The following is a 72089-nucleotide window of genomic DNA, read 5'->3' as shown; positions in this document are numbered from 1 at the left end:
GCTGCTCAAAGCGACAATAGAAGTTGTTCAGGTCCTGTGCAAGAGCGAGGTTGTTCAGACTGTGGGGGGCACGTGGCTTGTAGTTAGTGATCACCTTGAGCCCTCTCCACACCGCAGCCGAGTCATTGGCTGAGAACTGCTGCGTGAGTTTGTCAGAGTATACGGCCTTAGCTTTCTTCAGCTCCCTCTGAAACCGATACTTCAGCTCTTTGTAGCAGTTCCTGTCCCCACTCTTGCGAGCTGCCTCCTTCTCCCGTCTAATCTGGCTGAGTTTAGTTGTGAACCAAGGTTTGTCATTTGCATAACTCACCTTCGTGCGCGTTGGAACTATGCACTCTTCACAGTAGCTGATCCATGAAGTCACAGTGTCTGTATACTCATCCAGATTATTGGTCGCAGCCCTGAACACCTCCCAGTCTGTGGTCTCCATGCAAGACTGCAGCTCCTCTTTAGCTTCACTTGTCCAGATCTTCATGCTCCTCACAACAGGCTTTGCCAGCTTCAGCTTCTGCTTGTATGTAGGAACAAGATGAACCATCAAGTGGTCAGAGAGTCCCAGTGCAGCTCGAGGGAGGGCGGTATAGGAGTTGCGGAGCGATGAGTAACAGTGATCCAGCACGCTCTGCTCTCTGGTGGGACATTTTACAACCTGCCTGTACCTGGGAAGCTCCTCACTCAGATTTGCCTTGTTGAAGTCACCAAGCACAATCACAGGAGAGTCCGGGAAAGTTCGCTCCACATGCAGGACCTGATCCGCGAGCGCACTCTGAGCCTCACGTACATCCGCGCTGGGCGGGATATATACGGCAGCCAGAATGAATGAAGCGAACTCACGTGGGGAGTAAAACGGCTTACAGTTTACGATCAGACATTCCAGAGAGGGAGAGCAGTGCTGGAAGATCACCGTCACGTCCGTACACCAGCGATTGTTGATGTAGAAACACAGTCCTCCGCCTTTGGTTTTGCCGGTGAGCTCCGGAACCCGGTCCGCGCGGTGAAGCTGGAAACCCTCCAGATGAAGCGCAGTGTCCGGGATGAGATCGCTCAACCACGTCTCCGTGAAACACAAAACACAAGAGGAGGAGAAGTCTCTGTTCCGTCTCAACATCAGCGCCAGCTCATCCATCTTATTGCTGAGCGAGCGGACGTTGGAGAGGATTATCCCGGGAAGTGGAGTGCGCGATCCTCTTCGACGAAGGCGAACGAGCGCACCGGCACGTTTCCCTCTCCTCCTCAGTTTCTTCCGCCCCGCCAAAAGATGAACTAACTCCGCAACTGACACCAAAAATACTGGTAGTAAGTCAGACGGAGTCATAGCCCTGATGTTCATCAACTGATCTCGTGTGTAAGAACACGCAGATGCTCCATCAAAACCCAAAAATAAACAAAATAACATGCACGGTAATTCCAGGCCAGCCTTCGTCGGCGCCATCTTGAATTAATTAATTATTTAATTTAATTTTTAATTTCCATTTAATTAATTAAATGGAAATGGAACTTCAGAGACTAGTAGAGGAAAGAATATAGGAACCTGTGAAGTTCTCTGAATGGGCAGCACCTATTGTGCCTGTGTTCAAACCTGATGGTAGCGCGAGGATTTGTGGAGTTTATAAATTAACAGTGAACAAAGTCTCCACGACCAAACAGTATCCGATTCCAACAATGGAGGATATGATGGCAAGCCTGGCAGGCCGGCAGAAGTTCACAAAACTCGATATGAGCCATGCATATCAGCAAATAGTCATTGAAGAGAAATCAAGGACGTTTGTGAGCGTCAACACTCACAGAGGTCTTTTTACATATAAACGTCTGCCTTTTGGACTAAGCTCCAGTCCTGCTATTTTGTGTATATACTTTTTATTTAATTTTTAGTGCATGCTTGATTGTTTTTTTTTTTTTTTTTTTATATATATTCTTTTGTACATTGTTTGCACCAAGGGAGTAGCGCTCAAATTTCGTTGTACACTGTACAAGGACAATAAAGGCTATTCTATTCTATAACGCACCATGGAGAATGTACTCCAAGGTATGGCAAATGTGGCAGTGTATTTAGACGACATTATATTGAGAGGAAGAGATGACAGCTCTCATCTGCAAACACTCAACGAAGTGCTGCAGAGGTTGGAGGATAAAGGGCTGCGGTTGAAACGGAGCAAATGTCAGTTCATGGAAAACAAATTAACATTCTTGGGTCATCAGGTGGACAGGACAGGCCTGCATCCAATGTCAGCCAAGGTCAAAGCAGTCCAAGAAGCTCTGGTAGCACGTTCTGTGAGCGAACTTAACCCTCGTATTATGTTGAAAAAAAATTACATTGATTCTGTTGCGGGTCATTTTGACACACACTGTGTAAATCCACTCAAAACAGTCAAAAAAAAAGATTGAACCAATAACATCTTCATTTTAGAATATATAAACATTTGTAAAAGAGACATAGAACACATTTTCAATTTCAACACTATATTTAAGAGCAATTTAAGTTTTTCCCTCCTCACGAACACTTTTATTTTCATTTAACTTGCCCCATTTTTTAATGTTCAACATGTTCAATGCTCTCCACATGATGGACAGAATGTAACTGTGTGCGTTTTAAAGATGTAATTATTGCATTTCACAAAACAGGTACTTGTTTTTCTCTCATCTCGGGACGCACAGATCTGGCATCTTTTCCGTTTCTTCACACCTGTATCCAATGCATCCATTGCAGATTGGTTGGGTGATGTGAGCTTGACCTTTTCGATGACAGCGGCAGCTGCTGGGCATCGAGGTGGCCTTGCTCGACTCTGCATCTTGGGAGTGACAAGTGCTTTGCCAAGTTCTTCCAGGAAAAGCCGACGTTGGTACAGTTTGCTGGCATTCACCTGCTGGTTGATTTCAGTCCATGGGACATAGGCATTGTAAGCAGACACATCCACGATGTTGTAGAAAATCACCAAGGGCCAATGGGCAGTCTTGCGCTGGCAGCTGTATGTTGCTGTGACTTTGTCCAGATTGTCAACTCCTTTTTTGGTGGAGTTGTTGTCCAGGATCATTTGTTGCTTCATGTCTTCTCTTATGCTGAGAGATGCATCTCTGTGCATTTTGCTCATTACAAGAACATTCTTGTTTGTCTTTGGGCAGTGTGAAACAACTGTTGCTTTGTCACTGAAAGCAAATATTGAGGAATGCAGAGGTCTGCCCTGCACCTTCAGAATTTCTTTGGGAAGGTCTGGCTTATTTCTTCTGACTGTTCCCACTGTTCAGCTTTCTCCTCTGAAGTTAATTTCCAAGGAGATAGGATGTAAATGTAAATGTGACGTCACATGTGATGTTATGACCTTCCACTCATCACCACACGCATCCCCTGATTCTTCTCGGGTGCTTCTCCAGGTAGCTTTACAGTGTATACTTGCATTTTCCAGACATAGCCAGATTTTGCATCACAGGGCCACCCATATTTTGATGCCATACTTGGCGGGCTTGTTGGGCATGTACTGTAAACCCTCTGTAGCTCATTTTTGGTGTGTTTGTCAAAAAGAATACATGAGAACACTGACAAGAAGAAGGGAGAGAAAGTTTCTCCTCTACACACAGCTGGGTCCAAATGGCTATTCAGAGGCAATCAAAATACACATAGCTGGGCAGTCTAAATAGGTATATCATAAAGACGTGTTTATTTTTGATCTGAACAGCCACTTACCCACATTAAAGAATCCGGGTCAAAATGACCCGCAATATCATCTTTGTATACAAACTCTGTACAGACATGTCACTAGACATCAAAGTGTCCAGACTTTACACACCTGTTCATGACCCTTGATGAGGAAAAGTCACAAAATTTAATGAAGAAAAAGTAAGGATAACCACTACTTTTTTTTAACACAAAAACGGATATGGGTCAAATTGACCCTTAGCATAATACGAGGGTGAAAGCTTTTTTAGGTCTGCTAAACTTTTATAACAAATTCTTGCCGAACTTGTCTACTGTGCTGGCTCCATTACACAAGTTACTGAGGAAAGATGAGAAATGGAGGTGGGAGATTGAGCAAGAAAAGGCTTTTTAACAGGCAAAGAAGTTACGACAAAGCAGTCAAGTGTTGGTTCATTCCGATGAACAAAAACAACTGGTACTGTCATGTGATACCTCACCTTATGGGGTGGGGGCAGTCTTGGCACACAGGCTGGAAGGGGGAGCAGAAAGGCCTATGGGTTATGCCTCGCGCACACCCACAGCAGCAGAAAAAAACTATTCGCAGTTGGATAAAGAGGGCTTAGAAGTCATTTTTGGGGTGCAGTACTTAACGTAAATTTGTGATTTGTACACAGACCGTAAGGCCTTAATCAGTCTGTTTCATGAAGGAAAAGCTGTGCCACACATTAGTTCTCAGAGGATCATGAGACGGGCTATTATTTTAAGAACATATAAATATGCCATGGTGTACCGACGTGGACAGGACAATGCAAACGCAGATGCTCTGAGTAGACTTCCACTTCCAGAGAAACCTGGGGATCCAGACTCAGAAGACCAGGAATTGATGGTAGAGCAGGATCAGAGTTCAGTGGTCAACTCGGAAGAGCTTCGTAAGTGAACCAGTAAAGACCTCGTACTTGCCCACTATGAAGCAACAGGAGCCGAGTGAACAAGATGGGTGTGTACTGTGGGCGTGTCGTGTGGTGATTCCGGAAAAAGGATGTGGTCTGATGTTGAAGCAGCATCAATTGCACCCTGAAATGAGTCAAATGAAGGGTTTGGCTCGTAGCTACATGTGGTGGCCTAATATAGACAGTGATATGAAAGTCTGGTCAAATCGTGTTCCACTTGTCAGGAACACCAGAACGCTTCGGCCTGTGCACCGCTGCACCCGTGGGAGTGGCCTGAAAACCGTGACGACGACTTCATGTTGATTATGCTGGGGCGTCCATGGGAAAGATGTTCTTGGTGGTGATTGATGCACATTCAAAGTGGTTGGAGGTCTACCCTGTTTCGTCAGCATCTGCAGTGGCTACTATGAACTGCTTGAGGGCCACTTTCAGCACTAATGGTATCCCAAAAATGATAGTGTCAGATAATGCCCAGTGTTTTGTGAGTGAACACACTAAAGAGTTTTTGGCACGCAATGGGATCACTCATGTCACATCTGCACCGCATCATCCTTCTTCTATTGGGATGGCAGAGAGAGTGATACAAACGTTCAAACAGTTGATGAAAAAAACATCGGGTGATTCTCTGGAAACCAAACTGAGTAGAGCTTTATTCAGTTATTGGATTACTTCACAGTCAACCACAGGACTGTCTCCTGCAGAAATGTTTATGGGGAGGAAATTGAGGTGCATGTTGTATCTGATACACCCAAATATGAAGAAGAAAATGGAACCGAAACAGGCAAACCAGAAAGTTCAGCATGATCAACATGCTCAGTTCAGAAGTTTTCAGACAGGTGACCGGGTGTTCACGATTAACTATGGTTATGGGCCTAAGTGGATTCCAGGGTTAATACAGGAATGCACAGGACCAGTCGCCTACACAGTGGCGCTGGGAAATGGGAAAACTGTAAGAAGACACGTAGACCAGGTTTTCAGTCGGTCCATTTTAAAAGGACAGAGACCCGCACCCACTGTGGAGGATGTCGAAGTGGAGAATCCACTTGGGGTTGGGATCTCACTGGAGACTGAGACAAGTGAAGGGAACAGTGAAGAAGTCAGTTTTAAACAAAAAAAAAAGCAGACAGACAGTGACATGGTAGGCTCACCGTCTCAAGGAAGAGTACGACCAAAAAGGACCAGGAATCCCCCAGTGTATCTGAAAGACTATGTTCAAAAAGTGGAAGAGGAGTTTTGGACCAAGGTGCTTGCTATTTTCTTATTCTTTCTATGTTTTTGTTTAGTTTTGTTTAGGGTTAGTCGTTTAAGTTCCATTCTGTTTTATGACTATTTTTTTGTTTTATTAAGTTTTAGACTCGAAGTGTTTATGGTGGTTTTGGGGACATGGACTTTGGGAGAGAAGTTGGAAGACGTGAATAATTTGAGGGGCAGGAGATGTTATCATGTGTCATGGGCTTATTTGGGGTCACAACTTGGGGGCGCTCTTGTTATGTTGCCGTGTCATCATCCGATTTGTTGGAAGTTGGAACCGTGAAAAAAACCTGCTGTGCTGATACCTCCTGTGTGTTTTCCTTTCAGCTTTGGCTATCAGAGGGCGTGTCTCTTCAACCCACTTGGGAGAACGAATCAAATGTCCCGACCATCATTGAGCAGTGTTGCCAGGTTCGCGGACAGGAGCGCTCGAGGCCGAGGCGCTGGAAGGAGCAAATTCAATCAGAAAAAAAAAAAAAAAAAAAAAACGCAAATACTATGCTTCAAGCAATGGTTTTATTTAAAACACATTTTCCACACAAACAGAAATTTCCTCCAGTCAGCCGACTGCCCCGGGAGAAGCTGCTGCCCGACGTCCACGCACGGAGCGCGACAAGCGCTGAGTTTCCTGCGATTAAATCCGTTCCTGCGCGGATGCGACAAGTCTCTGCCGTGACTGCAACGAGACCTCAGTCCTACCTGAAGTTTCCGTCGTCCAGATGAGCCGCTCCGCACCTCTACAAGTCTCAAGCTTCTTCGCTTGGTGTGCCAGATTCGCCGACTCCGGCGGCGCATGTGACAGGTAAGAATTTACAGGCAGACGGCGCCACTGCAGTTTACCGGATAAAGTCTGACATGCCTCGGTGCTCGACTGAAGCTAAACGGCGTTGCTCCCGTGAATAGGAGGATGTCGGCATCACTAGCTATGAAAGACCGGTGCGTCAGGACGGGCAACACTCGTTCTCCCCTGACTGCGATGAGACCTCAGTCCTGCCTGAAGTTTTCATGGTCCAGACGAGGCGCTCCGCTCGTCTTCAGGTCTCAAGCTTCATCTCTTGATGTGCCAGATGCCCCAGCTCCGGCTGTAATTTCACAATTACAGAGTCACTCACTCACGCCTTTGTAATTTCACAATTACAGAGTCACTCACTCACGCCTCTGTAATTTCACAATCACATTTTGCGGAGTGCCCTGGCACTTCCAGTGAAGTAGAAAGGCTTGTGTAACATTCCTAGAATATGTTTGTGTCCAGCTGTCCCTGGAGCCTGCCTCCCTCCCAAACAGTCCTGCAGCAGGCGGAAGAAATTATGAGCGGACCTCCGATCCTGGGGCGTCTCCTCAAAGCGTGGCTACTTCAAGGCTAGCAGGCAGTCCTCTGCCCCCCGAAGTGCAGTTCACTATTCGAAATGCTAAAGCAACCGCAACATTCAAAGCATATAATGCCAAAAGGGTGTGGACCGTCGTCTGTTGGGTAAACATCCACTGCTCGTCCAATTCATTCCGGACTATTCCTGGCGCAGTTCTGACACTCCACTGGCACTAGGACCGCACGTGGTCAGGTACAGAGCTTACTGCCAGGTGGAAGGTTTGGATTTGCAGCGTCGCTGGTCAAAAGGGCCGGGTTGAGCTCAGCCGTCCGGATCACAGCCGCGCTGATCATCGCTGCACCTCTTGGAGAGACCAGTCGGCTGCTCTCACCTCTGCTCCCTCCAAAACCGTAGGAAGAAAACTTTGTATCTAAAAGTATGCATCTAAACCAAAGTCTAACTTGAATAAAAATAAGATGCATTATTTTGGTATCGGGTCCTGCCAAGTTGTCTTCCGGTTCCAGTTCCAGTCAGTGCGAACTCGAGTGGCAGCTCTCCGGCTTCAAAAATGTGTTTTTGGTTGACATCAGGAGACCAAGCAGTATAGTAACGGTCTCTCTGCCTCCTTATCCCTCAGGCCAGAACTGTGCCTGGGGAAGTTTCTGGAGCCAGTGAGTTTAGTTTTTCCTCAATTTTGCCACAATAAGAAGCATAGGCGTCAAAGAACTCTTTCCTGTCTCTCAACAGATCCCGGTTCCAGCCAAAGGTCAGGAGAGTTTCAAGTCTGGCATTAACTCTTATTATTCCGCAGACTCACCAGTTTCCAACAGATTTTGGAGATTCAACAGTCCGTCGGCATGGTGCTCTGCTCGCACCGCCTCCTCCACACAAAGGCGCCGCCCGGAGGCAGCAGCCGTATAATAGCTGCGCTGATCATTGCTGCTCCTCTTGGAGAGACCAGTTAGCTGCTCTCACCTCTGCTCTCTCCAAAAGCGTAGGAAGAACTTTGTATCTAAAACTATGCATCGAAACCAAAGTCTAACTTGAATAAAAAATAAGTTTCTTCTCTGCCCAAAATTAGGGTTTATCACCCGTCAAGTTTTCTCCTGGTTCCAGTCAGTGTGAACTCCCGCTTCAAAAATTCGTTTTTTTTTGACATGATCTCAGGAGACAGAGCATTATAGTAACGGTCTCTATCCCTGACGACAGAACTGTCCCTGGGGAAGTTTCTGGAGCCAAGAAGTTATTTTTTTCTTCAGCTTCGCCACAATAAGAAGCATAGGCGTCAAATAACTCTTTCCCGTCTCTCAACAGATCCCGGTTCCAGCCGAAAGTTGGGAGAGTTTCTATTCTGCCATTAACTCTTTTTATTCCTCAGACTCGGCAGTTTCCAGCAGGGGTCGCCACAGGACCATGAAAGCCACCACTTCAGAGGATCACACAGTAGGAGCTGCATGCCAGACATGTTCTGTTCTCAGCTCCCTTGTATGATGTCTTATGCGATGTCTGTCTGTGATTCTGTTCTCTGCAGCCCTCCAAACCTCACAGAGCCAGGCAGGACATCATCATCTACAGAGTCATCTCTTTCTGAGGATGAGTGGGCCGGTCCCTCGGCTCTCAATCTTAGGAGAGTTGCAGTGTCAGATAAAGGTACACTGCAAGTTTGGGACCCTACTTCCCCAGCTGACAAAAGCGAGTCTGTTTTTGAAGAACATTGGGCGCTGAGCACCGATGGCCCTTTCGACCAGGACCTGCCCCGGAGGCCGGGTCCGCTCCTGTGCTCAGGGCGCCTGTCTTGACAGAGTATCTTCCGAATTGAACGTGCCTGTCTCCTCATCTGCCCATTTGGATCGAGAAGATACTCGGTTATTGACACGCCCTTCAGTTTCACAGTCAAACCCCAGGTTCTGCGAGACCACGTGGACGTGGGTGAACTCAGAGAACCAGCGGTCATTTCTGATGGAGGAGGTCCGCGCTCTCCTGTCAAAGGAAGTAATCGAGCTAGTGCCAAAGCGATCTTCTTACACTGGGTTTTACTCCTGGTACTTTCTGAAACCCAAGAAGACAGGAGAGTGGAGAACTGTTCTGGACCTCAGTGGATCTTGATCTTGCAGACGCCTACCTCCACAACACGGTTTGGCCGAGTCAGAGGAAGTTTTTCCGGTTTGGGCTCGAGGGTGAGGTATAATACAGCACTCTAGTGCCTCGCACCTTCGCAAAGTGCGTGGAGGCGGGGCTCGATCCATTAAGAAGACAAGGTCTGCGAATTCTGACGTACTTGGACTACTTGTTGATTCTAGCCAGGTCGAAACAGGAGTCATGAGCACACCAGCTTGGTGTTGGAGCACATCGTGCTATTGAGGCTCAGAGTAAACCTCCTGAAAAGCGCACTCCCAGTCAGAGTCCCAGTCCCAGACAGAGCATGACGTTTGTGGGGGTCATGCTGGACTCAGTCTGGACTCAGAAGGCCTCCTGTTTGCCCTTCCTCCTCCTTGCCTTCTTCTTTCTCTGATGAGGAGAATTCAGCTGCCGAGAGTGAGAATGATTGTCGTAGCTCCAGACAGCTCCAGCTGGTATCCAGAGATGTGTCAAATCCGGATCAAAGGGCCCTGGGAGTTCCCTCCATCGATGTCAGCGCTTCTGCAAGCATCAGGAACCCCGAGGGCTCCCCCAATACTCGGACGACCCCTCAAGGTTTGGCTTCACCAGGGTTAACAATCAGTCACACGTCCCCTGATGTCCAATAGACTGTTCAGAACGCTAAAGCTCCGTCAACCCTCAGAGCATACAATACTAATTCGACAATTTTTTTTCCCGGTGGTGTGGTACCCAGTCAGCCTCCCAGAATCGGCCCCTTAATTTTCTCCTTCATCTGGTTAACAATGGTCGGAGCAGAGCTACATTACGGGTTCATGTAGCAGCCCTTTCCATGCCAGACAATGGTCCGGACGGCCACCCCATCGGCGAGCATCGTCTAGTGAGCCGTTTCATGAGAGGTGTGAAAAGGCTTAGACCTACCTCAAGACCTTTATGTCACTACTGGTACCTGCAGCTGGTACTCAATTCACTGTCTGAAGCCCCTTTTGAGCCACTTGGTCAGGCCTCCCAGGAGCTAGCATGAGTTAGCAGCACGAGGAGCATGAGCGTTTACACAAAATGTGTCCGGTTAGAGCGCAAAAAGCTAAACTGGATTGAGTCCCACCCTTCAGAAAGACGGACAGTCTGTGGGTGGCTCTCGCAGGTGGTAATAAGGGGCAGGCACTGTCCCCTCACAGGTTGTCACATTGGCTTAGAATTGCCATGATGAAAGCCTATGAGACAGCGGGAAAACAGTCACAGGAATCCCTGAGAGCACAGTCGATCTGAGGCCAGGCAACATCTGTGGCTGCTTTCAAGGCAGTATCTCTGTCAGAAATCTGCCAGGCAGCTTCTTGGTCATCAATCTCTACTTTTGCTGACCACTATTTTTCTGATGTGTCTGCATCCTCCTTCCCTCTTTTCTTTCTGTCTTCAGGAGCAGCCGAACCCAGCGACCAGTAGGCCCTCTTTCACAGCACTGGCTCGGGGACACCAGTATCTGCTTCATTCCAGTGCTGTGGAGTGTGCAGCGTGCCGAGATCCACAGGATTCCTGCATCACTATCTGTTCATTTGTGAATAAACTCCCTCTTTCTTGCTCACCTCAGACTAGAACCCTGACTGTAGCTGCTCAGTAAATATTTTTTTCTCTCTGTATGGAGGATTGTTAATGCCACTATCTATTTCAGCCGTATAGTGGCTAAAAGAGGGCAACGCAGTTCCTGCTGATCCAGAGTGTAAGTTACACTCCATATATGAGGGGTTGTTAATGCCACTTTTATTTCAGCTTAAGGTGGCAAAGGCGAGGCAGCAGCTCCTGCCACCCAGAGTGTAAAATTACACCCCATGTATGAGGGATTGTTAATGCTCCATCTCCACAACCCATTCATTCATTCATTCTGGCTGGATAGACCCTGGGCGTGGCGGTGGCGCAGCAACTCTCATAGACAGGTCCGGTGTGAGGCCCTGGCCATCCGAGATATCGACAATACCCTGGGCACACCACCTTCCGTCATACCAAAGCAACATTCGTTTCGTGCAGCAAAATGTGGATCTCCTTGACGGCCGTCTGGCAAAGGAGCCGGCGGTGCCAGTCAGACGTCCGGTATGGACGGCCATGGTAATTGCCCATGGTTCTCAGGTCAGGCCACATTGCAAGGCTGGCGGTTAAGCCTTGTGGTCAAGATGACCTCATAGGTGTTCCAGAGTGCCGGGAGGTGTTCTGGAGTACTCACACGAGGGTGTGCTGCAACCTTTTCAAGTCCTGCAAACAGTCCTGCATCAGTGGGCAGAAATTATGAGGGGACCGCCGATCCTGGGCCGTCCCCTCAAAGCATGGCTACTTCAAGGCTAGCAGGCAGTCCTCTGCCCCCGAGGTGCAGTTCACTATTCGAAATGCTAAATCACCCGCAACACTCAAAGCATATAATGCTCAATGGGTGTGGACTGCTATCCGTTGGGTAAACATCCACTGCTAGTCCAGTTCTTGCAGGGATCTTGAAGACTCAGACCCACTTCCAGATGCATCTGGCCCTATTGGGATCTTCAATTGGCATTAAAGTCTCTCTCTGAAGCTCCCTTCGAGCCACTTGATCAGACAGCTTTGGAGCTGGTGGCTGACAAAGCAGCTCTCCTCCTGGTCCTGGCCTCCATCAGGATGGTTTGGACAACTATGGGCCTTCTCGATTAGTCGTTTTTCCCAAATTTCTTTGTGCGTCTTCTGAGGTAACAAATGAATGATGAGAACCACTGGAGCTTGTACAAGGTGTGGCCCGTGAGTGCACTGAGAGCTAGTCTGAATGGAGTCAAGGCCTTCAGGAAAACAAATCAGCTATGGGTGACTCTGACAGGTGGTGAAAAGGGGCAACATCGATAGCAGCCTTCAGAGGAGTTTCTTTGGCAGAAACCTACCAAGCAGCCTCCGGGACTTCCGCCTCAACTTTTGCAGATTTCTATTTGTCTGACGTAGCAGCTTCTTCTTTGCCTCACGTTGTCCTGTTAACAGGTGCTTCCAGCAGCTCTGGCCAATAGATGAAAGAATCATTCTCTTCCGCAGCGCTTCGTCATGGGCCAAACATTTCTCCACTGGCGGTTTCTCCCTCCAAATATGGACGGTTATTAGTGCCTAGTTCTTCCACGTTGGGCTCAAACTAGTGCTGTGGCTGTGGGATGGCGTCAGGTTCCCCTGTGTAGTTGCCGGAGAAGGGAAGCACCTGATTTGGCAACGAGAGGGCCCCAGGGGGATGTCCAGACCCACTGTATGGAGGGTTATTGGTGCCACTTCACTACATTCGGACTAACAACATTTTGCGCGACCTTGGGGGTGAGGTCGTTGGTGCAAGACATTGAGTAGGCCGGACTGGCGTGAGACCTGGCGTTTGGAGATAGCAGCAGGTCTCTTGGCACGCCACCACTCTGTGATTAGAGACAGGCCACTCAATCTTCACCTACGGTCAATCTTCACCTACTTTCGTGACGCTTCTCTAGTCAAGTTGACCTGCCTGGCGAACCTGGAGTTACGGGCGGAGCCCCGACTAGCTCATCTCTACGTTAGCCTCAGGTTCTCCCATCTCTGCTACACCCGAACTTTGGTCATTGAGGGATGGGACAGGCGACGGAGCCCTCCAGCTGGGTCATGCGAGGTGCCTGGCGGAGGTGCATCCATCACCATGTGGCCTCCTCTTCTACTACTTCTACTGCTCGGTCAAGTTCTTGGTCCGTGTGAGAGACCAGCAGGTGAAGCGAGGGCTTTGCCCTCTGACCACAATATTCCTCCCATCTCTGCTGCACTCGGACTATGGTCAAAGAGAGATGGAAAAAAGGAACGATTGAAAACTTCCAGGAAAGGTCATAGGGAGTGGACCTGTGGGGGTATATCCATCACCATCACATCATTGGCTTCATTGGTCAGTTGTTCCCAGATCTCTACAACTGTCTTGGTAACAAGTTAAGCGTGGAGGCAACATTTGGAAATATGGGAAGCACTCACACTACTAAGGTCTTCCAGAGTCCCGATGTCTGCAATAGCATGCAGCAAGGGTTTGACATTGGACAGATAAAGCTCTGTCACTGGTCAAATGCAGCATCTGTACCAGGCCAAACATGACTATCATTTGGACATTCTGGAAGTGACAACGCTTCCTCAAGACTGTTAATATGATATGAGCTTGCATGGTCAAGGGACATGTGCAACCAGTGCTTGGGCACAGTCTGTTATTTGTTCTTGTGCTGATACATCAGATGTCAACATGCCAGTGAGTTATAATTAAGGACCAAAAATAGAGTTTGGAAACAGGTGGTTTTCAAACCTGCTTCATTGACATAAGTACATACAACTTGAAAATTAATCAAATCATACTGGAAGCAAAGTGAACAAAGAATTTTACTGAAGTCATGAGGGCGTTGCGACCCAAAAAACGTTTTTGACAACTTAATAACAATAAAACCTTGACTTTTACCAAAATGATATGCAGTAAAAAGTCCTATTCTGTATAAACACAACACTGAAAGACAGAACTGCTTCACAGAAAAGTGAACTATTTACAAAACTATGACAAAACTAAACAACAGTAGTCACCAAAGATACACAAAATGTACATCTGCATACGTCTCCATCAGCCTGGACTTGTATCCTGGTGAAGAAGAGGGCTGCAGGCAGAGTGGTGAGGTTGTGAATGCTGTAGGTGTGGCGTGGTGGAGAAAAGACAAGTGAGCGCTGAGAAAATGATGGGTCATCTGTTCGTGTTGCACATATGTATCGAGATGTCTGTGAGCGTGAGGGCATGCGTACGGTCCACAGTCTTTATCTTCCATGAGAGTGGACCGAACCTCTTGAGAAAAGCGTTTGTTGCATTTTGTATGAAAAGTGACTTTAAAAAAAAGTTTAATTTATTGATGCTGTTGAAAAAAGTCAATCCCTCTCAGGAAAACGTTCAGCAGAGAAGTGAAGGAGTTTACAGTGCAATCCCAGGACTCATTCATTATCTACAGTTCTTTCCTTCGAGGGTCTCAGTGGGGCTGCAGCTGGTCCCAGCCACATCAGAGAACCACTTTCCCACATGGCTGCCACAACTCTTCTGTATTAGTATAATATATTTTATCAGCAGTGGGAAAAACTCTTCAAGTCAATACAGATCATTTTGACTTTGGTTTCACCAGAATGTATTTTGTGGCAGAGGTCCTTACCACATGGCATGATGAAGGAGTGACCCGGTATGAAGCAAGACTCTTGTAGATTGATGGTCACCTTCAAAGTACTTGTTGACAAGTGGAACACCTTTACAGTGATGAAATAAAACGAAACTTTTTTTGTTATTTGAAACAAAAAATCAAACATTTTGGAAAAACAGGAGGTAGAAGAGTGACTGACTGTGGTGGCGCTGTGATCCACACAGACAGGTTTCTTCATGTAGGAGCCCAGAATGAACATCCCACTTGAAACCGTTCCATTGTTGCTGTCCTCCATGATGCCCAACGCTCTGAGGGAGTGGATTCATAAAGACAACTGCAGAGTTCAGCTTCACACTTGAGTGTCTCGACACCAGCAACTGAAAAGAACATTGTGTTTGCCATTTGTCTATTGCTATTGAGACGGATGAGCTAGGACTTTGATTTTGGGAAGTTCAGAACCTTTCTTAATGGAAACTGGGAGAAAAGAGATAAATCACTTGTCAAAGGGATCAAATGGTGCTATTCATCACTCACAGAACAGCCAAACTTTACATTTCAATTAGCAAAAGACACATTTGTGTGATTGATTACTATTGCAGTGAAGGAGCCACAACGGCGTGCGTGTCTTGCCAAAATATGACGACGACGGTTCCAGTCACACCAGTGAAGTCAAGGCTTTCACTCTGGTTAAAGCGGATCTGGGACTGGGGTCGACGCCCAACACTGGAACTGGATGATGTTTAATGCTGTGTTTTCTAGTTTCTGTTCCTAACGTTAATTATTTAAAAGCATAGAGCAATAAATGTCTGACAATTAATTTTCTCCAGCTTCCCAAATTTATGAAGTGTCAGTTTGAAATACTTAATTATTAAATATTAAATCATACGACTATAATAGTAATGTTCTTATTATGAAAATGGCCTTTTTGATTACCTCTCATACTAACACTTCCTTTTCTTCTGCTATTTAAAAAGAACCATATACAAAATAACCTTTCGAGACTTTTTAGAAACTTGTGAAAGAAACAACGCTGTGCACACAGCACTGAACCAAACAAAAACAGACACAAAAGAATCATACCAACAGCAGGAGAGGACCAAAGACTCATCATGCAGCGGGTCAGGTTAGTTCTGTTCACGGGCTGGAGCGCCATAGGTTTGAGAGGGGGAGCACACAGGTCAGACATCGACAGCTCAGCGGGAGGCATTTGGGATGATGACAAATCTAGAGCACAGGAAGTAAAAATTAAAATCCCTGAGAAGGGATAAAAGAATTTACAAGTTCCTGAAATTTGAACTTCTCAACTATAATTGAGGCACTTCAGACGAGGCAACGCTTAGCCGTGAAACAGTAAATAAATTGAATTCATCCAAGGCTGCAACCCAGTTTGACCAATTGGTTCAGTGGGAAAGGGGAAGAGTGAGGTAGAGAGAATGGACTGTGTTTAGCAAGTGTAAAGGGTGTGCAGGGCCTGAGAGAACGCTCAGGTTTATAAACAAGCTTTAACAACATACCCGAGTCCTCACACACGTCCAGATCAATCCTGGATGATGGTCCACTCAGACAGACATCAAACCTGGAAGCAAATGAATTGTTAAAAAAAATAAGATAAAATGAAAAGCATGAGTTAGTAATGAAGACTGAGCGCTTGCTTACGTGCTGTTCAGCCCCTCATGGCCTGAGCTCTCATCCTGCATAATGACTTTGCATGCACTCCAGCCATTCTTCTGTATGAGTGTAACTTTGGAGCCTGAAGCAGGCAACTCAGCATCATCTTGGTATCTGCTGTAAAACAATGACTAATATTGGCTAAATGAAGAAACAAACAAAAGAGGATGTTTTGCTCCTACTGTCTCTGATGTGCTCCACTGGGGGTCTTCGTGGTTGATTTGGGGATTGATTTAAGGGTTTTCCTGCTTTGGTTCAAGCGAGACACAAGAGCTCCCCCAACAGGCTTTGATGCTCTTCTACGACTCTTAACAGTCAGATGTCCAGATCCTCCAATTTTTTTGGGATGAGCTTCTCTTTCTTTTGAAGGTTTAATTGTAGTGGACGACGGCAGATCAGGTGGCAACGTCTCTGCTTCCTCTAAGGCGTCAACTTTCCACCATTCACCCAGAGGTTTCCTTCTGCGTTTATCTCTGCTTGGTGATAAAAGCTGATGAGAGTTGGCTTCTTGGTGTCCTGTGAAAATGAACAAATGTTACCGTCTTGTTTTGAAAAATACAAAAATACCCAGGCACAAAGTGTGAAACCTCCATCATCCTTTGTGGCCCACAGGTTAAAGGAGCGCTTAATGCTGAACATGCATTTCCTCCCATGTACATACAATCAAAAACTTGCTTCCTCAGCAACCAAAATCTAACTGCAGATCACCGTCTCTCTGCCGAGCTAATGGTAAATACAAATACAAACTAAACACAACTAAATGAAACAACAGGTGCAGGACAAAGCCAGTTCTAAGAAGAACAAAATGAATATGCTAAAAAGCTAGAAAAAAATGAATAAGCAATTATTTTAATGAAAATGTACTGTGTGTGTGATAATAATAATACAAATACAACAAATTATTCGACTACAACTACGACTAAAAATAATAATGCGTTTAACTTACCCAAGTGTGTGCTGTGGTCAGATGGCTGTGAGGGGCTTGGTAGTACGAGATATTTTTGTTCCTGGACTCGATCCTGAATCAGTGAATTCTTGATTCTTTTGTTTTTACTTCTTTTATTATCCTTTTTATCACAACTCAGATTCTCTGAAACGGTTCCATTTTTCCCCCTCTTCAAGACAGCTTGAGATTTTTTCACAGGTGAACTAGGTTTGGCTGTGTTTTGTTTAGACATTGCAACCGGCGATTCATCTTTGGATTCTGGCTCTGGGGTATCCTGAGGTGAAGCCAACCAAAACTCTTTGGGAGGATTTCCTTTCCTCTTCCCAAGGATTTGACAACTCCCAATGTGATTTCCATCTGGAGCAGATGATGACTTGGTTGGTCTTCCACCTTTGTTTGTCGGGGATATCATGAGCTCCTCCTCTGTTTAAAATAAAAAGGTAAACAAAAGAATTACATCAACAACAAAGTACTGCATTTGTACCTTTTAGAATGGCTTCTCCTTTATTGTTTTTATCACCGATTTGGTGACTGAGTTGTTAAGTGGTACGATTCAAGTTAAAAGTAGGGCTGAACGATTAATTGGATTTGCGATTATACCGCAGTATGATAAAACGTGATTTTCTAACCGTAAGGCTGCAATTTGACTGGTCATGTGACTTTCACGTTGGTGGTGCAGCGCAACGGTGAGCTTTAGCCATTGAGCTGTAAATTACGGCTTTAGCCTATGAAGGTAAAATGGGTGCAAAAGTGGCACATACCCGTAACACAAGACTCGTATCCATGTGTCAGAGGCACATACGCGTAACTGCCGTTTTGCATCTGTAAACCCCGTGGCACGTGCGTGTAAAAAGAGTTACATTCATACAAACACGAAAAGTAATTTCGCCTTCATTTTCTAAGTGCACAGATACAAGTAGCTAAACACGAGCTCTTGCAACTGCAATTGTGACACATTGCCAAGTTTTCCACCTCAACAACAGCCAAAACGGGTGCATAAGTTCCACATACTCGTAAAACACGATTCATATGAGCGTGTACCCTTTTGCACCTCTTCTCGCACCTGTAAATAAAACTGATGCGCTCTCGTAGAAGTGGCGGCAATACGTGCCTGTTACTCCATGCGCATTTCCGGTAGTCATGTGACGTCTATTGTCCAATCGGCTATTTTTTTATTACTAATTATGTTTATGTTCAGACAGTGCTTAAAACGTGCAATCTACGTTTACATGAAGAGTTGGACGTGTTAGAGTGGTAAAGCCACATATTGGTTTCCGTTATTGTTGTAATATGCACTTTAGTTTGTGTGATTTATCAGTTTAGTAAGTCTACAGTTGAAACTGAAGTAGACAAATAAACCATCTTTCATTTTAATTCATGCTTCATTTGCCTTTATCTTAACATAAGAATAGCCTATAAGGAAGAACAATTATATATACTGAATCACATATGGTTTATTACAATACAGATTGATTTATTATTTGTGTTTGCTGTAAAATACATGAGAAGAGGACCTCAAACAATCGCACATTTAATCGCAATCGCAATATTGAGAGAAAAAAAACGCAATTAGATTATTTTCCAAAATCGTTCAGCCCTAGTTAAAAGTGCTTATGTGTTTTACAAATATATTTACAAGTAAGATCCGACTTACAACCTGCTCGACTTACGTCCACCCACACGCATGACCACAGCCAGCAGATGCTTATTTAATTTTTTTATTCAATGTCTGGCACCGCAACCTGTTGCAGCCCGGCATCGTGTACGACAGTTACGGCAGCACAGTATCCCAGCATAGCGTTGGCCATTTTGAATGGCATTCGACTTACGTCCAATCTGACTTACAACCGGTTGGTCGGAACCGATCCCGGTCATAAGTCGGATGTTACTTGTATTACATTTTGGTGGTTGTAAAAATGACTTTAAACTAACACTTTAAAGCAGATGGTGAATGGCGGGTAAAACATTTCAATTCTGTCATACGTGCTCTGCCGTCTAACGGGATTCGCTATTGGTTGCATCGCTTGTATTCATAGAACTGAAGTTACAATAGGTAACTCAGCATGTCTTTTACCAGAATGACACAAAATAACATTCTTACCCGAACAGAATCCAGGTCTTCTCGATGCATGCCACTCTGTGGATCATGATTGTTTTCCACAGCGTCGTCAGAGACATTTTTTTCTCCTTCAAATGTGTGTTTTTCTTTCCGTGTCTTTGTCAATGACTCATTTGTGTGTGTCACTTTCATTTTAGCTAATTTCTTGGTCTCTGGGGAGTGCACTTTGTCTCGCTTGCCACCAACGGGATCTTCCACTGTTTTAGTCTCTTTAGAGGACGTCTTCATGAGGGGTTGTTTTTGCTTCTTATTTGGTTTGTCATTGTTAACAATAACATCATCAACACTTTCCACTGGAGTAGATTGCCTCTGACAATTTTTCCTTCCTTTTCAGACTATGCATGACCGCCTTAGGGGCCTCTTCCTTTGGTGCAGTCTCTGGCGAACTCCTTCTTTCAACTGTGCTGTGTTTTTCTTTGGGATGGTAATCCAAAGTGGATCATCTAGATCCAGAATCAAAAAATCATCATCAGGCTCAGGTCTGGGCTGTGGTGGTATTTTCACAGGTGTCAACTGCTTCCTCGACCTGAGAAAAAAATACATGCTTAAAACCCAAAGCATCTATATTAAATACAAATGCTTATATTTCATGCGCAAATATTTTGGGACTTGAACATTTCCAAGGAAATAAATTGCATGACATCATATAGATTATAATCTTCTCCAAATCCGGACAACTCACCCCTACTCTGAAAGACAATGTCTGAATAAGGTCACATGTTTTAAGCCCTGCAAGTCTACGATGTATATGTTCAAGAACACACCTTTGATACGTTCATACAACACTACCTTCAAATGTCACAACAGCAATCAATTTAAGTTGCTCTAACTCAAACGTACCTTGTCATTTTGGTCTGTCCAACTTCTTTGAGTTTCTGTAGAAAGGGAGTTGTTTCTCTTCCTAGATGCGATGTCTTCACAGGTGTTTTCTCGATGCTCAGGCTCTTGGACTCTTCTGAACTTGGCCCACTGAAAAAAAAAATGAGTACAATAATTTGTTTTTATGGTCATTACAGAATCTGTTAGAATATCACCTCATAGACGGACACAGATTTAAAATAAATATAACTTGTAAAGCAACCACAATGACAACGATATTTGGTATTAGACAGTCATTTACCTTTCTGTTTTTGTTGATAGGGACTTTTATTGATTTTCGGATGTTTCTTGTTGGACCACGGGAGTTTCAGTCCTGCAGAGGAATACACACAAATGTCCAGAACACAACCTCAGATAACAAAAAAACACTATCACTGAAATAGAAAACAAAGAGATTGCTGCCTTGTTCTTTTGACATAAAAGCATAAAAGCGTGATATGAGTAAGAGCAATTTACCATTTTATATACCACTCAACCTGCTAAATTGAAGAGCAGTCTCCTTAAAAGTTTACTACAAGATGTCCACATTTGGGTGATGGTGTTGTAATAATTGAAATTCAATTGATGGATTTGACAGTGTGCACTAAATCATGAAAAATACCACTTTTCCACGTTCCACAGTTTTCTTCTTGGCCTTTTCTGGAAAGAGTTTGAAATAATTAGAACCCACACACCGACGCATTTCCGCAGGAAATAAACGGAATGAAGAGAATGAAGACAGTAAAGTAATCTGCAAATACTCTTTAATTTAATACGCTTTAATTTAAATGAGTGAAATATGCATACAATGTGAAAACAGCAGGCACCGGAAATACAAAAACATATAGGGGAGCATAAAATATACCACTATATCAAGAATTGAAAAATAATAAATGCTACATATTACAGTAAGAAGTACAAGAGAATGTATCTGATATCAGCTCGTACATAAACATACTGACCACACTGTAAAAAACGGCCTTCCATTCTCGTAGAAGCCACAAAACACACAAAAGCAAACTGTACTTAAGCTGTAAGCAAGGGACTGGATGACGATGACTTTTTTTCCTTCTTGTTGACATTTTCATCGTCGCGCAGTCGGACACGGTCACTGTATTTACTCGTTTATGCACATAACACCAACTCGAAACAGTCACTTACCACTGAGGGGTATTTCTGTGCCATTTTATGATCCTTTAAACAAAGCTGGTGTTTGTCTGTGACGCCTGTTCCTTTACTACGTAAATGCAGCCAGCTAATAGTAGCTTAGCCCGCTACATCTCTCGAAATGAAAAGAAGCTTACACTTACTACAAAGCAGTAGTAGTTTTATTTGCTTTAGAAAAGAGTGAATGGAACGAAGCTTTGAATTACATGCCAGGCGCAGAGGTCAGCGTTGTTGAATTTACGCTTTCTTGCGTAAAATCAACCAGAAAACAAAACAACACTGCTGTAAAAAAACAAAAAACAAAAAAAAACGCACTCTTTGACCGGGCCTCTTACTCCCAGTGTTTTGCTTGTAAGGAACAGCGCACACTCTGGGCATTTGCATATTGTTCTCTTCAATAGTCCCGATTCTTATTTAGCTTTCACAATATGTTAAACTGTCAATTCGAAAATTGTAATCGGATGGAAGTTTTAATTCCTCGTCAAGTCTACTTGCCTGGAAGACTATTTATCGGCCAAAAAAAGATTCGATAATCGAAGAAGTGCGATGACTAAATTCCTACAGCTCCCTCTCTCGGTAGTGTGTAGACTTGCGTAAAACGCATCTGCACGCGTCATACGCAGCTTTGCTCCGCGCAGTCGCAAAAAAAAAGTCCTGGCTTGAGGTCAGAGGGGCTCCAATGATGCGATCAGGACTCCTCACACTATGCTGCTGAATGATTCTGTCCTGAACAGTGGTTATAGGTGACTGTGTGCGATATTCGTGTGTGCGCGTTATGTCCACTATTTTGCATTGTGTGTTACTGTCAGGCAGCTGCTATTGGTCTTTGAAGTCTGTTCTCTACCAGAGAGTAGTGTTGCAGTTTCTGTGTCAGATACTTTGTATTTAAAACCTTGCTGTTTGGGTTCCACATTTTCACTCCCACTGTTGCAGTGTTCGTTTACATCATTGTGGTTCGATCATATAGTTGATAGAGGTTCCCTCTTCTTCTTTGGTCCTCCTCATCACGAGTTAGTTGAAGCAGTCTTTGGAGATCATCTGGTCGCTGTCCATTTCTGGCTCTAAATAGGACCAGCAATGTCTCTCTTACCGTAATACGAATACATGGACCAATAGCTCCATATAGGTTTTAGATGTGTATATTATTTGTATATATTATATACAATATATATATATATATATATATATATATATATATATATATATATATATATATATATATATATATATATATATATATATATATATATATATATATATATATATATATATATATATATACAATATATATATATATATATATATATATATATATATATATATATATATATATATATATATATATATATATATATATATATATATATATATTATTAAGTATACAGAATGTTATTTCGCCTCATGCCAAGCATCAATATTTGTGTGTCAGTTTTGCCTTTTATTCAACCATAACCAGGTGGATTCCTGCAATCATAATAAATAATACTATAATGCATATATACAAAGAAGTTTTTCAATTTTTTAAACTGTCAGAATTACTTCCAAGCATTTACTATACTTTAATACCTTGTTTCACAAGTAACTGGCTTGATTGGAGCCCATTAACAGGTGAGCGAAGTTAATAATTTTAAAGGTCACTATAAGGGTCACATATACTGGTACAGTGATACAGATGATAATTGTCCGACCAAATAAATCTGTCCATGTAAAAATAACACAACGCAAAAAGATGACATGAGATCAACTCAACACATATCCAGGTGAATGACAAAATGTTTAGCGAAATATCTTTTTCTGCCTCTCATTGATGTCAATTGGCTACAAGTCCCCCACCTTAGCATGCGCGTACAGAGGCCGCTTCAATTGTCTCCAAATCACCAAAACAATCCGAAGGACACACAGGGTTACAGATGAACAAACATGTATGACTGGAGGGATGGAAATGGAAAAAAAATATTCTGTGCAACTCTTACGAATGAAAATGCCATTCTGCTTTGGTGATATGTTATCATAGTTTTTGTCCATATTGCCAGCCAGTGCAAAGATCACAGCAGGGTATATGATGAGGACGTATCTCATGTGTTTTTCAAGTACTATGTTCTCCAAAAGAAACCTGGTCAAGTTACAAGAATAGTACGAAATAATTAACACATTTTAAATATAATACCCTTCCAAGATACTCAAAGTCAATGGTCAATGAACACAACAGTGGAAATAACGGCATGCAGACAAATCACCTTATACTGTAGATGAAAGGCAATGGGTCGAAGAGACAACACAGTTATAGTAGGCTAGCTCGTGCTCATGAATGAGCATGTACATTTTAAGTTGACATTACTTACCACACAAGTAACACACAGGCCAGGATTGAGTATGACACGGTTGCAGACAGGTTGAAGACAATTCAGCTTCATATTGGAGAACAATAGCCAGGTTGATGAGGGTTGCAAGCGTTGTCCAGGTTGTGTAAATCGTAATTCCATTCTGAACCTGTGAAAAATCGAGAATTTGTTGTTTAAGCTTATGTTCCCAATGTTGAAACATGGCAATCATCACCTCAACCTATACATTTCTAAAACGTTGTATCAGTATCATCCTTATCTTAAGCCATCATACTCACAATGATACGCAGAAGCCACAGGTCCACCTTGTGGTATTTGTTGAGCCATGCTCCATAGGTTTTAAGTCCATGGCAGATGAAGAAGACCATTGAGTAGTTTGTGAGGATGACCAGGATGAGAAACACCAGGGCAGCATTCATTATTCTGTTGCGTTGAAGAAAACAACACAAACTATTGTGATGCCTTTACTGTGTTGAAACGTATCACTTTTTAGAAAAAGATGAGCTCATCACCCTCGGTCCCAGACCAGCAGCTAGCCGATGTTAAAACAGATATTGAAGCACCAACTGATGATGACGCCATATGGCAGGACAGGAGGGCTGCAGTAGAATCAGAATCAGAATCAGAATCAGAATGAGATTTATTGCCATGGTCAGTGGGGAGCCCACTGACTAGGAAAGTGTCTTGAAATAAAGTGCAACAAAAAACAAATAAAATAAAATAAAATAAAATAAATATAATAACATAACAACAAGGCTGTTCACAAATTTAACAGTCTGATGGCCGAGGGGAAGAAGCTGTTCCTGTGACGGGAGGTTCTGGTCTGGATGGACCGTAGCCTCCTGCCAGAGGGAAGAGGAACAAACAGTCCATGTCCAGGGTGAGAGGGGTCGGCTCTGATCCGACCTGCACATCTCTGGGTCCTAGAGGCATACAGATCCTGAAGAGGTGGCAGGCTGCAACCGATCACCTTCTCAGCAGAACGTACGATGCGCTGCAGTCGGCTCTTGTCCCTGGAGGTGGCGCTGTTGTACCAGACGGTGATAGAGGAGGTGAGGATGGACTGGATGATGGCCGTGTAGAACTCCACCAGCAACTTCGTCGGCAGTCGTAGTTTCCGTAGCTGCCTCAGAAAGAACATTCTCTGCTGGGCCTTCCTGATGAGGGACCTGATGGTTGGCTCCCATTTGAGGTCCTCAGTGATGGTGGTTCCCAGGAAGCAGAAGGAGTCCACAATAGGAATGGCTAAACCAGCCAACATGAGAGGGGACAGAGAAACTGTTACTCTCCTGAAGTCTATGACGATCTCCACTGTCTTCTGGGCCTTGAGCTCCAGGTTGTTGTGGCTGCACCAGGACACTAGCCGCTCCACCTCCCTCCTGTAAGCCGACTCATCTCCATCTGAGATGAGCCCGATGATGGTGGTGTCATCCGCAAACTTGATCAGCTTCACGGACTCGTGGCTGGAGGTGCAGCAGTTAGTGTACAGAGAGAATAGCCATGGAGAGAGAACACAGCCCTGAGGAGACCCAATTTTGAGGGTCCGAGTGTCAGAGACAGTCGTCCCCAGCCGCACACGCTGACTTCGGCTGGTCAGGAAGTCTGTAATCCATCTACAGAGGGAGTCAGGCACGTCGAGCAGGCCAAGCTTGTCTTCAAGCAGAGCTGGAAGAATTGTGTTAAAGGCAGAGCTTAAGTCCACAAACAGGATCCTGGCATAGGTTCCTGGCCAGTCCAGATGGTCCAGAACGAAATGAAGGGCCTGGTTCACTGCATCGTCCACAGATCTGTTGGCTCTGTAGGCAAACTGCAATGAGTCCAGGAGAGAAGCAGTGATAGATTTCAGGTGAGAGAGAACCAGGCGCTCAAAGGACTTCATGACCACAGACGTCAGTGCCACCGGTCTGTAGTCATTCAGTCCTGTGATCCTGGCCTTCTTGGGAACAGGGATGATAGTGGAGGACTTAAAGCAGGCAGGTACATGACAGGACACCAAGGAAGCATTGAAGATGTCCGTGAACACTGGAGCCAGCTCTGCAGCACAATGCTTCAGGATGGCAGGGGAAACTCTGTCCGGACCCGCCGCCTTCCGAAGGTTCAGCCTCCTGAACTGAGTGACCACGTCCTGCTCCATGATGTCAAGAGAAAGAGGAAGAGTGGGGAGGTGAGAGGGTGCCTCATCAAAAGTGACTGTGATCTTTGCTGTCTCAGTGACATCGTTGGTCTTAGTTGTGTCACTAAGAGACAGCATAGTCCTTTGTTGTAAAGTGGAACATGGGGCTGGAGAGACCACAGAGGTGTTGGTGCAAAATGGCTGCTCAAAGCGACAATAGAAGTTGTTCAGGTCCTGTGCAAGAGCGAGGTTGTTCAGAGTGTGGGGGGCACGTGGCTTGTAGTTAGTGAGCACCTTGAGCCCTCTCCACACCGCAGCCGAGTCATTGGCTGAGAACTGCTGCGTGAGTTTGTCAGAGTATGCGGCCTTAGCTTTCTTCAGCTCCCTCTGAAACCGATACTTCAGCTCTTTGTAGCAGTTCCTGTCCCCACTCTTGCGAGCTGCCTCCTTCTCCCGTCTGATCTGGCTGAGTTTAGTTGTGAACCAAGGTTTGTCAGTTGCATAACTCACCTTGGTGCGCGTTGGAACTATGCACTCTTCACAGTAGCTGATCCATGAAGTCACAGTGTCTGTATACTCTTCCAGATTGTTGGTGGCAGCCCTGAACACCTCCCAGTCTGTGGTCTCCATGCAAGACTGCAGCTCCTCTTTAGCTTCACTTGTCCAGATCTTCATGCTCCTCACAACAGGCTTTGCCAGCTTCAGCTTCTGCTTGTATGTGGGAACAAGATGAACCATCAAGTGTTCAGAGAGACCCAGTGCAGCTCGAGGGAGGGCGGTATAAGAGTTGCGGAGCGATGAGTAACAGTGATCCAGCACGCTCTGCTCTCTGGTGGGACATTTTACAACCTGCCTGTATCTGGGAAGCTCCTCACTCAGATTTGCCTTGTTGAAGTCACCAAGCACAATCACAGGACAGTCCGGGAAAGTTCGCTCCACATGCAGAACCTGATCCGCGAGCGCACTCTGAGCCTCACATACATCCGCGCTGGGCGGGATATATACGGCAGCCAGAATGAATGAAGCGAACTCACGTGGGGAGTAAAACGGCTTACAGTTGACGATCAGACATTCCAGAGAGGGAGAGCAGTGCTGAAAGATCATCGTCACGTCCGTACACCAGCGACTGTTGATGTAGAAACACAGTCCTCCGCCTCTGGTCTTGCCGGTGAGCTCCGGAACCCGGTCCGCGCGGTGAAGCTGGAAACCCTCCAGATGAAGCACAGTGTCCGGGATGAGATCGCTCAACCACGTCTCCATGAAACACAAAACACAAGAGGAGGAGAAGTCTCTGTTCCGTCTCAACATCAGCGCCAGTTCATCCATCTTATTGCTGAGCGAGCGGACGTTGGGGAGGGTTATCCTGGGAAGCGGAGTGCGCGATCCTCTTCGACGAAGGCGAACGAGCGCACCGGCACGTTTCCCTCTACTCCTCAGTTTCTTCCGCCCAGCCAAAAGATGAACTAACTCCGCAACTGACACCAAAAATACTGGTAGTAAGTCAGACGGAGTCATAGCCCTGATGTTCATCAATTGATCTCGTGTGTAAGAACACGCAGATGCTCCATCAAAACACAAAAATAAACAAAATAACATGCACGATAATTCCAGGCCAGCCTTCCTCGGCGCCATCTTTGATACAATAGTAGACGTAGCCATAGCCGGTCCTGATTGAATGGAAAAAAAAGTCAAGAAAATTGACTGTTAACTATTTACACCTTTTTAATACATTGGTTACCATTGTACAAATTACTACACAAAATAAAATGAAACAAAAATGATGAAAGACCTGAATTAATGCCTCTCTATTTTTAACTGCTCATACATAGGTGGGCACTTGAATAAATCTCTCATGGATCGAATGTGGAAGGATATCAGCTTGCAGGAAACCATTTGACCAACTGCAGAAGAACTTACGACTGTTTCGCTGTCTATGAAGCAAATCATGCTATCATGCTGTCATAACAATGGTATATAAGGGATGCTGATCTCTCTCTGTGCAACCAGTGGACCAGCAATCTGCTCCCTGCTTCTTGCTGGGATGGGCTTTTTGGAACTATAATCTTAATTGGATAGGAAATTCTTTCTTTTCCTTTAGTCCAAAAACATTGACATAAAGTTATATCATCAGTACTGATGTGAAATCATATTATCTATTTATGAAAGCAAGAAAACAACAGTGCAAGGCATCCATATTTTGGGAGTGGCTTGTGCACTGTTCTGCTATTCAACAAGGGGAGAAAATAACTTGCTTTCTGCAAAGGCCTGCTACGATGTAGATAAACGTCAGCAGAAGTCAGACGTAGATGACGCTCCAGATGTTAAAGGCCCAACCTGAAGGAGTGATCTCGGTGTGGAACACCTCCGACACGTTGGCAGTGGTTGTTGTGTACGGACCTATAGCAATTCATCTTAATAATGGTGTCGTAATTTCATCCATCGCCTCTTCTTTATTTGAATGGTTAGTTTGACGTATCTGTTCCCACCGCAGCCAGGGCGTTGAACACCAAACTTACTGCAAAGAAGATGACAGACACCACGATTGCTGCCAGTCGGCCAGGATCATGACTCGCCATTCTTGATAACTGTGAAAACAGTCATTCTTAAAATGTGTATATAATAATTTGTTCTGTGATATAAACAGCTATGATATTGGCTTTTAAAGTTAGTTCCACCTAAAAACAGCAATCTTTTCCTTAATGTCAACTAAAAACATGAGTAGTTGAAAACAACATACAAGAAAAAAACAGCACGAAGTAGCACTGATACAAATAGTCATATGTGCCAATAAAGATTAAACCTTATGTAATTAAAGAGTGAAATTCATGAGATTGAGGTGAACATGGTTGAATAAAACACAGCATATAATGAGTACTACAAGCAAACACTTTGTAAGCAGTTAAAAATGCATACTAATGTTAGAAACAAATAATAATCGAACACATTGAACGGGATATTAGGAATGACACAATACACAGTTGGAAGGTTCTTCACAAGAGCGTGATTCATATATTTCACCTTCATGTCAGTCAGACACCCAAGACCTTCACACTGATTCTAGTCCGACACTCAGGAAATCAGGACGTGACAGAAAGCCAGCTGTGAGGTTAACGTAGGATTCTATGGGTGAGCCTTCCTACCAATCGAAAAAGGAAGTAAATGCAGTAAGTGTCTTTAGTGTGTCACATAGGACAGTGTGGGAAATACAGCACAACCCAAACCACCTATCTTACTTGTCGATGTACCAGTGGTTTCCCTGCTGTGTGTTTACACCTAGCGGTTATATTACACAGGTCTTTTGAATAGTATTTAAGTTCATATTTCATCAACTTAATGACGTCAGGAGTCATTTGTTTGTTGGGGAGTGTGTGACGCCCACTTATGTGTGGTCACAGAGTGTGTGTTAGATGTCATTTAATTGTTCAACATGGAGTTGATTAAGTAAGTAGAGGGCAGGGTAGGACAGAGGCTGGGCATTGAAGATGTGTGGGTAAAAAGGAAGTGAAGTTTTTTTCATTACTTTTCTCACCACCGACAAATGTGGAAGCCTCGTGTGACTCTGTCCACATTTTGTTTCAGGTTAGTCAAATAAATTTGTTCATAACTACTTACTTGTTTGTTCCACTTGGGGTTGACTGATTTGGGATCTAAGTGTGTGGATGGTGACGCGTTTTTTAAGTATACTGTGTTTCCTTTGTACGTTGAGTTCGCTCTGTGTGGATGTGCCGCTTGTAAGCTAATACTGACAACCTACGATGACATGGCACGGGTGATTGAGTTGTGTGGACTTGGGTTTGCTTGTGGTGAATAACGATGTTTGGTGAAAAGTAAAGTTTTATTATTTCTCAACACTAGCCAAAAGGTTTAATGGCAGAATTATACATTCAGATGAAAAGGAATTATGCCTGTGGTTCATGATGTCTGACAGTTGTTGTATGACAAAGTGAGATGTTTGTGAGTGATGTTTCAGTAAGACATCGAATTATGGCGTGGGTTACCGCAATGAAAAAACAGAATGTCAAATAAAGATTACTTTTCTCACCATCGACAAATGTGGAAGCCTCATGTGACTCCACGTATTGTTTCAGACGGCGTTCTACTGACCACATTAAGACACCACTTTTTAACTGTAGACAAGGCCACAGTATTCAGACCTGTTACAGATGCATAGTTTTAGATACAAAGTTTTCATCCTACGCTTAGGGAGCAGAGGTCAGAGCAGCTGACTGGTCTCTCCAAGATGAGCAGCGATGATCAGCACGGCTATGATTTGACGGCTGGGATCACCCCGCCCCTTCGACCAGTGACGGTGTTCCCCCCAGGCAGCGGCTGTGTGTGGAAGAGGCGCCACGAGCGGGGCACCACGCTGACGGACTGTTGAAACTCCAAAATCTCTGGTGGAGTGAGCGAGGTTCTGCAATGGATGAGCCTGTCCACGGAGCTCATAAAGAGCGCGATGATGTTCTCAAGCGCTGTGAGCTGGTTGCCAACGGCATAAACACGAATCCACTGCACGATGGTGGCTCTGTCAGCGGCGGGTGGGATGGTCACTCCTCGGGGTGAGGTTGAGCTCCCGGGGCGAGCGCATCACGTATCGCCCATGACGGCTGAAATTTTCTTCTGAGGCATCGCTGAGCAGTGAGTGAACAGTGCAGAAAACCCATTTTCGGCCAAAGGGAAAGTGGGTTTCGGACTGGCAAAAATTAAATTGTTGATAACCCCCTGAAAAACGGTTCAGATAGGTAGATTTAGTGCCGAATATACTAGAAAGAACGTTTTGCCAGTAGTTGCAGGTGATATTTTCATGAGGCTATTCTGATCAATGACTAAATGCGTTTTCAGCCCAAGAAAAGGTGGTTTACAGACCGACAAATATAAAAATGTTGATAACTCTCTTAAAGCACTTAAGACAGATTGAATTAGTTCTGCACCTTCTAGAAAGACCTTGACTGCTGTTCTGGCAGGTCAAATTTTCAGGCATCCCTGAGCACTGAATGAACAGTGCAGAAAACGCGTTTTCAGCCCGAGGGACTGTGGTTTTCAGACCAACAAGCATTAAAATGTTAACTACCTCAAACCACTTCAGAGATGTTGAATTAGTTCGGCACTTACGAGAAACACCCCTTCTGCTATAGTTCCAGGTGATATTGTCATGTTCTGAGGCATCGGTGAGCAGTGAATGAACAGTGCGGATAACATGTTTTCAACCAGAGAGAAAGTGGGTTTCGAACCTGCAAAAATAAAATTGTTGACAACCTTCTAAAAACAGTTCAGAAATGTATGTTTAGTGTTGAATGTGCTTTTGCACATTTTCATGTTGAATAACACCTTCCCAAGTGTCCGTATTTGATTGTGAAGAAAGATCGGTTGGATTAGTATTTGTTTTCGTGTTCTGCAATCATAATGAAGCTCATTAAGAGCTTCTCCCCATCCCTCCAGAACCTCTTGATAGTATTCCGATATATCTTCCATGAGACTTCGTCTAAAAATCATAAAAATTCCTGTATTTTCATTCGCTGCATATTTACTTATTGCTTTTCCCAAAAACATTTTCCATATTTGATCATTCTTGTTATTTAAGTAATTCGACATAGTTTTAACTCTTAGTGCATTTTTTTAATCCTTAGATTGACTAGTTTTAAACCCCCATCCTCATATCTATTTTCTGATATATCTTTACTAATTCTTACTCCTTTGTCTTCCCAAATAAAATCTCTTATTAAAATGTCAATTTGCTTTAACACTCTTTCATTAATGGGAACAACATTCCTAATATAAATAATTTTACTTATTAATAGTGCGTTAGTCACAAATATTTTTCCTTTTATTCCTAGTTTCCGTATTTTCCAGCTATTTAGGTATTTAGGTAACTTTATTGTCAAATATGCTACAGTACAAGACATACAGCATGGATGAAATATCTGTTCTCTCAGACCTGGACGCATGGCATAAAAATCACAGACAGGAACAAATATAAAGAATTGATAAATACACAGCAGGATACATGGCAACAAAAATCATCCTCACATCAGTCCATCAACCACCGGGTGGAGCACATGGCTCATGACAGCATGGGCAGCATTGCATATCCTTTACCCTAAACCCTCGCATTGGCTAAGGAAACACTCAGAAACAGAAAAAAACCCTATCGGGAGGAAAACTGAGAAACCTCAGGGTGAGCGTCAGAGGAGGGGTCCCCCACCCAGGACGGGCAGACGTGCAATGGATGGAGCCAAAAGTGCCTGGTGCAGACCCGGGGGCAGAGCAGGAAGGGAGTTCAGCATCATGACAGCCTGGTGGACGAAGTTGTCTTTCAGTCTGCTAGTTCATGCACGGTGACTCTGGAACCTTCGCCCTGATGGCAGCAGCGTGAAGAGGCGGTGTGACGGGTAGGTGGGGTCTCTTGTAATCCTCAGGGCTCTCCGAGTGAGGCGAGTCTTGTTGATGTCCAAGAGGGAGTTCATCCAGTGTTCATTTCTTCAACCATCTGATTTTTTTCTTCCATTTCATCGAAAACTCTTTTTAGAATTATTGGGACATTTAATCTTTAAAAACAACAAATTCTATTCCTAGTCCATTTATTCCTGGACCCTTATTTTTATATAGGTCACTTATTGCGATTTCTATCCCTTCCATAGTTACGTTTTCATTACAGTTTTCCTTCTCTTCTTGGTTTAATTCACATTCTATATGTTTCAAGACTTTATTCATATCTTCCTCTTTCTCTTCTGCCTTTTGAAATAAATTTGCATAGTATTCTTGTACATGCAGTCTAATTTTTTTGCTGTTTTTTTTTACCCGTTCTTATCGTGGATTTGCCTCATTATCTTTTCAATTTTCAAAAAATATCCTGTACATTTTCCCCACCCACAAGACATCTTGCTCTGCTCCTTAATATTGCTCCTTGACATTTACTCTCTTCCATTTCATCTAATTGATCTTTTAATTTCTAAATATCTTTCTATTTCATTTGTTTTATTTTCTTCAATTAGCTTACTCTCTTCATTTAGTCTTTTTCTTAAGTCAACTTTTTTTCTTTCATGGTTCTTTTTTTTACTATATTCTATTGATGTTTACTTTATCAATTCTTTACATTTCTTCCACCAGCTCAACACGTCAGTTTTAAAATCCATAGCAATTACAATTACATTTTGGCTAATTGGGTTTCGATAATTTTCATCCTTTAAAATGTCCTCATTCATACACCATATCCCACCTTCTTTGATTATTTCCTTTTTACCCCATACACATTTGAAAATCACATGGTCACTTAATTTGGTTTGAATATATTTAAAATTTCTAAAATCTTTTGCCATTTCCTCTTTACATAAAATAAAGTCAATTCTACTTTGTTTTAATGCTCCATTTACTATTTGATGCCTTGAATATTTCCTTTCAATTTTGATCTCCATACATCAATCAATCCTTTTTTTTCATTACATTCATTAAGACTTTACTTGATATATCATTTTTAAAAGCCATATTCACAGCAACATCTATTTTTCCACACCATACATTAAAATCAGCCATCACAATACAATTTCCATGACATTTCTTATCCAGTTTTTCAAAAAATAATACCTTTTCTTCTTTATCATTTCGCGCATATATCGAAAAGATTTTCCATTCTGTATTATCATTCATGATTTTGATGCCTACAATTCTTACTTCATCTTTTTCACATTCCTGCACCCTTGGAAATATCCTTTTGTTCTCGTGTCTCCATTACTACAAAAAACATTAAAAAACAAACAAAAAACACATTATTTTCTAAAACATTCCATTTTCTCTGAATCCCAATGTGTTTCTCGTAAACAAATAATTTCCGCATTTAGTAATTGTATAGCTTTCTCCATTCTTTTACTACTTTCTAGGCCATTTACGTGAAAGGATATTATGGTAGTCATTGTACCGAAATTTAAAAAGGAGGATTCATAAGACCAAATAACAAAAAATAAATAAATCCGAAAATCAATCGCCAAAATGATAAAAAATAAAAGTTTTAATCACTTGAATGTATTTGATGACTAAACATTTCAAACAAAAGCATTCTTTCTATCATCTTCTTGATGTCTTTGTTGGTATTTTAGAAATTATTTTTCTCTCCTCATCTTTCTCTCTTCTATTTTTCACAGTAGGTTTTTTAATATTTATTGAGATTTTCCTTGTCATTATCTACCATCAATTCATCACCAGAGATCTCACTCATCTCACTTTCTTCTTCACTCGTTTATAGCCATTTCCTATTTTTCCACTCATTACTTCCTCATGCATTTTGTCATGTATTTTGTCCATGTCGATCTCAGATCTTGCTTTTTCTTGATCAGACATATTCTTTTCATGTTTTTCTTCTGGCATGTTTTTTTTCTTGTCTTTGGTTGTACATCTTTTTATTTTTTTTTTTCGTTTTTCCATCAATATCAATATCTTTTTTCCGCTCCAGTTCTTTCTTCATCTTCACTTTCATCACATTTGCTCTCCACTGGTGGTTCTCAATAGGCATCTTTATCTTGGCTTTTGTTATCTTCATTGCATACATCTGCTGGATATCTTCAGAAACCCCCCTTTGCTGTGTCAGTTCCGTTTTCTCTCCAATCTCCTTTCAGCTAGTTGTTTGCTCTGGCATGTCTTCCTGTTTCTGTCTCTTCTCCATTGTTTGTCCCGCCTCTTCCGTTTGTCTTTCCTCTTCGCTGGAGTCAGTATGTATAGCACTATCTTGGTCCTGCATTTCTATATTATTCATCGCTCCTTTCTTCCTTTCCTTAAGTCTTCTTAATACTATGTTTTTGTTGCAGTCTCTTTTATAATGTCCCTTTTTGCCACATTGAAAGCAAGACAGCTCTGGACAATTGCGGTAAACGTGCCCCAGCTTAATGCATGACATGCAGACCCTGACCTGTCAGTCATGTAATAATCGTATATATTGGGGACCTGTTTCTGTCTCGAACTTGGTCGAATAAGGTAAAGAAATTGTCTCTTTGTTGAATATAACCTGTAGAAATCTAGTTCCATCGGCGACATCTGTTCCAGGCCAAAGTCGTCTCTTGATGGGGGAGAGTGGTTCCACTCCCCATGATTCCAATTTCTGCAGGATTATCTCGTCGGGTATATAAGATGCCATATAAAGGAAGGAAACAACCATTTCCCTGCAGACCAAGTCTTTTGTCGCCAGTATCTACAGGTAAATCCTTCCTTAGTTTGCTCCATTCCTTCAATAGTTTTCATGGTCATTTCATATTTATTTTCCCCAATAGGACGCAGAGACGCCAGCTTTCCACATTGCTTGGTAATCTCCCTAATGATATCCATGGCTTCAATGCTTTCTTCCACCTCCAGCATGACAGTATAGTCTTTTCCATTGCTTCCCAGATCCGCGAGTGAGGCAAAAAGGGCCTCAGCTCTACAAAAGAGCAAAAAAGCAAAAGAAAATAAAGTACTCCAGCACCTTTGTGTTCAGTCGTTTTTTTTTTATAAAGATCTGAGGGAGAAAAGTCAACTCTATCTCAGGAGCTCCGCACACACACGTCCACATTCGGCAAACGCCTTTTCGGCCCGGGATAAGCTGGGTTTCAAACCAGGTAAAAGAAATGTTGATAACCCCCTGAAATACAGTTAAGAAAGGTAAGTTTAGTGCTGAATATACTAGAAAGAGTGATTTTCCTATAGTTGTAGGTGATATTTTCATGTTCAGAGGCTATTCTGATCAGTGAGTGAACAGTGCAGAAAACGCGTTTTCAGCCAAAGAAAAGGTGGTTACAAACCGACAAAAATAAAAATGTTGATAACTCTCTTAAATCACTTTAGACAGGTTGAATTAGTTCTGAACCAATGAGGAATACCTTTTCTGCTATAGTGGGAGGTGAAATTTTAATCTTCTGTGGCATCGCTGAGCAGTGAGTGAACAGCACAGAAAACGCGTTTTCGGCCACAGAGAAAGTGGGTTTCGGACCGTATAGGAATAATGATATATTACTAAATAAATATATTAAAAAAAGATATATCATTGAATTGAATTACTTTAGAATGTTTTGTTAAATAATAATAAAAAGATTGCATTCAACAGATGCGGTGAGTAAGGGTAAGGTATCATCAAGTTGACCCTGTATCCATGGAAGAATATGTGGACTAAAAATGGTGTGTGTTAAATGGCAGGAATGGCAATTGTCATGGGACTTGATCATCCATGGGGGTCGTAAACCAAATGACCAGATGGAGAACGGATGAGATGACAGAAGCAAGCCAATCAGAAGAATGGATCGGGTTCTCAGCTACCACCTATTATAGGCAACATTTGGGAGGATTCATCAACATCGCTCCAGACTGAGTGGAGTCAATACAACATGTTGAATTTGACCCATGACGACTAGGACCATAAGAAGACCAGGACCAATCAGTGGAGACTACACCCCAAGATGGGCTGAAAGCATATAAAAAGGGTCAGGCCCAGATAAGTTTTGTCACAGTATTCTACTTGAGCTGAGGCTAAGGCAGAGATAGTTGATGACCCAGGGCCCTGAGTAGGTGAATAGACTCCGCTGGCAAGGAATAAATTCTTTTTGATTTTAACTTGTAGGTTTTTGGTAGTCATTGTCACGAGTAAATGAAAACGCGGAAGATACATTAAAGGTGTATTTCCCAACAATCGGCAAAAATTAGATCGTTGATAACCCTCTTAGGAAAGTTCAGAAATGTAGGTTTAGTGTTGAATGTACCAGAAAGAGTGTTTTTCCTATAGTGGCAGGTGATATTTTCATGTTCTGAGGCTATTCTGATTAGTGAGTGAACAGTGCAGTAAACCGTTTTTCAGCCCGAGTGACGGTGGTGTTCAGACCGACAAACATAAAAATGTTATCACTCTGAAACCACTTCAGACATGTTGAACTTGTTTGGCACCTACTAGAAAGATCCCTTCTGCTTTTAGTGGGAGGTGAAATTTTCATGTTCTGTGGTATGCCTGAGAGAAGAGAAAGTGGGTTTGGGACCGTCAAAAATAAAATTCTTGATAACCCTCTAAAAACATTTCAGAAATGTAGGTTTAGCGTTAAATATATTAGAAAGAGTGTTTTTCCTATACATGCAGGAGAAATTTTCATGTTCTCAGGCAACCCTGAGCAGTGACTGAACAGTGCAGATATTGCGTTTCCAGCAGGAGTGACAGTGGTTTTCAGAATTGACAAACATAAAAATGTTATCGCTCTGAAACCACTTCAGATATGTTGAATTAATTCTGCAGCTACTAGAAAGACCGCTTCTGCTGTAAATTCAGGTGAGATTTTCATGTTCTGAGGCATTCCCTGAGCAGAGAATGTACAGTACAGAAAATGCGTTTTCAGCCCGAGACAAGCTCGGTTTCTGACCAGGAAAAAAAAAAAAAAATGTTGATAACCCTTTGAAATACAGTTCAGAAATATAGGTTTAGTATTAATTTTTTTTAGAAAGACTGTTTTTCCAATATTTGCAGGTGAAATTTTCATGTTCTCAGGCATCCCAGAGCAGTGAGTGAACGGTGCATGAAACACATTTTCAGGAGGTGGCGCTGTTGTACCAGACGGTGATAGAGTAGGTGAGGATGGACTGGATGATGGCTGTGTAGAACTCCACCAGCAACTTCGTCGGCAGTTGTAGTTTCCGTCGCTGCCTCAGAAAGAACATTCTCTGCTGGGCCTTCCTGATGAGGGACCTGATGGTTGGCTCCCATTTGAGGTCCTCAGTGATGGTGGTTCCCAGGAAGCAGAAGGAGTCCACAATAGGAATAGGTAAACCAGCCAACATGAGAGGGGACAGAGAAACTGTTACTCTCCTGAAGTCTATGAACATCTCCACTGTCTTCTGGGCGTTGAGCTCCAGGTTGTTGTAGCTGCACCAGGACATTAGCCGCTCCACCTCCCTCCTGTAAGCCGACTCATCTCCATCTGAGATGAGCCTGATGATGGTGGTGTCATCCGCAAACTTGATCAGCTTCATGGACTCGTGGCTGGAGGTGCAGCAGTTAGTGTACATAGAGAAGAGCCACGGCGAGAGAACACAGCCCTGAGGAGACCCGATGATGAGGGTCCGAGTGTCGGAGACAGTCGTCCCCAGCCGCACACACTGACTTCGGCTGGTCAGGAAGTCTGTAATCCATCTACAGAGGGAGTCAGGCACGTCAAGCTGGCGAAGCTTGTATTCAAGCAGAGCTGGAAGAATTTTGTTAAAGGCAGAGCTTAAGTCCATAAACAGGATCCTGCCATAGGTTCCTGGGTGGTCCAGATGCTCCATAACAAAATGAAGGGCCTGGTTCACTGCATCGTCCACAGATCTGTTGGCTCTGTAGGCAAACTGCAATGAGTCCAGGTGAGAAGCAGTGATAGATTTCAGGTGAGAGAGAACCAGGCGCTCAAAGGACTTCATGACCACAGACGTCAGTGCCACCGGTCTGTAGTCATTCAGTCATGTGATCCTGGCCTTCTTGGGAACAGGGATGGTATTGGAGGACTCAAAGCTGGCAGGTACATGACAGGACACCAAGGAAGCATTGAAGATGTCAGTGAACACTGGAGCCAGCTCAGCAGCACAATGCTTCAGGATGGCAGGGGAAACTCTGTCCGGACCTGCCGCCTTCCGAAGGTTCAGCCTCCTGAGCTGAGTGCGCACGTCGTGCTCCATGATGTCAAGAGAAAGAGGAAGAGGGGGGAGGTGAGGGGGTGGCTCATCAAAAGTGTCTGTGATCGACGTTGCTGTCTCAGTGACACCGTTCATCTTAGTTGTGTCACTAAGAGACAGCATAGTCCTTTGTTGTAAAGTGGAACATGGGGCTGGAGAGACCACAGAGGTGTTGGTGCAAAATGGCTGCTCAAAGCGACAATAGAAGTTGTTCTGGTCCTGTGCAAGAGCAAGGTTGTTCAGAGTGTGGGGGGCACGTGGCTTGTAGTTAGTGAAAAGTAAAGATGGTTTACAGACCGACAAAAATAAAAAAATGTTACTAACTCTCAACTCTCACTCTCACTTCAGACAGGTTGAATTAGTTCTTCACCCAGTATATATATATATATATATATATATATATATATATATATATATATATATATATATATATATATATATATATATATATATTAATATAAATAAACTGGCACTAGCACCGCACGTGGTCAGGTACAGAGCTTACTGCCAGGTGGAGGGTTTGGATATGCGGCGCCGCGTTTCATCTCGCTTAGCCGTCATGCGCGATGTGCGATGCGCGATACCCTCGCCCCTGGAGCTCGACTACTCCCCTGAGGAGTGACCTTCCCACCCGGCGCTGACAGAGCCACTATTGCGCAGTGGAATGGTGTCTACGCCGTCTGCAACCGGCTCATAGCGCTTGAGATCTGGCTCTTCATGAGCTCTGTGGACAGGCTCATCCATCGCAGAACCTTTCTCACTCCACCAGAGATTTTGGAGATTCAACAGTCCGTCGGTGCTCTGCTCGCAGCGCCTCCTCACACAGCCGCCGCCCAGGGGGAACACCGTCGCTGGTCGAAGGGGAGGGGTGAGCCCAGCCGTCCGGATCATCGCCGCGCTGATCATCGCTGCTCCTCTTGGAGAGACCAGTCGGTCTCTCAGCTCTGCACCCTCCAAATGCGAAGGAAGAAAACTTTGTATCTAAAAGTATGCATCTGAACCAAAGTCTAACTCAAAAAAAAAAAAAAAAAGATGCATGACTTTGGTATTTGGTCTGTTTCTTCTCCGCCCAAAATTAGGGTTTATCACCCTCCAAGTTCTCTTCCGGTTCCAGTCAATGCGGAATCCTGCTTCAAAATGTGTTTTTGTTTGATATCGTCTCTAGAGACGGGGAAGTTTCTGGAGCCAAGAAGTTATGTTTTTTTTCAGCTTTGCCACAATAAGAAGCATAGGCGTCAAATAACTCTTTCCCGTCTCTCAACAGATCCCGGTTCTTGCCAAAAGTCGGGAGAGTTTCAATTTTGCCATTAACTCTTCTTATTATTCAGACTTGCCAGTTTCCAGCAGGGGTCGCCACAGGACCGCGAAAGCCACCACTTCATCACACAGTAGGCGCTGCATGCCAGACCGGTTCTGTTCTCAGCTCCCTCGTGCGATGTCTGATCCGATGTCTGTCTGTGATTCTTTTCTCTGCAGCACTCCAAACCTCTCGTAGGCAAGCAAGACATCGTCATCGAGAGAGTCATCTCTTTCTGAGGATGATTGGGCCGGTCCCTCGGGTGTCCATCTTAGGAGAATTGCAGTGTCAGATCAAGGTACACTGCAAGTTTGGGACCCTACTTCCCCAGCTGACAAAAGCGAGTCTGTTTTTGAAGAACATTGGGCGCTGAGCACCGATGGCCTTTTCGACCTGGACCTGCCCCGGAGGCCGGGTACGTTCCTGTGCTCAGGGCGCCTGTCTTGACAGAGTATCTTCCGAATTGAAAGCGCATGTCTCCCCACCTGCCCATATGGATCGAGAAGACACTCGGTCATTGACACGCCCTTCAGTTTCACAGTCAAATCCCAGGTTCCGCGACTTCAAGTGGACCTGGGTCAACTCAGAGAACCAGCGGTCATTTCTGATGGAGGAGGTCCGCGCTCTCCTGTCAAAGGAAGTAATCGAGCTAGTGCCAAAGCGATCCTCTTACACTGGGTTTCACTCCTGGTACTTTCTGGAACCCAAGAAGACAGGAGAGTGGAGAACTGTTCTGGACCTCAGTGTCCTCAACCAATTCGTGACCAGACAGCGGTTCTGGACTACCACGAGACTCCTGGAGTGCGTCAGAGTGTGAGAGTGGATCTTGATCTTGCACACTCCAACTTCCACAACACGGTTTGGCCGAGTCACAGAAAGTTTTTCCGGTTTGGGCTCGAGGGTCAGGTTTAATACAGCACTCTAGTGCCTCGCACCTTCGCAAAGTGCGTGGAGGTGGGGCTCGATCCATTAAGGAGACAAGGTCTGCGAATTCTGACGTACTTGGAGTACTGGTTGATTCTAGCCAGGTCGAAACAGGAGTCATGAGCGCACACCAGCTTGGTGTTGGAGCACATCGTGCTATTGAGACACAGAGTAAACCTCCTGAAAAGCGCACTCCCAGTCAGAGTCCCAGTCCCAGACAGAGCACGACGTTCGTGGGGTCATGCTGGACTCAGTCTGGACTCAGAAGGCCTCCTGTTTGCCCTTCCTCCTCCTTGCCTTCTTCTTTCTCTGATGAGGAGAATTCAGCTGCCGACTGTGAGAATGATTCTCGTGGCTCCAGACAGCTCCAGCTGGTATCTGGAGATGTGTCAGATGCGGATCAAAGGCCCCTGGGAGTTCCCTCCATCGAGGTCAGCGCTTCTGCAAGCATCAGGAACCCCGAGGGCTCCCCCAATACAAGGACGACCCTTCAAGATTTGACTTCTCCAGGCTTAACAATCAGTCACATGCCGGATGTCCCATTGATTCTTCAGAACGCTAAAGCTCTGTCAACCCTCAGAGCATACAATGCTAAATGGACATTGTTTCCCCAGTGGTGTGGAACCCTGTCAGCCTCCCCAAAATCGGCACCTATTCTCTAATCCTCTCTTTTCTCCAACATCTGGTTAATGAACATCGGTGCAGTGCTACATTATGGGTATATGTAGCAGCCCTTTCCATGCTACACAATGGTCTGGACGGTCACCCCGTCGGCGAGCATCGTCTAGTGAGCCGTTTCATGAGGAGTGAAAAGCCGGTGACATTGCAGGCGGTTTAGTGCAGCAAAACGTGCATCTCCTTGACAGCCGTCTGACAAAGGAGCCGGCGGTGCCAGTCAGACGTCCGGTATGGACGGCCATGGTAATTGCCCATGGTTCTCAGGTCAGGCCACACTGCAAGGCTGGGGGTTAAGCTTTGTGGTCAAGATGACCTCATAGGAGTTCCAGAGTCCTGGGAGATGTTCTGGAGTACTCACACGAGGGTGTGCTGCAACCTGTTCAAGTCCTGCAAACAGTCCAGCAGCAGGGGGCAGAAATTATGAGGGGTCCGCCGATCCAGGGGTGTCCCCAACAAAGCATGGCTACTTCAAGGCTAGCAGGCAGTCCTCTGCCCCCCTGAGGTGCAGTTCACTATTCGAAATGCTGAAGCACCCGCAACACTCAAAGTATATAATGCTCAATGGGTGTGGACTGCTGTCCGTTGGGTAAACATCCACTGTTAGTCCAGTTAAGACCCACCTCCAGACACATCTGCCCCTATTGGGATCTTGAATTGGTATTAAAGTCTCTCTTTGAAGCTCCCTTCGAGCCACTTGATCAGGCTCCTTTGGAGCTGGTGGCTTACAAAGCAGCTCTCCTACTTGTCCTGCCCTCCATCAGGAGGGTTTGGAGAACTACGTGTCTTCTCGATTAGTCTTTTTTCCCAAATTTCTTTGTGCCTCTTCTGAGGTCAGCAATTTTTCGGTGAAGGCTTTCTGTCCTACCCCCCACCCGGATGAGAACCACTGGCACTTGCACAAGGTGTGTCCCGTGAGGTCGAGAGCTAGTCTGAATGGAGTCAAGGCCGTCGGGAAAACAGATAAGATGTGGGTGGCTCTGGCAGGTGGTAAAAAGGGGCAACATCCATTGCTGCCTTCTGAGGAGTTTCTTTGGCAGAAACCGGCCGAGCAGCCTCCTCGGGTTCCGCCTCAACTTTTGCAGATTTCTATTTGTCTGACGTAGCAGCTTCTTCTTTGCCTCATGTTGTCCTGTTTACAGGTACTTCCAGCAGCTCTGGTCAATAGATGAAAGAATCATTCTCTTCCGCAGCGCTTCGTCATGGGCCAAACGTTTCTCCACTGGCGAGTTTTCCCTTCAAATGTGGACGTTTAATTTTTGCCAATTGTGTTCATCCACGTTGGTCTCAAACAAGTGCTGTGGCTATGGGATGGCTTTAGGTTCCCCTGTGTAGTTGCCAGAGCAGGGACCTTGGGGGTGAGGTCGTTGGCGCAAGACGTCTAGTAGGCAGGACTGGCGTGAGACCTTGCGTGTGGAGATAGCAGCAGGTCTCTTGGCACGCCACCCCTCTTTGATATGAGACAGGCCACCGGTCAATCTTCACCTACTTTGGCGACGCTTCTCCTGCGCACTTATCCGCAGTGGTGGCCACCACGGTTCGGCTGCAATCTTTAAGGCGTGAGGTCTGGACGTTGAAGTTCTGTCCTGTTTGCACTCCACATGGTTTATCTCAGGTCAGACTATGTGGTGAGGATACTCTCTCCACCTACTCAAGTTGACCTGCATGGCGGACCTGGAGTTAAGGGCGGAGCCCCGGCGAGTTCATCTCCACATTAGCCCAAGGTTCTCCCATCTCCGCTACGCTCGGACTACAGTCAAAGAGAAATAATAAGGATAATAATAATAAGGAACGATTGAAAACTCTCAGGATAAGTCATAGGGAGTGGAGCTGTGGGGGTATATCCATCATCAGAGAGAAGAAGGAAACCACAAAATGTCAAACCTGTATTGATTTATGGCCCCTGGAGGTAATAAACCCTTCCCCTTCCGGAGGTAATAAAACCCCTCCCCCTTTGTTTCTATCAACAAGAAGTTAAAATAATAACCCTCCCCCTTTTTTATATCAACAGGAAATTAAAATAATAACCATTCCCCTTGTTTTATGACAGGAAGGAAAATAATGAAGGTCGAGGGCGGATGCTACATCCTGTGTGATGCATGGGAGGGGTCAGCTGCATCCTCACAGTGTTAGTAGCTACAATATTATTTCTGGTTTAAACATTTTAGAAGTTATTTAACATCTTATGAAACAGTTTTTCATTCTTGAAATATTTCTTAAAGATAACACAGGAGAAACAAAACACTTTTTTAGTCTTCACTAATAGTTCAAATGACACAGCTACCCAACTCATGCACCATTTTTTCAAAATGTGTTTAAAACAGATAATTTCTACTTGTTTGAGAAATACTTTTAGTTTTTCAGAAAATAACATTCAGTGAACAAGGATAAAACAAAAGGGAGGAATACTTTTAGTTTTCAGAAACTAGGGTCAAGCAATGAAAGGATAAAACAAATGAAAGAAATACTTTAAGTTTTCAAAAAAATAAGGTTGAGTGAACAAGGATAAAACAAAAGAGAGAAAAACTTTTAGATTTCAGAAACTAGGGTAAAGCGATGAAAGGATAAAACAAAAGAAAGAAATATTTTTAGTTTTTCAGAAAATAAGGTTGAGTGAACAGGGATAAAACAAAAGAAAGAAATACTTTTAGTTTTCAGCATTAGTTCAAATGACACAGCTATCCGACTCATATGAGTTTCTGTTGAATCGGTCTATTTAATTTTATACCCTGTGTGAGTGATTTTTTACTTACTCAGGAAATACTTTCAAAAATGAGGTCAAACAGTGGGGGAACAACAGTCACTAGGCCTGACTCTTTCTCAGACACTGAAACAGAGTCCATGATACGGGTTAATTTGCTGAGGAGTTGTGAGTTCTTTCCCGGCCGGTTGAATCTTCAAAAGAGACAATCTGAAGACAGAGAGGTCTGTCTGAAGGCAAACCTCGCTGTCTTCAGACAACACACACACACACACACACACATACACACACACACACACACACACACACACACACACACACACACACACACACACACACACACACACCCCTCCTTTCCAAATAGCATCATTTGACAGGGGAAAAAGTTCACACCTCTGAGCTATCTAGCAAATGCTGAGCTCTTCCAACATTGTTTTATCCAAAATCAACAAAAGACCTAACACAAATGGAGTATTTCGATGACCCTGATTCTGACCACATTTTACATCAGTTCAGGGGTAACCTTTGCTGTTGACCAGGCCTGCCAGAACTTCATCGGACTCCTTTTCAAACGGACTCCAGTCTCGCTATGGATGCCTCTTCCTCTGCACGCCATAGGTGAATATATCTATATATATATATATATATACAGTATATCTGTGTATCTACATATACAAGTATTATAAGTATTATATAAAACGTTATGTCATGTTTATCACATCTCTTTTCATTCACAGATGTCGTCACCCATCTGTGTGACATTCATTTAACGCAGAGTGATACAAGTAAAAAGATTTCATTATTCGAGCAATAATGCGACCAACTTTTGAAGACGGTGGCGTACACGCGGATCCGACTGCAGTGCTCCCTTCAATAGATACCAGTCTAGCCACGGATGCTTTATAGGTGAATATAAAAAACTATTATAGAAACTTTGTCATGTTGGTTTATCATATTCATCTCTTCTTTTATAGGAATTATTACCCCTCTGGGTAATAATTAACGCAGAGTGATACAGGTAAATATATTTAATCATTTATAAGCTTCTGTTAATATCTCATGATATTATGTACTAGATGCATTGTCACTTCTAATATTAGATTCGAGTCAGCCGATAACCTTCTGGTGGCGATGGAAGGACCTCTGGAGCTGGAACAAAGAGAGATTTTATTATTTTAAAGTTACATGATGCTGTTTCAAGTCAGACGATAAAATATAGAAACATTCTATTTTCATCAGTCGTTGCTTGACTGAGTCATGCTTTTCAAAAAAAATCTAGTCACACTAAAGGTAAAAAAAAAAAAATGGACTACTTTTAGTTTGCACTGTACCTTGTAATTTAAGGGTAAAACGATCAAACGTGCGAGCAGTACAAAATTACTTCATCATTAGCTGTGACATTTAGATCAGACCAGACTGAGCAACACAACGTTTGAGCCTTCGAGAGCGCAAAATAGACCTTAACACACAACAAACTTAACACTCACACAGCGACACGCAAACACTGTGGCAAAAATGAGGGAAAGTGAGAATAAGTTACAAGAACTGTTCTTCACTCTGCTTCTTTTCAGTCCCTATATCATGCAAGATGAAATGACTGAATGTGTTCCTGCAATGTAACAATTGTGAAGCAATGCGATACAATAGCTATACAAACGTCCTATAACTTGTCATGTAACACATCTACAATGTAGGAGGGACAGAACATTCATTGAATGAACATTCATTTATACTTGATGCTATCGCTAGTAAGACAAGTAGTGTAGAAATATCCAAAGTATGTTAACCCTTAATTTTATTTTATTTTATTTTTTTGCCTTACAAGTGGCTAAAATGTGTATATTACAAGCCATGCTTTTCATTGATTTAAATGTGTCTTCATTCTTTATTTTCAGGTGAAAATAGCCAAATGCGGGAGCAGTACGGTGCGACATGTTAGTTTTGTAGTGTGCATTTTGTGTTTAGCATTTTTAAAAATGCTAATTAAAAAAAAAAAAATTAAAAAATCTATTCAAAACCAGGCAACAAGTGTAGAAGTAATTGAATGTTTTAACTCTTTAAAAGTTGCACCAAAGGATAAAAACAAATATCATAGTTTGTATTATCAGGATGAATCAACCAATTATGCATGCATTACGCAATTACCTTCACCTTCACCTTCTTGTACCCCTTATCGGGGTCGGGTCGTGGAGGCAGCATTTGGAGCAGGGAAGCCCAAACTTCCCGGTCCGCACAAACCTCCTCCAGCTCCTCCCGGGGGATCCTAGGCGTTCCCAGGCCAGACCGGAGACATAATCTCTCCAGCGAGACCTGGGTCTTCCCCGGGGTCTCCTCAAGGTAGGACATGTCCGGAACACCTCCCCAGGGAGGCGTCCAGGGGGCATCCGGATCAGATGCCCGAGCCACCTCAACTGGTTCTTGTAGACGTGGAGGAGCAGCGGCTGCACCCCGAGCTCCTCCCGGATGACCGAACTCCTCACCCTATCTCTAAGGGTGCACTCAGCCACCCTGCGGAGGAAACTCAATGACGCAATTACTCCAACATCATATGTGATAGTTAGATCAGATCCAGAGACTAACCTGCTTCGAGCTGAGGTGAAACTTTGAATGTATGAATTGAGAATTATAAAAAAGTAACCCGAGTGTTTAGATTAAATCTTTCCATTTTAAAAAATAGTGTTTCTGTTGTTCATTTCACAAAATTTTAATGCTGAAGTAAAGCTTGTGAACAAATTCAGATGTTGTATTTTCATATTTTTTTCACAAGTTACAGGTGTATTCTCAGTTATTATTTATCACCTGTGTCTCAAATATTAAAACTTTTTTTTCAGTGTTTTAAAAACAAACAACTTTGCCAGTTGTTTGTTAAACTGGTTGACATTGTAGGTTTGTGAAACTGGTTTTGTCTTGTCTGTTTTGTCTGTGTTCTCAAGTAACCATAAAAGAATAGTTTTGGTAGGCTGGCTGTTCATCTTATAAAATATAATCGCAGCACCGAAGTCTGTAAGTACATTTTTCCTTTTACTTCAAGCTTTTCTCCATCCATTAGATTCTCAACACACACACACACACACACACGTGCATCAAATTTAAGACATTCCATTCTCACTATAAGACAACAAGCCATTTTAGTATGTACAAACGTGTTGGCATGTTCCCAATCTTCTTAATCTTTTCATGTACCTGAAACTGTCTGTTTACACAAATTGTATTAGTAATCCTGAATTAAAGCCTGACGTTTTTGTACAACCATCTACGATAGGATAAATAGATGAATATTATTAGAAATATTATTAGAAACTAGATATACTTTATTTAAAAATTTTGACAAACTTTTTTCATTTGTTCAGCCATTTGTCAAATTTGAAAAACATAAAAGATGTATAACTTTTGAGATGTCAAGAACTTTTTATTTTCGCTACCAGTCACAAACCCCCGCTTTTTTCACGAAATAGTATGAAATATATATATATATATATATATATATATTTTTTTTTTTACAAGTAAAACTTTTTACTAATCACTGCCAATTTTAACTGACAAACAACAAATCACAGGGTTGACATTGTAGTTTCTGACATACGTTCAGTTTTTTCATTTTTAATCGTCCTAGACTTACATTTTCTTTACATATCTTCAAGCTGGATAGTATTTTATCTTCTATCTGTTTACATTCACAAGGTGTACGAATTGCGTGGAAGCATTTTTTTTTTTTTTTTTTTACGCTAGTAGTCTCTCAATGAGGCACTGAATCCTGCAGAAGGCTTTTATTCCTTTTTATGAACTTGCATCTACCTATCCATCCATCAGTCAGTTAAGTTTTAAAGTGTAACTGCATACGACGAAATATGAACATAGAAAATATCATTTCAAATGAGAGGACCCAAAATGTCGAGGGTGACCACGGTGATTAATACAATCTTGAATCTTGAGCACAGAGTGCCCCTTATTTGTCCCACAGCGGGGAAATGTTGGACTTGTTGGATCTACGCATCCGTAGGTAAATGCGGAATTGATGAACATATCACTTACAACTCCTAGACAATGCTTGTCATTGGTTTGGGTGTGTTCTTCTTGGTAGAATTTGTATGAACATCTCATAAACATCTCATCAACATCTTTAAGAACTTTAAACGGAAGGAAGGAACACATATTGGATATGAAGTTCTATGAGGCTTTTCCACTGGATCTTTGGAGTCAAAGTGTAGACTGACGTTCATGTTTGCATGTTACTACAGTACTTTTTGGGTTATATTTTGTAATGATGTAGTGTTTCTGTTGGTTGTGGAGAAACTCTTGAAGGTGCTGCAATTTCTATGACCATGTTACGATTTTCAAACGTTACTGTCAACATTTGCGTCAATAGGATACTTTTGCAAGGAATCTCAATTAATTCCAAAGGCAAATGGATATCGACAATATCCTTGAACAAAATCTGAAATTTTGAAAGAGCTAAATCTAATGCTGTTGGAATATATTCTCACTATGATGTGGTTTAAACATAAGTGATGGAATAGTTATCTCCTGCAAAAGATAGAAATGATAAAAATTGAAAATTAAAAGTTGAATGCAGGCAAATATTTATGTTGAATGTTTGTGAGTAGCTTGCAAAATCTTCAATGTATGACATTTTATCTGTTCCTCACTAGTAGCCATCACAAATCGGCGACCTCCATCTTGATCTTAGATGCTCACTCCGCCTATGAAAACCAGGCCATCAATTCAGACACATGTGACTCTGCTTGTCTGCCTGTGTAGCAGTCTCTCCACCATACATCATGGCAGGTCCCTTGTATTGTATTGTTTCTAAATAACAAGTACAACAATATGTGGTATCCTCAGTTTAGACCTAGAACCTGGGCGATTCAACAAGTTACACATGTGTTCAAAGGTGCTCATTCAGAGAAACAATGATTGAGTTCTGGACCAGCAGGAGACCTTACAGATATTTCTTGTTGATGCCAGTGAGGAGAGAGTAACTGTACGTCTCGCAGAAGAATATTAACACATTAATTGATAATCTGAGGATCAAAAAACTTGAACAATGATCCCTCTTTCAGGATGGCCTCAAACCTTTCATCCACAATCTAACAGTCATGTGTAAAGGGTTCCCCATTGTTTGTGGTGACACTGGATGACTTGTTTTTAGAGTATTCTCCTGACGGTGTGCTTGAGACCCGTCAACACATCATTGTGAGGGATAAAAAGAACATCACTTTAAAAAACAGATCAGTTACGAAAAAACTCCGGGTCGTGTACGATAAGAGGCGATTGTTATCGGACGGCACAACCAAACCTTTTGGGTTCTGAGTTTTGAGTGGATGAGGGGTCATTATGGAATAAATTAATTTCGATCCACGTTGGGGTGGGACCATCAGGGTCAGGAAAGACCCATTTTGTAAAATGTATACTTGAAAATTGTGAACATGTCATGGATGATGTCAATGTAAATATTGTATGGATTTATACTTCTTTTCAACCTATGTACAGTGAATTGCAAAAGATGAATAAAAATGTCAAATTCATTGAAGGTTTACATGAATCTTTTGAAAATGAAGATGTATTTCCTTCTGATAGAAAACATTTCATTATTCTTGACAATGTTTTTTTGAAGCTTCTGAAAACCCTGAGGTTGTTCGAATTTTTACCCAGTACAGACAACATAAAAATACGAGTGTTATAATGCTGACGCAAAACTTATTTCATCGTGGTCAATATAGTCGTACTATTAGTCTGAATGGCAATTACTTTGTATTGTTTAAGAATAGCAATAAAATGCAGATGAAAGTTCTTGCTCAACAGGTTTAACCGTCTCAAAGAGCTTTCTTTCTAGAAAGCATTGAAGACACTACAGCTGGCGCTCACAGGCACTTAATTGTTGATCTAACACCCTCATGTCCAGAACGCTACAGACTAAGGACTGGGATACTTCCTCATCAACGTCACACTGTGTACATACCAAAAACGTCTGCTTAAGTTATGTCAGCGCGTAAAAAAAGAAACGCAGGTTTACTGAAGGAACAATACCATGCTCCATCAAAGAAACGTAAAGACATTTTGATGCATAGTTCTCCTTAACTTTAGACTTTATTCAAGCTCTCGGTGAGATCACCCTGAATGTTTTGAAAAAAAAGTTTCACTTTACCGTCATCGGTCTGCCCTCAGCAGTCATTAGTTTGAACACGACCGGTTCAGCCTCTTCACTTACCTGTTGCCTGAGCCAACAAGGAGTGAGGTCATTGCTTTTCATGAATATGACTCAGAGGTAAATAGGGGCTGATGAATAGGCTTCTCACTTTGTTCTGTCTTTCATTCAAAATACTTTGGATTCATAAACTTCTCCGCTGTTTTAAATAATGGGGTGGTGAGTGACTTATCCCACTACTATCCCAAGGTTCTGATGCTGAAATGGAAGAGTATGGACGAGTGATTGATTACTTTATTTTGATTGAGTCTTGAGACCTGGTTCTCTCTTTACTCAAATATCTCCTCAAGACTTAAACACATCACAAAGTCCTGGTGACATGAGAGTATTTAGACTTAAAGTGCCACCCCATGGCATAGCCTCAACCTCCATCTTCTTCCACATGACACAGTGCTCAGGACATCAGGATGTGCCACGGGACATGCTGACTTCAGTGTCACCTCGAGCTGCATGGTTACTATTTAATGCCTTCAGAGTGTGTTTAGATTCCCAAGCTTCAAGCTCAGCTGCTCCCTCTTGCACTTCTTAATTTTTGAATGAAATTCTGGGCTAAACAGAAACATACGCCAAAGATCAAAGGCAGCAGGATTTGCTGTAGCTGTGTACCTTAGTTACTGCAAAATGACACGCAGGACACAGGTAGACTGACAAGCAATCGCGTACATTCCTGTTGTACCTTCTGATGTTTCAGCTTTTTGCTTAGATTTTCAGCGACTCAAAGTGTAGAATAACAAGCAAACCCTAATTTAAGTTGTCAGAACTTGTCAGAAGCCAACATGAGGGTAAAAAGTTGACGCATTCCATCATGTTGCCTTTGAATAATGACGCAAGGCGCCAGTACAGTGTGGCTGCTTCATGGTTCTCGCGAGCGAGGAGAAGCCGAGTGCAGGAACTCATTCGTCATGTTTGTCAGAATCCTCTCTGTTGTCGGTCCTCACAGCTACAGGACTGATAGCATGATTTTGCCCACTGCCTCAGCTCCAGTGTGAATGAAGAAAGCTTAACTGAGTCACGTTTGAGGGAGACTCCAGGTTATTTCCTCAGAATAATGGAGGTTTATGCCTTCTTCTAAACATCGTCTCCAGCTCTACTATGCATCAGCAAAATGAAACGCTGACTACTTGGCACCGGTTTCCAGTGCCACATTTGGGTCCGTTTAAAATGATGTTTTCCAGCCGTCAGCAGCTGCTTTCCATCCAGCGGCTTTTTCCTTGTCTCCCCACTTTTCCTCTTCCCCACCAGCGCCGTCCCCTCCTTCTTCACGTCAAACTTGGCAGGCAAGTTTACACTCAATTTTCAAAGCCACCCTGTTCTCCATCAAATGTTGAGTGGCAACATCAAATGCTCGGCTGGACTAAGGCTGCCTGGGATTCCAGCGTGGTGGGCGGATAATTGGAGGCAGGCCTCGGCAGATTTGACAGATTTTTTTTTTTTTTTTCTTTTTTACCGTTGTCGCAGGCTCAGTTCAAAAAACTGAAAAAAACAGAAGAAAAACATCAGACTCTTGGCTAATAAAAAGGCGTGCGTGAAGCGTAAATGAAGGATTCTTAAAAAGCAATCGGGAGGATCCCTGTTGCCGTTGCTATCGGCTGCCGTTCCAATCATTGGGAATCTAATAGGAGGACTTGTAAAGAAGTAAAACACTATGAAGACTATCCAGAAAATGTATCTCGTCTCTCCTCAGCAAATTAACCAGTTATCACCAACCTCCAACCTCCCACATCCGTGAAACTGCCGAAGACGAACTGAATGAGAAGATGAGGACCATTCTAAATGATTCTCAGTTAAACTCGTATGAGAAGATTAAAAAGTATGATGCTCTATTGCAGAGATATTTAACCTTTACAAAACAGGATCAGAGAGACCAAAGGAGAGTAACTCTGACTTTAAAACGAGACGGAGTCAGCGATCATCCCCACGACTCTGACAGTCGTGTCGAAAGTGTTCTAAAAACACCCTCTGTTACAGATGACTTGGGTAAGGATATTCTAAATAGCCTTCCGTCAAAAGTATATATGCATTATCATATACATTACATTATCCTGAGGATATCCAAAAACGGTGATGGTTGGAATATGAATGGCCAATTTATGTATGAAGGAAATGCTGTAAAAGGGTCTCGTGTGATATATTCAAGTACCTTTCCCAACCGTATAAGAAAACAAGTTCATCATTACCTGAGGGATGGTCCAAGTTTCTCATCTCATTATTAAAGCTAAACATCCCTCTCACACTGCTGTCCAATCCTGAAGCGAGGGCTCAATATCAGAGACTTAAATCGAAGTCTATCTCGCGAAAGAAAAGTATAGCTGAGAGCTGGTCTCCCGACCGAAAGGACCCTAAAGTGACACCTCAACGACGCTTGATGCGAGTAATGACCAAAGGGAAGAAATTGTCTCTAACACATCGATGGGTTTCCTGAATAATTGTCTTGTACACAGTTATTGTCTTTTCATCAATAAAATGTTTTATTGAATTACTATGAGATTACAGATTTTTTTTTAAACACACGCACAAACAAAATAAGATTAGTCACACGTTACAATAGTCTTTAAAATACAGAAGAGAACAGTTTTGTTGTTTCCACGGAAAGTGTGCACATCTTTTTAGACATTGTTGATGTCCTTTCACAAAGTTGTTTACCAAGAGGTCATTTTGGTATCGTCACTGTAAAGACATAATACTTCTTCGATAGACAGCCCTCAAGCACGATAACAGAGGTAGAAGACGCAATGATGACCACATACAAACGATAGAGGGTGCTGTAGTTGACCATTGTTGTACTTGATGTCGCCTGAATGTTTCTTGAGAAACTTTAAAATATTTTCAGGGTAATGTGCAAAGTAGGGTCCCATTCCAAATGAGTCAAAGAAAGTTGTTCTACCGTCTTCTTCGAGACTTAAAGCCAGCCACTGCTCTCCTGGTTTATGTGCCGGATGTGTGTTGACAATGAAATATGCAGGCAGTCTGAGGGGGTGTGTCAATTGAGGCAACTTATCCGACGGTCATACACCATAAAATGTGTCGCCCAAAAGACCTCTCAGCAGCCTCTGTAACTGGAGACTATCCATAATTTTTTAATAGTAGTCCACCAGCACTTGTCTTTTCGCATCAATCTCCAGAATGGAATCATAACAAGCGTACACATTTTGTGTTAGGGTGTTTGGTAAGGGTACTCTGAATCTCATCTCCAGTATTAAATTCCCATTTGAGAGAAGGTAGAGAGCATTTCCTTTTAACAAACCCGCTGCATGACCTATTCCCACAGCTGGTGAAACAGTGACTTTCTTCACAAACAGAGAGGCGCCGAGGATTTTCAGAAGAAAGTTGGAATCGCGGGGTCCGGTCAGGCAGAAGGCATCATTCGCCCTGGTGAGTTTAATTCTTAAATCGACCGAGTTTAATAACAGTCTCTCACAGAAAAATATGTCGCTGTGGAGAGGACCGAGAAGATGTACTTCTCTGGATCTTCTCGTGAATTCTGGCCCTTTATTAAGGCCAGTGTTGGGACCATTTACAGCGATGATCAAGTCAACTGACCCAAGTGTGTCTTGGTAAAAAAGACCGGCGCTAAACTGTGTTTTAAGAGTATCGCCTGAAAAGTTGAGTGTTTCGATCATAGCTCTGTATGAGTGAGTGGAACTGGACTGCGAAATCATTCGCACTGCTCAAAGATTGTGTTTAGAGGGTAATTGATGAGACTGACTGCTGCGTCATTAGCCAGCGGTGTGCCATCGGCGTTAGTAAATCTTGCACGCACGTGCAGAAGGGTGTCATTTAGGTCTAGATACTTTTCGCCGTTTCCCGATATAAAAAACTCAATCGGTCCTCCATCGCTGATAGCGGCTACTGGAGCAATTTCAGTGTAAACTTTGTCCTCGATGGAAAGCTGCGTCACCGGCGGCGTGAATAAATCCAGTTCTGCCAATGTGCATTCAGCAGATTTCTGGTGTATGAGTGCCATGTTACTGTATATAAGGTTTTTTAAAATATATCAGAGCTCCCTCTGGACTTCCTCTTGGCCCGTTTGCTTCTGTCAACTGACTTCTTTCTTTTTTTGTTTGTACGTTTATTAGAGCTCTGTGTTACACGTCGTCCTGGAGGGCGTCTCTTTACAACGTCGCTGTAACAGAAGAGATGGTAAAACCCCGCTTTTAAATCAACTGGACGGGGCGCTCTGAACTCGCAAAAATGGATCCAGTTACCAGGCTCTACACCTAGCATGTAAGCCAAAGGAGAGTTAAAAAGCACTAGGTTCTGACCGAGCTGTAATATCCACCCTTGAACTTCAGTTTGGAAATATCTGTTCCCGCAGTTTTGAAATGTCAATCAACCCCTCGCGATTTGTCTTTTTTCCTCTGAGCTGAGGCGCTGGCGTCAGGATCCGGAGCCCTAAGTCTCGCCATGGCTGTATGAAATTCATCTTTATGCCGCCGCGACGTGTTAGCATCTAAATCTGAACCTCTCGTGGGAACCGTGTTTGTGTTGGAATCAGGTCCTCCAGGGTTCGGTGTCCAGTAAAATGACGCCGCATCCTCTGGAATATTATGCCATGTGTGAGGGCATGTAATCTCCGTCAAAGCAACCTCCCATTTTCCGTTTAAATCGATATGTTATGCTAAATCAACACGGAAAGTACCAATCGAGTTGTCTTTAAAAACTCTTGCACTGGCGTTTGATGGTAAAGTCACATAGAAGCCAGCGTTCTTTGAGCCGTACATAATGATATGATGCCTGGTGTAAAGAACGATCGTCTTATATATTTTTTATATCTGAAGCTTTTACCCAGCTGTTGAATTTTTCAGGCCAGTTCTGTCACCTCCTTTAACGACGGGTTCCTTGAGAATCTTTTCAACGTGAAATACTTGGATGGGTTTGTGATCGAAATCTTTCAATTTATACACAGGCGGGTTGCAGTGAATATGTTCAGTTATCGTAAATATCTCGTCTGTAAAAATCTGCTCATACTTTTTGTCAAATACACCTCGTAGTTTTGATATCCTAACATGATCGCCCTCCTTAAATTTTGGCTTGTAAAGATTGTCAAACAGAGTATTTTCTTTAGTTACTTCCATCGGTGTCATTTTTATACTACTGTGATAGCTGTGATTATAACTCTTTGCTATATCCTGTAAAACCTTGATGTAACGTAGGGTGTTTTTAACTGTAAAATATCTCCACATCCGATTTTTTAGAGTGCGGTTAAATCTCTCAACCACAGAGGCCGTAACGTCACTCGCTGTTGAAAAATGATTAATACCCATCCTTTCCATCAAAGCCCGGAAACTCTTGTTGAAAAATTATTTCCCGTCATCCTCTGTAGCTTTGCAGGCGTCCAGCTCTCCTCCAGCACTGATTCAAACGCCTTCACTGTCTCAATCTCAATCGAAGTAATTTTGATCGACGTTATATCTAGCCAATGCCTGCATGTCGCATAGGTCGGCCTGGAATTGTTGAAGAGGCCTGTGAACAAATACTCTGTTTCTCGGAAAGTTCACTCTCGCTGGTTTATGCAAGGTGTTATGCAAAGCATCCTGTTTTGATAAAAAACTTTAATAGATTTAGAACTGACTGGTTTTCCAGTCTCAACCTGCACCCCTCCACGAAGCGATCCACACCTCCATAGCTCCCGGGGTGAAGAGGATTGTAAGAAACTCTTTAATGATGTGTTTCACCGACATGTTAAACGAGAAATGAAAGAGCTGAGATCCGAATATGCCTCTTAATGTTTTTTATTAAACAGGTTATGTCAGGATTCAAACGTAATGTTATACAAAGAGAAAAAAAAAAAGTATCACATACGAGGGAATCTCGTGTTTGTGACATGGACCAGGACCGGCGTTCTATTCCAGATTCTACTTGTTGATTCCAGACGTTCAATTAGAGGATCCTCTGGCTCATGTTTGATGTATTCATTCCAGACACTTGACTTTGGAGACCTCATTTCGAGCATGACTGTCTCAGCCGTAGCCTTGGTTCTCATTTTCTCCGGTTGTATGTCATTCAGGGTCAAGTAGTGTTGTATAGCAGGCAGAAAGTTCTTGTTACAGAGTCTCTTCATCAACGGGTGGAAGTTAAGACTGTAGAAAACATCCTCCACCTCTTCAAGACAGCTGTGTTGTAGTTGGCTGGGATGATCTACTTGTCGTGTCGTTGTTAGAACCGACGTACTCATGACCATCACCCGTAACGTGTTCCACAGTAAATAGAGGGGTCGTCGAGGAGTTGTTCATTCCGTACCCAGTGCCGCCTGTAGCAGCTCCGAGGAAGATATTGGCGATACGTCTCATAATACCTTCTGTCCTCATTGTTGTCTTGGACGTGCTTGTTCCAAAGGGTACATCTGCAGGGTGTCGCTCTGGAAAAAATCCTCTTTATAGCAGCCATCAGCGAGTAGGCGGTCCAAAGGGGGCAGGACTAAAAGGTCAGTGCTTTTTTCAGCACAAGGGCATCATTCCATAAGCGGCTATGGTCGAAGAGGCCGTCGATTTTCGGAGAAATCTCCTGAATTTTATTACTCCAAGCATCCATCGGTGTTGCTAACGGAGTACGAAATACACCGCAATCAGAATTAAAATACTCCAGGACGAAATCTTCTTCTTCACCCGTGACTCCTGTTGATACTTTATGGATGGCCCTGAAGGACCATCATCCTGATCCTGAGATTTTAGCCAGCCATATAGCCATGAAGGACGGCTTGCTCTCCATTCGATCAGGTTTGTTAGTCACGGCTCCAGGCTTCTGACGTTGTTGTTGTTGTTCTTCTTCAGCCCTTGGAAGATTTTCCGGCTCAGCACACCCCAGTCGTTAGACGATAACAGCCATCTCCGTATAGGCATTCAAGGTTTCGTCATCGCCCAACTGATAAATGTACATTTCAGCTGTTTCATACTTGAACGTGTACCCCCATCTCCCTCGGCGTCTGTAAGGCTCTAGAGACCACTCATTCTGCAATGATTCCCCGGGTGGTGCCTGCGTACGCCGTAGGTACATTATAGATTTACAGGGAGCCCCAGCACCCATCCACGGGTCCTTGATAACAGTCACAGCCGTGTCGCTGATCACTGGTGATCCACGCTTCAGTGTCGGGACAAACATTGCAAGTTGCTTGTGTTCGACGGTTCCTTGCTGCTTGCAACAGTCTGAAGGGTACATATATATACACACAGGGTGATGTTTATACAGCTATCCGAACCCCTCCCTTCGTTATTTTCCTTCCTGTTATAAAACAAGGGAGGATAAGGTTAATTATTTCCCTTCCTATCATAAAACAAGGGGGATGGTTATTATTTTAATTTCCTGTTGATATAAAAAAAAGGGGAGGGTTATTATTTTAATTTCTTGTTCACATAAAAAAGGGGGCAAGGGGGTTTTATTACCTCCGGAAGGGGAGGGGGTTTTATTACCTCCAGGGGGCCATAAATCAATACAGGTTTGACATTTTGGAGTTTCCTTCTTCTCTCTCTCTCGTCACCCTTTCATCCAGCAGCTTAAGAGGAATGTTACGAGTCTGGACAGTCACATCGGCCAGTGCGCAGTGATATGTGAGAAGCAGTGGCAAGAGGTAAATGGCGTGATGTCAAAATCTCGATTTTATTTTTATTTTTTTAAAGTGATTTCTTGTGCTAATTCCTGATGTTGTTTCCCAAGCTTTTACTGGGCTACTTCTCTGTAATTTTTCACGAGTGTTAATAGTTTCACGTATTAATACGGTTCAAAAATGTTTTATTACTCTCTTTATCTAGTGAAACTCACAGATGCATTTGTCACAAATGTCTCGCATGTCTATTCTTTTAACTTTGAATTTGGTCTTCCAGATTGTGCAATTAAAGCAGAAACTTAAACAGTATGAAGAGAGGGGAACTGTGCCTTGCACCGCCAACACCCTCCCATCTCAGCAACAAGCAGAGATAAAACGGTGAGACGTACCAGAAGTCAGTAGACGTGTGAATAGCTTGCTTTTTTTAGATCTTGGCGGTTGCTCCAAATAACTATCCAAATGGTCCCCAGTTGCTGTCATGGCTGCTTAAGTTGGACCCAGGTGCAGTGAGTGCTGGTCGACAGAAAACTCCGAAACGAGAGTAAATTAAAGAATTTATTCAACAAAAGGCGAGTTTTAAGACAGACGAACAAGTACGGAGAACAGAAGGCGCCGGAGCCAGAACGCGGACCGGGAACTACACGTAGGGATTGGGGAAGAATCTGAAAACAGAAGAGAGGCGAATTAGAATCAGGCCTATAAAACGAGGAGAACACAAACACGCTCGGAGATAAGCTCACGAGGTCCAAGTAACTTAAAGCGCTGCGTGGAGGAGAAAAAACTCAAACTCACACGAGGAATCAACTTCTATAAACGATAAATGAAAGAGGTGAGACTAAATGCTCACACGCGGTTCTACTATATGAATGGAGGGGAAAACAGAAAACGGAGCGAGGAAGAACGAGAACTAAGAAGGCGGCTGAAAAGGAAATCAAGCGCGCAGAGAAATTTAGGAAAGTCAGGGTAACGAAGCGAGAGAGTCTTGAAAGAGTTTACCATAGGGAAGCGAAACAATCCTCTGGCGGCACAGACTGGTGTTGAGGTGTTGAAATCCATGTGAGGCTTGATTGTCAAATGAACACCAGCTGCGCCGCTTGTGAAGCTGGAACAAAGGAAGGAAAAGGAAACACAGGAGCAACCGAGAGTAACAAAATAAAAGCATGGAACAATGCGGGGTGAACAGAGGTTAAGACAGACAAAGTAGTTACGGATATGACAGTTGCAGCCCTAATACAGTATGAGTGGTGGTGTGGATTGTGATGACGCAAGTGTGTTGCTTCAGGCTCCGCTCACCTTTGCGCTGTCCTGATTTTAGTCCTTAAATGCAGGATCAGTTTGATTTGCTTTGAGGAAATGACATCACAAGTCCTTTCAAGCTACCAATAGCAATGTTAAGTGCAAATGTCTTGTCTCTGAATGCATATTTAACAATGATTTTAAAACAGAGTCAGGTTGCACAGAATCTGACTGAAAGCTACGCCATCCCCACCACCACCACCAGCAAGTGAAACATGGCTCGTGTTCTCTAGTGGTCAGTTGTTAAACGCATTTTGTTTGTCTCAGTTTTGCCGTCATATCCTTTTTGGATATTAACCGTGTGATGTTACCGCTGCAGAGGCTCTGCATGAAATATTCTCATGCCGTGCCCAAATCAGGAGAGAGCATCTGCAACTAGAGAGACAGCTGAAGGAGACGGAGCTGTGCCAGCGCTACTGCGAGGACGACAGAATGCACATCCAATATTTGTGTGCCAACGAAAATACTGGAAAGGCAGTTAACACATTTTCCATTATCCAAAAAGAACAGAATTCTACTTTTTAATGACACATGACTTTCCTCTGATTGGCTCACAATAAGATACTATTTATATTCTTTATATTGAGCCTTTGAATTGAACCATGGATTAATTTTGGGCAGTCAGTGAGTTTCAGTTTCCCGACCCATCCACGATCCGACCCACCACGCTGCAGGACCAGGAGAACAAGCGCAAGCAAAAGTGTGTTGCCTTGAGGATTTCACATTCTGCTGTGCGGTCGTGTGTGTGTGTGTGTGTGTGTGTGTGTGTGTGTGTGTGTGTGTGTGTGTGTGTGTGTGTGTGTGTGTGTGTGTGTATGTGTGTGTGTGTGTTTGATTCAACGAACCGCCCTTTGCCCCACCAGAATGGTCAACATCTTGCTGCATACTTACACTCAGCGATTCACATCAGAGCATGATGCCGGGTCCCTGAGAGCAGTGGAGGAGCTGGAGCACCAGGAGCTGAAGAAAATGGTCCTGCACATGACAGAGGTGGCTGGCGCCGACCAGTGGGAGGAACGGGATGCTGACATGACATGTGACAGACCAAGGAACTTGGATGACAGTAGAGGAGGTGGGAGTGTCATGGATCTGGCACCGCTCCTATCTTTTTCTCGTCTCATGGACCACGAGAATTTGCCCTGCAGTGACTGTGCACTTATTTGGACATTTTGGTGTTGTGTTTTTGTTTTGCTAATCCACTGTCCATAGGTGCAAATGGCAAAGCAAAGAAAAGGTCATGTAGCAACAGCACTCCGTCGCCCAGAGGTATGGCGTGATGTTACTTCCGCTCGACTTACTGCCGAGCACGCCAGACAACAGCATGTCTTCACGTGGCGTCACTCTCCTCATCCTAAACGTCCCAAACACGCCTAGAAAACTTAAATGTCCAAGAAACCCTGAAATAGGGCCTTGCCTAGGGCCGCCTTCCTTGACAACACAACTTGGCCTTTTATTCCAGGATATTCTACCCTGGAGATTTTTTCAAGAAAAACAACATCATAGGAAGTTCTCACTGAGCTTTAGAGTGATGACACCTCGTGCTATTCCCATTTACAAGTTGGATGCGGTTGTCAAAAGAGCCACATCCGGCTCGCGAGCCATCGTTTCCTGATATCGAGTAAGAAACTGATGTTTCACTTGTTAGTTTGAAGAAAAATTCCAACTGAAACTTTTCAGTCAGAATGGTCGGCTATTAACCAGCGTTATACTTATTCAATCCCATTTCCGCCATAATAATGTATTAAGATTATACATATAATATATTACTTAAAATAAATGTTGAAAATAAAAAAATCCAATGGTGTTTTCTATTGAAATGGATGCTAACTTGTCCTTGACAATTCATGGAAAGAGATCAGATTGAGGGTCAGAGGTGAAATTTCAGTATAGATGAGCAGCTCTCATGGAAACAGCACAGTGTATTTGTGTTTTAAAACCATTTAATGCACAGCTGGATTCATATGATAAACGAAGATATTTAACCTATTTTGAAATTACTAAAAAAATCTTCCACAATGAATATGTATCAACATATGCTTAAAGCTATATGTCAATGGAAGACAAAATCCATCAGAGTACCACGGTTGACTAAGAGTCATTTAACTACCTGTGCAGTTGAAGCCGTTCATCACACCATCGAGAACACCTTTGGCAGTATTCTCAAAATGATCTTGTTGTGTCGAGTACTCATCAAAAATATTGTCAAAAACAAACTTGAGGTCTTTGTTAGCCCTCTTGTTAATATTCCTGTTTCGGACTCTTTGTGTGCCAAAGCATGACTGGTACTCTTCTTTGGCGTCAAATACGAGCATGTGGTTATCGACGACCTGGATCACGTTCCGGCGTTTCTCATTTTCAGTGGCAGGCCTTACTCGTACCACCACCTTGACGTGGCTACACACGTCAGCTGCCATCATGTTCATAACTGCAATTCCAAAAAAACTATGATGATGATGAATGAAAGATCTGGAAAGTATTCACGATCATTTCTTTTTTCACAAAATGTTATGCAACTGCAATATTCCTATATTGCCAACAAATACAACTCACAATACCCCCATAATTAACAATAATGCGTACTAGTGGGATATAAATTGTTCAGTCGTACAATGTATCCCGTCAATGTGGCATCCCTAAATGGATGACCACAATCTGCCAAAAATGTAATATGTTATTTATGTTGATCATTTGGCTATTGTGTTCTCTTGGAGTTTTGCGAGTGTTTTTTTTTTAAATTACTGATATAAGACGGTGAGGCGGAACTATTATCTGGGGTCGGAGTTGCGAGGGGGACACAAAGTGTTACTGCGCTCTGGGAACACGTTTCATCAGACGCTACTTGGACTCCATACGAGACACCTGTTTATATCGTGTTGTCTTCTTTCATCTGCACACAGTATTTGCGACGGTTGACCGTCCTGGGACCCGTAACAAATCTTGGGGGCTCGTCCGGAATCTAGCGCCATCTCCTAACCAGAGGCGGTATTGCGGATCCATTCATCATACCTGGGAGCAAGACAAGACACTGCCAGAAAATTGCTGTGGTTGGAGCGGTGAGCTGTTGTGGGCTGTTGAGTTGTCATTGCTGAAGCTGTGACCCATTTCAAGAGTGGAAGAGTTGCTATGATGTCGCAGAACGAGAGGAAGAGCCTATTGTGGGACATTGGGAAAAGTCTTCTCACCCTCTCGGCACAGGAGCTGTTCCATATTGCCAAGGACGTCAGTACGGAGGTGGGACAGGACCAACCCGAACTCTCGTCGACTGATCATGAAGGGTGTTTGGACTTCATCAGTTCATATTTGCACAGTAAGCAATTACTTGACTTAGAAGATAGCGGGATGGTCAAATTGTTGATACTCAATGATACTATTGATGCCCTTAAGAGTGGAAGGAATGATTCTGAGACATCTTGTGTGACTCTTACTCAGAACCAAGGAAATGTTATTGTAAATGTAAATGCGAAGGAATCTCATATGATGCTGGCTACAGACAATACTATACCAACTAGCTTGACCATGTCCAGCATTCACAGTGGTGTTGCCAGAGCTAGTCCTGTCACAGTGGGTGTGCCTGATGGTACGAGTTGGTGAACATGATAAATAATTATGAGCAACTGGGACAGAGGTTGAGAGAGACTATTATGTCATCAGCACAGACTTGTGAGCCTGGCTTTAATGGGCCACAAACCCCACCTCTGATATTAGTTACAATAACATTTGTAAACAGATTGAGGAAGGAGTAAAAGAAGGGTTTTCTGATACAGAGAAACGTTCGCGGGGTACTGCGAATAGTGAAACCAGGGATTTTCAAAGACATGCTTATTGATAAGGATGACTTGACTGTAGTGGAGCTGAAGGGGTTCCTGCAAGCACACCTGAGGGAGGAAAACAGTACTGAATTATTTCAAGAGTTAATGTGTGCTAAACAAGAAGATGGTGAAGCGCCTCAACAATTTCTCTATAGAGTCATTGGGTTGAAACAGAGGGTCTTATTTACGTCCAAGTTGTCAGATGCAGGCATTAAATACACCGCTGCCACAGTTCAGGATGTGTTCCTACACACGGTTTATCAGGGTCTAGGAGCGAAACACTTAATTTTGCGCCTAGTAACACAGATCACCAGTGAAGAAAGTGAACGACAGAGGAGAATAGGGTCTTCTCGCAGTAACACAGCCAAGCTGACAAGAAGTCAAAACAAAACCACATCCTGTTAAAGAGCTAACGGCTAAGGTGGAAGAACTGACGAACCTGGTAAAGTCTCAACAACCACAAGCATTATCCCAGCCGACCACTGTGAATCGCCAACCCCAGAACAACGCCAGAGAGAGAGAGAGAGAGAGAGAGGTCGACTGCCAGACATGTCGTGAACGTAACAGACGGGACTGTAATCACTGCTTTGTGTGTGGAGAGGAGGGTCACAGAGCCGTTGGTTGTCTCAAAAGGCAAAAGAACCAGGGAAACGAGAGCCGGACACTGCAACAGGGGAACCAGTGATCGGAAGTCAAGGAATGCCCCAGACGGATCACCATCAACCAGGATGTCAATCACCTCCTCCGCTAACTGACTCCTTTGTTGAGAAGCAAACCAAAAGCTATGAACAGCCTGACATGTCAATTTGTGCCAAGCGCAGAGCAGTTGCTAAACTGATTCAAAGAAAAGCTGTGTTGACCCATATACGTGCCCCCATGAGCAACTCACCATTGGAACTAATTTATATAGATTACCTACACCTTGAGAAGAGCAAGGGGGGTTATGAGTACATATTAGTCATAGTCCCCAGTCAAGGACCCTGGGACAGCTGACTGGAGTGGGACATTCCCGAACATCTCCCTACCACCCACAAGGGAACCCTGCTGAGCGATTGAACCGAACGCGTATTCAGATGCTTCGTACATTGACAGACAAAGAGAAAGAATCATGGAAAGAACACCTTGCAAAGGTAGTACATGCATATAACTGTACGCGCCACGAAGCCACAGGTTACTCTCCACATTTTCTCTTATATCATTTGGATCTATTGTTTCAATTATCAGAAAAGACAGAAAATGAGACTCAAAACGGGTATGTTGAAAAATGGAAGAGAAGAATGACTGAAGCATACCATATTGCTAGCAAAAACAGTTTTGCTTCGAGTGCTAAGGGAAAGTCCTATTATGATCAGAAAATGAGAGGGGTTGTACTAAAACCAGGTGACAGAGTTTTAGTTAAGAATGTCGGAGAACGTGGAGGGCCTGGAAAACTGCGCTCTTATTGGGAAAAGACAATTTATATGGTGAAGAGAAAACTGACAGATAACCCAGTATATGTGATACAACCAGAGAATAATGCCTCAGGAAAAACCAAGACGCTGCACAGGAACTTGCTTTTACTAGTGAATGATCTTCCAATTGCAGTTCAGCCACCGACACAGCAAAGACATCACAAGCGAAAACATGGTGACAGAGAAACAGACTCTGTCATAACGCAAGTGGATAACGCTGACACATCTGAGTCAAATGATGAGAGACCAAGGGGATATTGGTTAAAGAGGTCAATAAGTGTACCTACTTCTATAACCCCTGTGTTATTCCAGACTTCAAATGGATTGAATCAACAGCGACATCAAGCAGGCAGGATAGGCCAAGTGGAGGAAAGATCCTGTCCAAGTTTAGGAGCCGCTGTAGGGGTACAACACCAAGCCAGACAATCCTATTTCAATCCAGATGCTCCGAAAGCGAGACTATTACCAGTTGAAATACAGTCAGAGTTAGATCTTGGAGAGTCTGAGCAAATGGAGTTTGATGAAAATGTTGGGCGAGGCAATGGTCAAAACGAGTTGGAAGGGGAAAACATTGGGAATGTGGTTGGAAAGGAGTTAGAAGTGTCATGCCCACAAGAAAGTGGTGGTACTTTAGACAACTGACAACTCACTGCGAAGGTCCACTAGAGAGAAAAGGCCGGCTGAGACATTCACCTAATCCCTCGCTTGGCACACCGATGTATCAGCCTTACCCCTCTGTAAATGCTGTTAGTGCTCATCTCAGCCCATACTGTGATCCCAGATTCCCACTGTCATACCATACATCATTCCCTTACACACCACATACACTCTATTCTTACTTTCCATAGTCCCTTTGCTGAGTTAAGGGATGCCTAAAATACAGTTATTGTAGTTTGTGTCTTGTGTTGAGTCCAGTGTTTCCCTGAAGTTTAGATATTGTTTGTGTCGGGAGCCACTTTTGTTGTTGGGGCGTGTGTGGCACCCCTAAATGGATGACCACAATTAGCCAAAAATGTTATATGTTATTAATGTTGATCATTTGGCTGTTTAGTGTTCTTTTGGAGTTTTGTGAGTGTTTTTTTTTTTTATTACTGATGTGAGGTGAGGCGGAACTATTGTCTGGGGTCGGAGTTGCGAGGGGGACACAAAGTGTAACAGAGCTCTGGGAACACGTTTCATCAGACGCCACTTGGACTCCAGACGAGACACCTGTTGATATTGTGTTGTCTTCTTTCGTCTGCACGCAGTATTTGCTACGGTTGACCGTCCTGGGACCTGTAACATCAACATATAACAAAATTATTGCTGTATAAAAGTATGTCAAAGTAAATTCGCTCACTCACAGAAGTCAGTCCAACCGAGATGCTTCAACGACTGATGCAGAAACATCTCCATAATCACAAGGCGCTATTTCAAGGCGTTATTGTGTTCCGAAATTAAAATCGGACCATCCCTAATGTACCATCTGATGACTGGACCAGGTCGTGAACACTTGTTACTGACCGAAAACAGGCGATGCAAATCACGTTTCAAATCAAGTGGATTTTCTTTGTTGATGCTGACACGGCTTAAATTCAAGATCAAATCATTTAAAAGTCTTCTCTGAACTGAGTGTTTTGCAGTTTAGCGCTGTATATAGAGCCTGGTAACGACTGGAGCTAAGGTTAACTAGCGTGAGCTGCTAACGGCTACCGGGTGCGTCGTGTTCTGATCTTCGTTTAGTCATTTGATGTCATAACTTACCCCTCAGTGAGATATAATGAAACGCTGCTTCAGCAAGTAGTACTGTTCATCAAAACTCTTCACTTACACTCGCTTTGTGAGTAGAGCAGCACTGTGCAACACAACCAGCGGCAATGGGAAGTGACGGGTCCTGAGACAGCGATGCGTCGGCGCGTGTGCCGAGCTCACAGATCTGAGACCGTCACGTGACTGTGCCGACTCGGAACTGTGTTTCTAAGGAAGCGCACCTGTCAACAGGATGTAACTGCTGAAACAGTCGAATCTCACAGTTCTATGTGATTGTCTTTGTGGATCTACGGGGCAGCTCCAAGGGAAACGCAAGCTGTCTGCCGTGCACGACCATTTTGATCTCCTGTCGGAAAATAATGTAGTTCTATTTCATATGTGCTCCGCCCTCTAACGGACTTCGCTATTGGTTAATCCACATCGAGGCAATGGCCTCGGCCTGAGACTTCGATTGATTGGCTCTCCGCCCAGGAAGGCAAAACCCACCATGTATTACTCTCCCCTGCTCCCGCCACTCTGATCCTTTTGGAACTCAGCCTGTGACTACAACCATCGGGTTAACATGGAGCGTTCCTGTTCGTCCTGCGCTGATTCTCTCGGTGAGTCCGACAAGCATGACTCCTGCGTCGTCTGCTTGGGGCCTGAACACCTGAGACTGCTGGACTCGTGTCCCGCCTGCGTGGCTCTTCCAGGAGAGGAGCGGCACAGGCGGGCGGGTCTAGCATGCTGGAAGGGAGTCGACCAGGAGTCGGCCTCTCTTCCGATGGACGAAATGCCCCAATTATTCCGTGAGGCAGCGGAGACACTAGGAGTGTCCCTCCCTGTCCAGGCGGAACCAGAAGAAGAGGACTTCTCAGTACCTTTGTACGCAAAGGTTGTGAAGAAGGCATCCAGACTCTCAGCCACGGTCCCTAAAATGACCAGGCTTTGGGCCCACTCGGCTAAACACCGCCTTGATCGTCAATGGCGCCGCCTAGGGGATATGCCGTGTATTCACTGTGGAAGGCGTCGATCCCACCACTGGGGGACACGCTTGGGTTTTGTCTGGCACCCAACTCTTCTCTCTGGACTGGCGGTAAGCAATGGCACCCAGAGGAGAAAGACCGTACTACCGCCACCTTCCTGGACCGAGCTTATGCATGCGGTATGCACGTTCGGACCCTGGCGAACGACATGGCCTTCGTGGCAGCTTCCATGGACAGGCTGTTGTTCGAGAAGGAATCCATTTCAGGGGACGAGCTCCGGAGGATCCAGGCCTCTACGGCGGCCTTTCAGAAGATGCCGCGTCTCGTGCAACGTCTCGGGTCTCATGGAGCTGATGGAGACGCAGAAGTCGTCGGCCAAGGTTCGTGTTCGCTAGCTAAAAAGGCTAGGCTAACACTAGCTTCCTCGGCCACCGGCCATCGTTCACCGCCCGTGTCAAGTCGACCTGGTTCGAACTCTTCAAACGCACAGGTGAGTGCTGGCCGGCTTAAGGGACTTAGTTTCCCAGCGGCCTCTGAAGCTGTCGTCTCTGGCAGCAATGTTGCACCGCCTGCCTCTGGGAGGTCCCGTCGATGTTCTCCAAGCGCTTGGGTGAGTGTCGTCACTGGAGGCCATTTTGCTTCGTCTGAGTCAAATGAACCCAGTGCGGCTGCACCGAGCGTCACCGTGTCGAGCAGTGGACTACATCTCCCGGTTCCCATGCTGATGACGAAATTCACGACCCACGGTGTCTTCAGCGAACCCGGACGGCGGCACCCGGCCCTTTCGGAGGGTGCCCCCCGCACATACCAGATGAGGTGGGCGGGCATTTTCTGTCTCTGGCTCAACCCCTTACAGACTTTCACTCTGTGTGGGTGGATTTGTGCGGCCCCCTCGCCCCTTGGTTAAACAGATCATTAAGCAGGGGCTACGCACTCCAGTTCTGTCGCCGTCCCCCCGAGTTCACGGGAGTCCGTCTCACGTCTCCTCGCTCCCCAGCAGAGCGTCTGTGTCTGGAGCAGGAGGTGGAGTCGCTCCTTCGGAAACGAGCTCTCTCTGGTGCCTCAGGAGGACCGCGAGAGAGGGTTCTACTCTGTGTACTTTCTGGTCCCCAAGAGATCGGGAGGTCTCAGACCAATTCTGCATCTGCGACGGCTGAATGCCTTCATCTCCTCGCGCTCGTTCAGGATGCCGACAATAAAGCAACTGCTCGAGTGTGTCAGGCCAGGGGACTGGATGACCTCCGTGGATCTGATGGATGCGTACTTCCACGATCCCATCCTACAGCGCCACAGGCGCTACCTGAGGTTTACAGTGGGGGACAACTGTTACCAGTTCGACCAGCTGCCCTTCGGGTACTCCACGGCTCTTCTTTGGTGGTGGATGCTGCGTTGGAGCCGCTCAGATCTGTGGAAATAAGAATCCTGACATATCTGGATGACTGCCTCATTCTAGCGGCTTCGGAGAACAAAGCACGACGTCACACGGAGATGGTGCTGCGGCACATCACACGTCTGGGCTTTGCGGTCAACCTCCAGAAGAGTGTGCTGCAGCCCAGCACTTGCACTCAGTATCTGGGGTTGCTTCTCGACTCTCGGTCCATGATAGCGCGGCTGTCAGACGAGAGGTTGTCGAGACTTCTCCATGCTGTGACGGTGGCGAGAAGTGCCAGAGACTGAGAGTGAGCGAGGTGATGACCTTATTAGGTCTCATGTCGGCGGCTCACTCGGTAGTCAAACTGGGTCTTTTGCACATGAGACGCCTTCAACGTTGGTTCGCGTGTCTCAGGCTCGACCCAGTCAGGGACAGATCGAAGTTTGTGGTCCTTCCGGCCCAAGTTCATCTGGATCTGATCTTTTTGGCCTCCAGCAGTCGTCTCCACGCTGTACATAAACCTGTTGGAGTTGTTAGCGATGGAGAAAGTGCTGGAACACTTTGCGCCGCGTCTGGAAGGTCATCACGTGATGGTCAGGTCAGACAACTCCAAGGACGGTTACCTACATCAACCGCCAGGGGGGAGTGAGAGCTCCCTCTTTGCACAGAGTGGCAGCTTACATTCTTCTGTGGGCGGCCTCTCATCTTTTATCTCTGAGAGCGCGTCACGTTCCAGGTGTGCTGAACGTGGACACAGACAGAATGTCCAGAGGAGGCGTGTCAGCGGAAGAGTGGGGTCTCGCGCCACACATGACAGAGGCGGTCTGGGCTCGCTTTGCGGCTCCGGTCGCGGACTTGTTCGCATCAAGGATGAACTACAAAGGCCCTCTGTGGTTCTCCTTCAGGGCGTCGGACAACCCCACCCTGGGGGTGGATGCTCTGGCGCACGCGACGTGGCCGCAGGGACTTCTGTATGCGTTTCCTCCACTGAGACTGTTGATGCCGTGCCTTCTTCGTGTGAGGACGCAGAAGTTGACGGTGATCACGGTGGTCCCCGACAGTCCCGGCACCAGGTGGTTTCCAGACCTGGTCAGCTTGGTGGCGGGTCCACCCTGGACGATTCCAGACTCTCACGGTTTTCTGGTGCAGGATCAGGGCCGGCTTTGGTTCCGTCCTGTCCTGGGTCGACCTCTCAAGGTCTGGTTGCTGAAAGGGTGAGACTGCTGGACATTGGGCTGTCGGACGCAGTCATCCAGATGGTGCAGAGCGCCAGCGACTAACAAACTTTACACTTCCAAGTGGCGGGTGTTTGCTAGCTGGTGCGCAGCGAGACAGCTTTCGCCGTCTGCTTGCTCTGTGGCGGAGATCTTGTCCTTCATGCAGGAGCTGTTGGACAAGGGCCGGGCGGCGTCTACACTCAATGTGTTTGCGGCCGCCATTTCGGCTGGGCACCAAGGTTTTGACCGGGTCTCCGTGAGGAGTCACCCGGTCATTTAGAGATTTCTGCTTGGCGCTCGGCGCATTAGGCCTCCTGTGAGGAACCTAATTCCGCCCTGGAGTTTGCAGGTGGTTCTAGAAGGGCTCTGGAGACCTCCGTTCGAACCACTGGCTGCCGCTTCGCTGGACATTTTGTCCTTGAAGACGGCTCTTCTTCTGGCCTTAGCTTCAGCTAAGAGAGTGGGCGATCTGAAAGCCTTGTCTGTGAGCCCACGGTGTATGTCTTTTGGTGAGGGTTTGACCTCTGTGACCCTTCATCCAAACCCGGCTTTTAGACCGAAGGTCATCACGGCTTCGTATCGGTCTCAAATCATGATGTTGAGGGCCTTTTATTCCCCACCTCATCAGTCTGATCAGGAGGCTAGGATGCACCGGTTGTGCCCAGTGCGGGCCCTAGCTTGCTACGTGGACAGGACAAAGGACTTTCGTCTGACCGATAGTCTGTTTGTCTGCTATGGAGGGAACCTGGGAGGCAAAGCTGTCACATCGCAGCGCCTTGCCCACTGGGTGTGTATGGCCATGTCTGCTGCATACAAAGCTGAAGGCTCTGTGGCCCCAGAGGGCCTCAGGGCTCATTCAACTACGGCCATCTCCTCATCTGCTGCGCTTTTCGGAGGTGCTTCTATGGAAGACATCTGTCAAGCTGCTTCTTGGTCTTCTGCTTCGTCCTTTGCACAGAACAATCTGAGAGACATGACGGACACTTCAGTAGCTCACACTGTGTTGTCTGTTCAGGGATCGTCGTCCATGGCTGGACCCTCTGGTCGTTGATTTGGTTCTTTTCTCTCTGGTCTTCTGTAAGGCCATGCTGGGAGTGAACTAATCCCTACAGCCTTCACCGGGGTTTTTAACCAATAGCGAAGGCCGTTAGAGGGCGGAGAACATATGACATAGAAATGATGGTTACTCACGTAACCCAGGTTCTATCAATATGTGCGTAGCACTCTAACTGGCTGCCCAGCAGGCCTGTTTCCGCTGAGTTCCAAAGGGAGCAGAACGGCGGGCGCAGGGGAGAGTTATACATAGTGGGTGGTGCCTTCCTGGGCGGAGAGCCAATCAATCAAAGTCTCAGGCCGAGGCCAGTGCCTCGATGTGGATTAACCAATGGCGAAGGCCGTTAGAGGGCTACGCACATATTCATAGAATAGACTAACCATCATTTTCCAAGGAAGTGCACCTGTCAACAGGATGTAACTGGTAAAACAGTTGAATCTCACAGTTCTTTGTGAATGTCTTTGTGGATCTAGGGGGCAGCTCCAAGGGAAACGCAAGCTGTCTGCCGTGTAGGACCATTTTGATCTCCTGTTGGAGAATAATGTAGTTATTTCGATCTGTGTGTTTGTCTCAGATTTCCGACTTGTCTTGTTCCATTCTAATTCAAATGATTTTACAAGGTATCATTTAATTTAGGAAATTTAAAAACGTTGGATTTTTCACATGATGGCACATTTTCACATTATTTAAAAATATGGAATAATAATGAATGCAAAGAATTATTTGATATTAATATATATAGTAGGTCATCAAATCAGTGTAAATGTAGAACTCGGTTGCCTGCAGGGATTCTTAATGTCCAGCAGATGTCACTATTCAGTGACACAGTATCAACACAGTATCAGCACAGTGTGTCACTGTGTCGAAACGCTTTTTCAGGAACAGCCAGGCAGCAGCAGCACCAATGGGCTTGTGAGACCAGGCGGCGGCTGCGCGGGGTGCTTCCCAGATGATGACGAAGGGGGCGGATACATCGGGAAATCTCGGATTGTTGTAGTCGGATTGTACTTGGTACGAAGAACGTGATGGAGAGAATCACTTTTTTTCGATTTATTGGCTGATGAATTGGAGGCGGGGGAACACTTCTTTATCAGAATGCGCTCAGAGAAGGTAAGTAGTTTTGTCGAATCAAGAAAAGGCAAGAAACTGCCAGCATCAAGTCAAATTACCATAACATTTTGAATGTGATGACATTTCCTTCATTCTAAAAATAACACTGTTTATATATATATATTTGTCGCCATGAAACAATCCGTAGGTTGTAACGGACTCTCCATAATTTTCCCAGGTCAGTTGATAAAGTAATTTCTTTTGAGGAGGATGTAGTCTCCTTATTCAGTCCGTCAGACTTCAAGAGCCATTTCAGACTAAGAAGAGAACAAGTGGAGGTTGGTGACAGAAGTTTTCTGTTTGACTTTATTGCCTGTCATTTCCTCTTTCTCCTCGTTTCGACCTGTCCTTTGCCCGTTTGTAGGTGGTCATCAGGTTTCCTAGCTTTTTTGGACCTTGCATTTCTTTATATAAAGCCAACTTGTTTTTGTGGTGGAGACCAAGGAGACTGCGTGTGAAGTCCCGCAGCAGAAAGTTGGCATC

At 44.2% G+C, this 72089-nt stretch overlaps 1 long non-coding RNA gene and 1 pseudogene across 1 annotated transcript; both read left to right on the top strand.

Annotated features, from left to right (window-relative positions):
- Window positions 1-39481: 39481 nt before the first annotated feature.
- LOC128746533 (uncharacterized) lies at window positions 39482-43560 on the top strand. Its single transcript, XR_008412557.1, has 3 exons — window positions 39482-39629; window positions 39718-39836; window positions 43188-43560. It is a non-coding gene; the product is annotated as an uncharacterized LOC128746533 (long non-coding RNA).
- Window positions 43561-67034: 23474 nt separating this feature from the next.
- LOC128746707 (uncharacterized) lies at window positions 67035-69722 on the top strand (annotated as a pseudogene).
- Window positions 69723-72089: the final 2367 nt, after the last annotated feature.

Source organism: Synchiropus splendidus, chromosome 15, assembly GCF_027744825.2.
Source record: "Synchiropus splendidus isolate RoL2022-P1 chromosome 15, RoL_Sspl_1.0, whole genome shotgun sequence".
Lineage (NCBI taxonomy): Eukaryota > Metazoa > Chordata > Actinopteri > Syngnathiformes > Callionymidae > Synchiropus > Synchiropus splendidus.
Note: the sequence above shows the minus strand (reverse complement) of the source record. Positions and strands in the feature narration are given on the sequence as shown.